Genomic DNA, 72089 nt, shown 5'->3' with positions numbered 1-72089 from the left:
GTATTGTGTTTTTCCATTCATCTACTCATGAGAGAGAAGAGTGAAAAAAAAGTAGGTTTTAAAAGTTACACACACACACACACACATCAATGCAGTAACCCCTGTTGGAATTAGACAAGTCTCTGCACCAGCCTTCTCACTGTATCTTGCTCCCACTGCACTCTTGCCTGACACATGCTAATAGGGCCTGTGCATAAATTCAAAATTGTTTCCTAGGTACACAAAAGTGTACCTAGTCTCTAGAAATCCAAATAAGTAATATAGGCCCTACAGTCTTTGAATATTCAGAAAGGATGTAAGATTGAATGTGTATTCAAAGTTGCATCCAGACAGAATGTGGGGGGATTTTGATTCAAGCTCACCTGAAATGTGGGGGATATGCTAATTCAAGCTCACCTGAAATGTGGGGGATATGCTAATTCAAGCTCACCTGAAATGTGGGGGATATGCTAATTCAAGCTCACCTGAAATGTGGGGGGTACTTTAATTTAAAACCTATCTGGTACTCAGACAAACACTTAACTAACAAGGAAAGTCGTTTTCTTTCTTAAAAGCACCATTTAACTCCCAACCCTTATATCTTTTCTATATAAAAGGGAACCCAAAATTCTATTTGGGGCTCAGTTTTTATTAGGAAAGGAGTCTGCCGAGTCTGGCCGGTCGAAATAAATCAACTTTCTTCTCAGAGTTCTCGTGTCCTGGCCTTCAATACTGCACACACCTGACTTTTCTACTACAGTGCTGGCCACTCCAATGCACAAACGCCACAAACCCTTCCAACTTAGACTCTGGTCTCTGCCTTCCACCCTCCCATGCACATTTTGGGATTCCTTTCTGCCACTATTTTACAAATTCTGTATCTTTTATTATGTTTTTCTTTCTTCCAGTTAGAATGTAAGCAACTCAAAATCTGGGGCTATGTCTTCCATAAATAAATGTCTTTTACAGTCACAGAGCAGCAATCACAGAGTTAAGTACATAGTGAGCATAAGCATTTGTAGGTGTGAGTCATGGAGAACAATTAGGGCTTGGAATTTACTGCCACGAAGAAAAGCAAGAATATAGAAGGGGAGGGAAACTCAGCCCAGGGCAACCCAGCTGACCATTTGCTGGTGAAATGCTTCACCTGTTTTGAGGCACATGGACTGTGTATTTGTCCCCACATCAACAGCTGAAGTATAAAAATGTACCAGATTAAACATCTTTCTCAGGCATCAGTCTGGTCTGGGACCACTTGGGCTTAGCTCTCTCAGCAGTAGCTGGCTGCCATTTTGCCCCCTGGACGCAGCGAGCCCCAGGGAGGGAGGGCGGGCCAGTCAGCTTGCCCTGCTGAAGGCAAAGCCGCAGAGCTTCCTCCGGGCCAACATCTCCCAGGAATTTTTAGAGATTAGAAAGTCTTCTTTGGCAATATTTTATTCTTGAAAGTTAGCAAGAAAGACAATTGTGCGGTCAATATCCAGAACATGCTTGCTACAGTAGAACCTGTCCTTTTTCATGGGAGTTGTGGCTGGGACTGTGGATCTGAAGGAATCACATTCTAATATGGGCTGTGGGGGAAGGGCCTGTGTGTTTCTTCATAAATAGCCTGGGCTGTGCATGTAAACTAAATGTGTTTATTCAAGCGTACCTGGAATGTGGAGGATATATGTTAATTCAAGCTTACCTGGAAAGGATGTATTAATTCAAGACCTATCTAATACTCAGATAAAACACTAAAAACTCTAAGAAACTAACAAAGAGTCCTTTTGCATATAAGCACCATTTGACTCCCCACTCCTACATCCTCTGTATAAAAGGAACCCAAAAATCCTATTCGGGGCTCAGTTTTTATTAGGACAGGAATCTGCCGACTCCGGCTGGTCATAATAAATCTTCCTTCTCAGTTTCTCCTGTCCTGGCCTTCAATACTGTGTACACCCAACTTTTCCTTCTCCACAACATCTGGGGGCTCTTCCGGGATACACTGAGGGTCAGAGACAGCAGCAGTTGATTGCTCCTCCTGGACATCTCCGGGGAAGCTGGGAGGGCTCGGGCAAACCCCAGCCCTGGGTGCCCCTGCAATCCCTTAATCCAGAAAAAGGTTGTGGACTCCACCAGAGCCCTCCCAGAAAAACCAGAGGCACCAGAGGGCTCAAAAGAGACCCTGAGAATGAAGCAAAAAAACCTCCGCACACCAAACAGGTAAGACCCCCTCCCCCCCAGGGGGGCATAGTGTCAGGAAAACCTAACTTTTAACATTAGAAGGGGAGCCTGATCAGCTCCCAAAGAAGACCCCAGTACATCCAAAAATTTGGGGGGAAGCCGTCTTCTCCAGGTCTGAAAGAAAAGAAAAAAGCCTGATATTTAAGTTTAGCTAACTGTGGGTTAGCATCTGCTTCTGCATTCACTAAGATAGTAAAGGTTTGATTGTAGTGGAAAAGAATGTTGATGGGTTTAAGTCCTAATGCATCCTGAAAAATTGATCTGGATTTGGAAAATCTTGGTTACAGAAAAGTGGATTAGTTTTTGTAATAAAGCCTGGTCTGAATATAAGTTATACAGTGGAAAGTTTAGCCAGAAATAAGTCTGTGTCTTGGTGCTGGATTGCAAATGAGCTTGTTTTGTAAACAGCAAGGTAGGCAAAAAGTCCTGTTAAAAGTTTGGTGTTAGAAGTTCCCCCTCCCTAAGGTTTGCAGTAATTAACAAGTCGTAGCTCAAAAATGGCCATACCGGAAAAATGAAAATTATTAGTCAAACTGATAAGCTTTGTGTTTCTGTCTGTGTGCAGTGGCTCTTCAGTGTTTGCCAGTTTATTCGATGCTAGTGTATGTTTTCATGCCTCCAGATAGTAGTATTAAATTGTATGAAATGGTGAATTTTGGTTGAGCTGGAGCCCCTCCCCTGCCAGGGCTCGGGAATTCTCCATATCCATGTCTGTGCTGTGTGCCCAGGCTTGTTAAATCTGGCTCCAGTCAGGATGGCTGGGTCACAGAACAGTGGCTTAAATCATGGTTCTGCCAAGACAGAGGTCCCCTCAGGAGAGTGCCAGGCCCTGCAAAGCTTCGTCAAGTGATTTTAGCAGCCATTCTTTGTTCTAGGGCTTGCCTTCCATTGCCTTCTTCTGCCCTCTCCCCTAGGGAGACAGTGCCGTAGAGCTGAGGTCTTACCCCTCCCAGTGAGTCTACGGCCTTTGTAAGCCATATTCTTATCTGACCACACCCACCTACCTGGAAAAATGAAGTAGGAAGGTGCTGGGCAGAGCCAAAATGAATGCAGTGGAAGTTCCTTTCCCCAGGGCAGGCACAGGCCAGGAGAGCTCTGCATAACTTACCTTTACCTGTGTTCTACCTTTCTACTTCTTGTACTAAATTTCTCTTTGAAAGTTTGTGTCAGAATGCTTTAGAATGTTTTTAAAACTGTGAAAATAAAATGCCTTTGTCTAACAAAGAAGCTATTGCCTCAGGCCCCAAAACCTGTTAGCAAGAACAATTAACCTCTAATCACTTAATGGCCCCCATTCCTTGGGCCCAACCATTCAGAGAGCAGCCAAGTATCTCCTGGGACAGACCTCTCAGGTGCTTGGATTTAGGGCCCGCTGCTCAGGCCTCCCAGTGACCTTGGGGTCATTAATCTGATATCCAGAATCAGCTACCCCCAAGAAAAACCTCATGTGCCATCAATTAACATCAAAGGGCTCTTTAAAATACTAAAGGAATAAAATTTCCTTTGTTTTAATCTGTGCTTAATTTAATATGTTCAACTTTAAAATCTATTTAACTTTGTCAGTTTTCTTATGCCTCACAAATCAAATTTAGAGTTCACCTGTTACAAGTTGGATCACAGTAAAAGTTAATCTGAAAATGAATCTTTGAATGCCAATACTGTCTTGTTAGTAAATTTAACGCATAACTCACAAGTGAAATGTATTGAATTGCTGAAGGACGAAAAACTGCACAGAATTGTTACTAATAGTTATTTTAATTGCATAATTAATAAATGAAGGTACCCAAATTAATTTTCAGTAAAAACTTTCTAGAAACCAAGAATTAAAATCATTGTATAAGTACCTTTATAAATATAAAAAATTAATAGCTGAAATTATTACAGTGGAGTCAATGTAGCCTAGATTTCAGCTATTGTAATGGTAATCATAAGGTAATTTACTTTTGTTTATGACTACTTCAAGTTTATTTATTGCTTACTATAGTAATAGTAATTATAACTTAAACTCATCTGCAATTATGGTTATTTTATAACTAATTTCACCTACCCCTAGAGACTTCAACTATTGTAATGGTAATTATAAACTGCCTTTGCTTATGGTTACTGCAAGTCTAAAACAAAAAAAAAAAAATTGTATCATAGCATTGGATACATTTTGATTATAAACCATTAATTTAAAAAAGCCACAAAGCGGGGAAACCGTGAACCCCTAATCTGGAAAAGCCAGCAAATGAGAGCCTTCAGGGAAATCTTTCAAATATTGTTTTACAGTTAAACTTGTTTTATAGGAAAAGAAACACCCAACATTCTTTGTTTAAACAATAACAATTTCAACTTATTTGGCTTAAGTGTTGTCTCTGGTTCATAAAATACCAGGTTAATAGATTAGCATTGTATGTATTAAATCTTTAAAATAATAAAAGCTATAAATTCGTGTTTAATAAAATTAAGTTAAAAAAATGTAAATCTGCCCTCTCCTAAATGCATAAAGTAAAATCCATTGGTTGCCAATTATAATCTAAGGCAAATTAACCAGTCTGTATAATTGTGTTTAATTATAAAAAATTTATAAAAGCATCTTCCAAATGAAAGCATTTAAATGGCTACTTCTAAAAAGCCATTATTAATTAAAAATCTAAATTAGTATTAATGGCAAAAAATAACTTCATAACAATAAATCCTGTCTAAAAGTCACCTCAAGCGGTGGACTTGGCCCAGTGGTTAGGGCGTCCGTCTACCACATAGGAGATTTGCGGTTCAAACCCTGGACCTCCTTGACTCATGTGGAGTTGGCCCATGAGCAGTGCTGATGCGCGCAAGGAGTGCCCTGCCATGCAGTGGTGTCGCCCACGTAGGGGAGCCCCACGTGCAAGGAGTGCGCCCCATAAGGAGAGCCCTCCAGCGCGAAAGTAAGTGCAGCCTGCCTAAGAATGGTGCCGCCCACATGGAGAGCTGACACAACAAGATGACAACAAAAAGAAATTCAGATTCCCGTGCTGCTGACAACAACAGAAGCAGACAAAGAAGATGCATCAAATAGACACAGAGAACAGACAACCGGGGTGCGGGGGGAATGGGAGAGAAGGGGAGATAAATAAATAAATAAATCTTAAAATAAAATAAAATAAAATAAAAGTCACCTCAATGTGCATATTCAAGTGCTGGTAGTAAAAAGTTACCTTGATTCCATTAGAAATCTTCAGTTTTCATTTTAAAAATAGAAAAAAATGATTTTTTCCTCTACTGCTAAAATAAAATACCTGTGTAATTAATGTCCTCATGGTAAAAATGTAAAAATAAAAAGCAAAATATTAAGAATTCATTTAATATATAGCACATTGCATTAAAAGTGTTTAAAAGATATGTGAAAGTCAAAACATAGACTTCAGCATTGTCGAAGTCTCTTGTGCATTCGAACCAGGCATCCAATACACTGCAGGGTACTTCTCCATGTGAGTTATTAGCTAGATTGGTCACTGACCCCTAAAACAATAAAAGTATCTGCTACATCTCTGGTCGTGCTCCTGAAGTGAATGGGAACTACTTTGCAGTTTCAAACTTCTGCAGCAGCCAACAGTGACTCAGTACAGCCAAATGTACAATAAATATTGTCTCCAAACTGGCACTGTTTGATAGTGCCAGAGAGCACAATGCACCAGATTGGTAAGATCTACTCCCTAGTTTCTCTCTAGAATCCATGGTGCTGCAGCTTCTATGAAGAACATGTGAAGTGGAGCAGGAAATACCAGAGCACTATAAGTAGAACTTAAACACAATTGGCACTGCAGCTTGCTCCCATGGAAAAATAACCTGGATAGTATTGCAAACCTGAAGCTTAAAGCTATTAATTGCAGCTCAAGAAAAACTTATACATTGAGTAATACATTAAGTAGTATTTAGTAGTACCTATATCCTATTCAAGATATAAGTTTGATAACTATGCTAATGCTTCTAGTAAATCATATGCAGAAAACACTGAACATGTTAAAGGTCCTGATCAACTTCATTTTCTGAATAGTTAATAAACATGTTTATAAAATAAAAAGTGGCCACCTTGCCTGAAAGCAATGGGGCCAACAACCCTTTTAATTAAGAAGTCACCAACTTAACTTAGGGGCAACCTCTCACATCCTTCTCTCCACACTAGGTGAAGGATGTGCTTGAACCCAGGGCTACCAGTGGCTTACAGGTAGTTGGTGAATTAATACCAGGCTCATTACTTAAAAACCCCAAGTTGGAAATAAGGGTATATCAAACTCTCAACCCAGGTTCCCCTCCTACCCCTTATTCCAGCACCTGTACTAGGACCTAAAGTTCTGCAGTGTATGCAGGTAAACAAACCAGGGCAGCTAGCTTGAGGTTCACCCTAAAAACTGATGGGCAGCTTATTAAAAACCTACCTGCCAGGAGCAGTGCAATAAAAAGTCCTTCCTGAACTTCACCAAGGCCCTCATCTAGGGAAAAATGCCCTAACCAGTTTAACCAAATGGGTTTTCAAAAAAATAAAGTGTGGTAAAAACAGTAAAAAAAATAATTTACCAGGAGTTACTCAGTTAAAGCCAGAATATAAAATATTTACTCTGTAACTCTAATCACTCCCACAGCTATTAAAGCTAAAGTAATGTCCAGCTTGGTGTACTAATCCTGAATAAAGCCAGCTACCCAAGAGTAACAGTTAACCAGAAGCACTTGATGAAACACATGACAGCCAGTCATCGGACAGCCTGGGATGTGTCTTCAAAAAACAAAGCTAAGTACTGTCTATGTCAAAATCAACTGTTTCCTTTAACTCTAGCCCAAATGCCTATTGCTGGAAAAAACAAACAAACCAGACTTCTCTTTACAAACCTTGGCTCTTTTCATCTCCTTTGGCTTAACTGAAAAGAGAAATACCTCTTCTCATTTCTCTCCTCTACCATAAAAACTAATATTAATGATTTATGTCTAATCCTGTTGTCTATTACAATTTCTCTCTGGGGTTAACCAACAGCATAAAATAACTTAAATGTGTATATATATATATATATATGTATATGTATATATGCATACATATATATATGCATACATATATATATATATATACACACACATACTGTTCCCAACCAACTTTAGAAAGGTGCCATCTTTTCAACACCTAATCTTTTTCTACTTCTGTGATCCAGTGTCCTCTTAAAGGAACCATGTATTCCCAAAATTCTAATTAAGAATGGGCATCTTGTTAGCCATGTGAAAACTTCACCCAGCTTCATACAGAATGCCAGATCTGTCCTCCTCCAGTCAAAATAAAATAACAGAGTTTTTACACCTTGTCAGGTAGGGACTACAGCCCATGAGCAGGAATTAGCTACAGAAAAAAGATCATCTCCCTTCAGCACTTCTTTAAGATTAAAGGTGTAAATTCTCTAAAGTGAAACTAAAGCAAAGAAATTAATAGATGGATTTGGAACCTGGCAGAAAGTCCATGTGAACATCAGTAACCTCAAAGATGGCTGCTGGAAAATCCCCACCCCCAAGATTCTACTATCCAGAACAAAAACTTCTTCTGGGAACAAGAAAAAGCCCTGGATATTACCCAAAAACTTTATCTTTAGGCCCTCACTAGGAAATTAATAGATAGAGTGATCAAATATGGAACTATTGTGATTAGTAATGGAAGAAATTGTAGCACTGATGTGGAGAAAGTGGCCATGGTAGCTGCTGAGGGTAGGGAGAGGGAAGAAGAGATATGATGTGGGGACATTTTCAGGACTTAGAGTTGTCCTGGGTGGTACTACAGGGACAGATGCTGGGCACTGTATGTTCTGCCATGGCCCATTGGATGGACTGGGGAGAGTGTAAACTACAGTGTAAACCATTATACATGTGGTGCAGCAGTGCTCCAAAATGTATTCACCAAATGCAATGAATGCTCCACGATGAAGAAAGAGATTGTTGATGTGGGAGGAGTGGGGTGAGGGAGATGGAGGGTATATGGGGACCTATTATATTTTTTTAATGTAATATTTTAAAAAGTAGAGAAAAACAAAAACCAAAAAACAAAACTACAGCCACCCACCTCATAACTCCAACAATAGTGATGCCAAAGCTTAACAAGTTAAGCTGGCATCAAAGGGGGGAATGATATGGGTGTGCAGGGGGGCTGTGTGTTTCTTCATAAATAACCTGGGATGTGTGTGTAAACTAAATGTGTTTATTAAAGCTTACCTGGAATGTGGAGGGTCTATGTTAATTGAAGCTTACCTGGAAAGTGTGTGTTAATTCAAAACCTATCTAATACTCAGATAAAACACTTAAAACTCTAAGAAACCAACAAAAGTCCTTTTGCATATAAGCACCGTTTGACTCCCCACTCCTACATCCTCTGTATAAAAGGAACCCAAAAATCCTATTCGGGGCTTGACTTTTATTAGGACAGGAGTCTGTCAAGTCCGGCTGGTCATAATAAATCTTCCTTTTCAGCTTCTTATGTCCTGGCCTTCAATATCATGTACACCTGACCCCTCTCTCTCCACAACAGTTCCATTATGAAAAAAAAACTCAATCTGCAATCTATGGGAATAATGGCCATGAGTGATAAAAGATAAATTTCAGCTCTTATGAAAAAAAAAAAAACAAAAAAAACCCCACCTCACTATGCCAACCAAATAGTGAGCAGTTTCTGAATGTAAGATATATATATATATGTGCTATATCCTTTAATATATATTTTTTATTTCAATCACTTTGTCAGACTACAAAGAGACCTCCCCCATCCCCTTTCATGATTAAGAATCACTACATAGATGCACATAGAATGTAAGCTCCACATGGGAGAGACTTTACCTTGTTTGCCAATGCTTCTCCAACTCCTGAAGTGTATGGCACATAGTAGTGGCTCAGTGAATGTTTGCTGTGTGGATGAATGTATTATATATCATGAAGTGGTAGTAGTGAAGCTTGCTAGTAAGACAGGGAATCAACAGACGGATCTGGAACCTGGCAGAGAGTCCACGTGGACATCAATAATCCCCAAGATGACTGCTGGAAGACCCACCCCAAGATTCTGCCATTCAAAACAAAGACTTCTTCTGGAAGCCAGGAAAAGCCCCGAATATTCTCCATGGGCTTTATCATTGGGCCCTCATGGGGGATTGATAGGTGGGGTAATCAATCAAAACAGCTAAGAGCTATAAGCCCTCCCCTGCCGTTAACAAAGGGGTGGAATAATTAACGGTTCAAAAAGCCAGGCACAGAGCCTGAATGAGCTCTCTCTCTCTCTCTCTCTCTCTCTCTCTCTCTCTCTCTCTCTCTCTCTCTCTCTCTCTCTCTCTCTCTCTCTCTCTCGCCTCTGGACACTGATGCTGGCTGCCTTCTCCCTGTTTGGAACACTGTGCAAGTAAACTTGGGCATTTATAACCTATAATGGGAAATTGTAGTTGTATATCAGCCCACTTTATCGTTTTTCAACCCCTTCCTCTGTACCTGGGACTCATGATCTCTCATTTCTCTTTCCTCCCTGCCTAAATAAATTACTGGCCTAATTCACCCAATGTCTTCTTGAAATTCATTTCTGCAGCATAGTCAAGAACCTAGATAAAATCCACTAACAGTAGTGTATTGGAAGGTCCATTCTAGTCTTCTCCAGTCAGCACAAAAATTGGTGAAATTGGAAAACTGCCTTTAGTGGATAAGGTATGAGGTCTGAAAGTTTCCATAGGGTAGAAGGAAGGATAACAGGAACAAGCCATCAATGGTCATGTGGTTAGGAGACTGTGGTAAGGGAAACAGGCCCCTGGGTAGGACAGTCTGGGTTCAAGAACAGGTTCCAAAGAAGCAGATCCTGGGCAAGCAATAGAGGAAATTGTCTCCTCCAGGGATGGAATTATGGCAGAGTAAAGAGGACAAAGGCCTTGGAGTGAAACAGATCATCCCATCCCACTGCTCAACATTCGCCCATTGCTTTTCATCTCTTTGCATTAGGATGCCTCTGGCCTCATTGGCTTGGGTGCTCCCTTGAGCTCATTGTTCGAGCCACCTGTGTCCTTTTCCATTGCTCTAAGAGGTCACATCTGCAACCACATCGAGGCCTTGGTCCTTGCTGTTCCTTCTGCTTGGGAGGCTCTTTCCCCAGTACTTACATGGCTCTTTCATTCACTTGAGTCCTGCTCAGATGTCATTCAAAATTTACCCCTCTTTCCATCATTCTCAATCCCCTCAGCCAGTTTTATTTTTCTTTGTGGTTATCCTCACTCCCTGACTTTAAATCTATATATACACATAGCCTATATAAGACCTTGCATAGTTCCTGGCAAATAATCATGCCCAATAAATGATTTTCAGTTTTGCTTAGGCTTTTTTTATTTTTTATTTTGTAAAATTCACATAACAAAGTTAATCATTTAAAAATGAACAGTTCAGTAGCATTTAGTACATTCACAAAATTGTGCAACCATTGTATCTAGTTGCAAAATATTTCCTCATATCAAAAGGAAACTGTACCCATTAAACAGTTGTTTTTTTGTACCCACACCTGTCAACCATAAATGCACATTCTGCCTCTATAGTTCCACCTATTCTGGACATTTCAGATAAGTGGAAACACACAACATGAGACCTCTCATGCTTGGCTTCTTTCACTTAGTGGAGTGTTTTTTAGTATGTATCAATATTTCATTATTTTTTATGTCTGAATAATATTCCATATGTATATACCACAATAAATTTATCCATTCATCTGGTGATGGGCATTTGGGCTGTTTCCACCCTTTGGCTGTTGTAAATAATGCTGCTAAGAGCATGGATGTGCTTGTATTTGTTTGTGTGCCTGTTTTCAGTTCCTTTGGGCATGTGCCTAGTTGTGGAATTGCTTGGTCATATGGTAATTCTATGTTTAACTTTTTGAGGAATTGCCACACTTTTCCACAGTGGCTAAAAATGTTCCAATTGTCCCACATTGTTGCCAACACTTGTAGTTTTCATTTTTAAAAATTAATGCCATCTTAACTGGGTGTGAAGTGGTACCTCATTGTGGCTGGTTTAGGGTTTCACATAATTTTCTGTTCCCTGATCTACAGTTCTGAAGAGTTTTCCAGCCCGTCTTATTCTATGATTTTGCTTGAACCAGGTATGGAGGGGAAGAGCTGGGGTGGGAATTTCCTTTTACAAGTATGATGAAAATGCCAATTTTAGTGAGATACTCAAAGAAAAAATATCACCAGCTTTTAGTTTGTCTTTAAAATAACACATGATCTTTTTCCTGAGAGGGTGGGGATGGGGCACACTTGGACCTTCTTTCTTATTGTTTTGGTTTAAGGGAAGATGTAAAGGTGCGTACTTGTGTTTATGCCTTGTAAACTCATCTCTAAACAATCCCTGGGGAATGCTGGATCTATGATCACACTTTTTCCTTCTGAGAACAAAATCCTTCCTAAATAAATGCCCGTGGAACAAGTATTTATTTCTGTATTACTTGATATCTGATTGGGTTGGAGAATGGTGGGAGTTGGGAAGTGTAAAAGAGATTTAAGAATAGAAAGAACTAGTTCAACCTTAGTACACGTATTCTAGAGTGTCAGACAATGCTTAAAACTGCACTTGTGGAGGCCTGGTTTACTTATTTAGGCAGCCATTTGCATTTTGAAAAAACTTATGAAGAAAATCTAATGGATGAAAAAACAAAATTTATTGCACTAAATATACCAGGATGTGATCGATAAAATTATTATTTTTTCCTAAAAAAGGTGCAACATCATGCAGGGTTGCATAGTTTGTGTTTATTTGGGAGTGTTTATCTCAGGTATAGGGTCATTAGTCACAAGAGTTACTATTTATTTTTTATGGCATAAAAGATAAGAGAAAATCTTGGATATAATCCTGGGAAAAACAAAAACAAAGTAAAGGGGAGAGAGTTTGCTGTAGAAATATTGCTTTATAAATAATGGAGTTACAAAACTTTTTGTAACTAGAGAAACTTTACATGAAGTTTCACGTATTATAAAACATCAGTTAGAGAATATTATCTACTAAAAATGCTTGCACATGAAAGTATGTTTTTCTGATATTAATAATTAAACTTATTTTATTTTACTTCTCAGATTATCTAACTTTCAAAAGAACTATTTTTTAGAGCAGTTTTATTTTAGTTTTAGAGAAAAATTGGACAGAAAATACAGTTCCCATATCTTTCACCCTCTCCCCTACCTCAGTTTCCCCAATTATTATCTTGCATTAGTGTGGTACATTTTTATAATTAATGAACTAATATTGACACATTATTATTCAATTAATTCCATAGTTTGCATTAAAAGGTTCATATTCTATAGGTTTTGACAAATATAAAATGTTCTGTATCCGCCATTGCAGTAAAATACAAAATAGTTCCACTGCCCTAAAATTGCCCTGTTCTCCACCATCCATCCCTCTGCTCTTTCCCTGAACTCCTGTCAGCCACTGATCTTACTATTTCTATGGTACTGCTGATGTGGGCTATGGGTGGAAGGCTCTTTGTCTCTTCAGAGATAACTAAGCTGTTTGAACTAAGCTGTTTGACTTGTGAGTGTGGAACGGTAAGAGGCTGCAGTCCTGCCCTTAGGGAAAATGGCAACAGGCTCCAGTCCCAGGAAATGTTTAACAATGCAAGGGCTATAAACTTTAAGTATTTAGGGGAAATGCAAAAAGTAAATATGCTAAAAGCTTATCTAGAATATCTGGAGTCCATGCTAAAAGCTTACCTAAGATGTGGAAGATATATGCTAATTGAAGCCTATTGAGAACTGAAACAAAGGGACCATTTGGCCTTTCCTCTCTGTATAAAAGACGTTTGAAAGTCTTGTTCAGGGCCCGCCGGCCGTCAATAAACCATTTTTCCTTCTCAAAATCATTCTTGAGTCCTGGCCTCTCTATACTCAAATAATTGAACTTCTCTCAAATTCTACAACACTGCCTTTTCCAGAATGTCATATAGTTGGAATAACATAGTATGTAGCCTTTTCAAACTGGCTTCTTTCACATAGCAACATGCAATTAACCTCCCTTCCTGTCCTTTGTGGCTGGATGGTTCATTTCCTTTTGTTGCTGAATAATATGCCATGGTCCGGACATACCACAGTTTGTTTATACATTCACCTATTGAATAATGCTTTGGCTGCTTCCAATTTTAGCAATTATGAACAAAGCTGCTATAAACAATTGTGTGTAGGTTTTGGTGTGGACTTAAGTTTTCAACTCATTTGGATAAATACTTAGGAGTTTAATAGCTTGATTGTATAGAATCCCATGCTTAACTTTGTAAGAAACTGCCAAATTGTCTTCCAAAGTGGCTGTACCGTTTTGCATTCCCACCAGCAATGAAAGAGAGTTCCTGTTGCTCTACCACCTTGTCAACATTTGGTATTGTCAGTGTTTTGGATTTTAGTTATTCTAATAAATGTGTAGTGGTATCTCATTGTTTTAATGTGAAATTCCTTAATGATGCATGATGAGAGCATTTTTTCATATGTTTATTTGTTATTTGTATGCCTTCTTTGTTGAGGTGTTCAGCTTTTTTGCCCATTTTGTAATTGATTTGTTTTTCTTATTGTTGAGCTTTAAGAACTCTTTGTATATTTTGGATACAATTCCTTTATCATACATATACTTTATAAATATTTTCTCCTAGACTGTGGCTTGTCTTTTTCATTCTCTTAACAGTGACTTTTGCAGAGCAGAAGATTTTATTTTACTGGAATCTAACATCAATTTTTTTCTTTCCTAGAACATTCTTTTGGGGCTGCATCTAAAAGGTCAACACCAAAACCAAGGTTACCTAGATTTTCTCTTATGTTCTCTTTTAGAGCTTTTATATTTTACATTTTATATTTAGGTCTGTTATCCATTTTATGTTAATTTTTGGAGAGGTGGAAGGTCTATGTCTCAATTCTTTTTCCTTTTCTTGTATGTGGATGGATGCCCAGGTGTTCCAACACCATTTGTTGTAAAGGTAATCCTTTCTCCATTGAATTGCCTTTGCTTCATTGTCAAATATCAGTTGACTGTATTTGTATGAGTTTATTTCTGCGGTCACTATTTTGTTCCATTGATCTCTTTGTCTATTGGGTAATTGAATGGTTTTTCATTTGGGTAATTGCATTTTAACATTTATTTCCTTTCTTCTAATTGCTCTCTTCCACAAACTAGGATTGACTTATCTTTTGTTTATGAAAACAGTATCTTAGTGAGTGGAGTATTGGTCTGAAATTCAAGGACTCACTGATCATTTCCTAAGTGTACCAAGTATAATGTTGGATGTTAGGTTAACTTGGATACTGATTAAGTGTGTATCTTTGGGTAAGTCACTGATATTCTTCATGTTTCCATTGTTTGTTCCAGAGAAATAAGATTCTTTCAGATGGAATTATATGTTAAAAAGCATTTGAGCAGCCAAAAAAGAAAAGATACTAATATGGCATATTAGTGAAGAGACAATTCTTGATTTTATACTTGTTTTAGGGAAAGGAAGATAGGGGAAAGACTTGGAAATTGGTTTCTGTTCTGTAATAAAAGGACAGCTGTCAGCCTAATCCCTGGCACTGTTAGAAAATAAAAATGTGGAAACATGGGCACAGCAACACTGATTGCTTTTGACAGAGGTCTTAGCCCTCCAAGTCCCTCACTCTGCTGGCCCCTCAAAGAGCTTGTGTCTTGTTCTCAGCAGAGCTTCACCTCTTTGAGCCTCCTGCCCAGGTCCTGGGAGTTTTCAGACAGAGGAAAGTACTATAATCCAAGTCTAATAATATTCTCTTTTAAATGTTAATTTTTATTTTAGAGTAATCTTCCTTGTGCAAAGTTGAAGGAACTTATGAGCACAAAGCATAGGACAGGCAAAATAGTTTGCTCATATTTTTCTATATGAGATCTGGAAGAAGTCCATGCAATGTATATCCCCTTTTAATACTCTTCAAGTCAGACATTCTTAGAATAAACTGGAAAGTAGGAAGTTGCTACATTTAGTATTTTGGAGATGTGATGGTCATTTAAGATCATTTGACACAATGGCTACAGACTTTGTCTTGTGCTTTGTCTTTCTTATTTCTCATTTGGATAATTGAAATAGTTTTCTACTTGGACCTCTTTCTCAACAGTCCCTCTGATCTGCCCCCCACATTGCTGCTAGAGTGATCTTCTTAAAGCATAATCTTGACTGAGTTATACTTCATTGAAAATTCTTCGCTTTCTCCTCATTGCCATCAGACTGATATCCAAATTCCATACACAGGTGCCCAATTAGAACTGCTCTTTAAAAATTTGGAAAGTATTATCATTTGGAAGGTTAGAAGCAGGTGTCTTTTTTGTTTTTGGGTTGTTTTCTTTTTTTTTTTTTTTAAAGATTTATTTTATTTATTTATCCCCCCCCCCCCCCTTGCTGCTTGCTTGCTGTCTGCTCTCTATGTCCATTCATTGTGTGTTCTTCTGTGTCTGCTTGTCTCTCCTTTGTTGAATCATCTTGCTGCATCAGCTCTCCGCAGTTGTGGGCTGTCAGCTCTCTGTGGGCAAGCAAACCCAGGGCCTACCATGAGGTAAAAGGGAGCCCAATCAGTTGAGCCACATCCGCTTCCCTTGGGTTTGATTTTATTCTTTTTTTTTTTTTGCCTTTTAGAGTTAGAATTTATCTCTGGGAAATTCCCTTTGTGAGAGAGAGACCATTCTGATAGTCATCTTTAGTTATGAAGAATTTATAAGAGGAAAAATATTGTTTTTGTGAATACCTGAAACTGAAGTGAAGATGCTGGAGCTGGAGATATTAAATGCTCTATTTAAAAAGGCAATGTTTATAATTAAAATATATTGGGGAAGAGCCTAAGTGCCAGATACTCCCTTGTGCTTTTTATATGTATTAGTTGGTTTATTACTCACAATAATCCTATTACCATCTGTAGAGTTTGATATGGTTATGAATTCCAGAAATAGATATTGGGTTATGTTTGTAATCTGGTCTGTACCTGGGTGTGATTGAGTTATGACTGGGGCTTTGACTGGGACACATCATTAAGGCACCAAGGGGTAGGGACTCACAGATAAAAGGCATGGCAAAGGACAGAGTTGAGGGTTTTTGATGTTGGAGTTTTGATGTTGGAGTTTGATGCTGAAGCCTTAAGCTGGAGCCCGGGGAAGTAAGTTCACAGAGGAAAGGGAAGCAAGCCCCAGAAAGAGAGGAACCCCGAGCTGGGAGAAGAACACAGAGGAATAGAGATGGCTCCTTAGACATGGCAGAAATCCCAGGGTGAGAAACAGAGCCATTCTCCTGATAGTCTACAGCTGACCTTGTGGAGAGAGGCAAAGTCTAGAGAGGCTCAGTTTGCAGCTGACCTTGTGGAGGTAACAGAGCAGATGAGCCCAGAGGAACCCAGGAAGCCTGAAACCTTCCAGATGTTGGCAGCCATCTTGCTCCAATATGTGAAAATAGAGTTTGGTGAGGGAATTAACTTATGCTTATGTCCTGGAATCTGTAAGCTCCTACCCCAAATAAACACCCTTTATAAAAACCAACCAATTTCTGGGTTTTTGCATCAGCATCCCTTTGGCTGACTAATATGCCATCTCTTACTAGTTCTGAAATAGAGACACACAGAGGTTTAATAACTTGCTCAAGTTCACACAGATATAAATAACTGGCAAAATTAGGATCTGAATCCAGGCTGTCTAACTTTAAAGTCATCTTTTTTAACCATGTAATTGTCCAGCCTCCATTATGTTATTAGGACTAAGCCCATGTAGAATTAGAACCATCTGTACCATCTATAATAGAGTTTATGTAATATAACTTAGAATGCATATCTTCAGCCTGGACTCTTTCCCACTCTCCAGACATCTATGCCCATTCTTTTTCTAAGACTTTGCCCATGGAAAAAGGGATGTGAAGCTAGAGCATGGCTGGAGAAACATGCTGCCTTCAAAATAGGCATTTACACAGGTAGAGGAAACTTTTATTTTAAGGGACCTAGACTGTCTTGTGGAACTTGGGTGGGGGGAGGGACATCCCTTTAGGGGAAGTTGAACAGTCCTTTGAGAAGGCAGTTAAGGATTGGGTTGGGCCTCGGGGATGTAAGAAAAACACAGTAGTTGTAAATAAATCTGTTTATTGCGTTCTTTTTCTTTGTTAATCTTCAAAACTTTAGAAAAGGTTTGTTAAGCATCAGATTTCAGTATGGTGACTCTTTTCAAGACAGAGAAAAGGTGGCAGAGGCCATGCTGTCACTCAGCTCCCTGCTCCTTTCCTGTGTTATTCAATGTTCTCCAGGGAAACAGAGCTGGCAGGATAGTAAAGATTTATTACAGGGATTGGCCCATGTGACGATGGGGATCAGCAAGTCCAAATCCCAGAGTGGGGCCACATGTTGGAAACTTCAGAGAAGGTGGTGTTGGCTTCCCCAGGAGAAGCTGGCTGGCTGAAGCACAGGCAGGGATTCTTCTTTCTGACTTCTGAAAATCCTCAATTCCTGACTTTAAGACCTTCAATTGATTGGATGAGGAGACACCTCTCTTCATTGCTGAAGACAATTTCCTTTGTTGATTTTAGATGTAATCTATGTAGATGCAATAAACTGATGAATGATTTAAACCCAGCTATGACAGACCCTCACAGTAACAATTGGGCATGTGTTTGCTTGCCCAAACACCTGGATATTGTAACTTAGCCAAGTTGACACATAAAATTAATCATCACATATCCATATGGAATAACTGGGTTTCCACCAGACAGAGCACATTTTTCGAGGCCTCCTTTTTTTTCCTCACAGTGGACTCGGCGTGCCTGTTGTCTACCTCTCAATTCAGTTCTCTTTCCATTATGCCTTTTGAATACAATTGGGGCTTACAAATTACTAAAAGTTTAATGATTTTCTTGCTACAATAGAAAATAACAATCCAACAACTGTAAATAGTCATCTCACATAAACAGACTTGGAAATGTGCATCTAGTAAAGTGATTTCAGAAGAATATTTAGATTATCCTGCTGACCATCCATTCCCAAGGGCTTTGGGCATGCAGCCCTTTTGTTCTTTGAACATTTTCACCAATATCTGTATTGGTCAGCTAATGGGGTGCTGTTGCAAAGAACCAGAAATCTGTTGGCTTTTAATAAAGGGTATTTATTTGGGATAAAACCTTACCGTTACAAGGACCTAAAGAATCCAACTCAAGGTACCATAAGAGGTACTTTCTCACCCAAGTGAGTTGCCACATGTTGAATCAACATAGCAGGAGATCTCTGCGAGTGTTCAGCCTTTCTCCCTCTCAGCTTCAGGCTGCCATAGGGCTTGTTTCTGGGCTCAGCTGCAAACTGTCAAGCAAATGGCTCATCTCTCTTCCCTGGGCCACAGGATCAAAGTTCTCTCCTCTGCTGTTTCTCTTCCTGTGAATCTTCTTCTGTGTGTCTTCTCGAGTGAGTGTCTGTTTCTATCAGTGCACAAGGAGGCAGGGACTTAACCCGTGTTACACTCTACTAGCATGGTTAAATCAAAGCCCTAGTCTTAACATAATTTAGTCAAAGACATCTCAGCTGAATCTAACCAAAGGGTCACACGTCCGGAGGAATAGACTAGTTTACAAGCATAATCCTTCCTTTTTTTGGAATTCACAAATAATAAACTGTTACAACATTCATTGAACAAATATTTATTGAGTACTTATTATGTCCCAAGCATACTTGTGATGCTTGGGAGACAGCAGGGGAAAACACACACACACACACATACACACACCACACAAATCCTTGCCCTCACAGAGATTGAAGTCTACTAGGGGCAATAGGCAATAAACAAGATAAATAAGTAAACATACAATATGCTTAAAAAAAGGATGCTATTTTATATAACTATGCAGGTTGTGTACTGCCCGAGGTTACAACATCTGCGGTAGGGCCATGGCATTGTAGACATAGATCACTCCTTTATTTATTACTACAGTGTCATGAAAAATGGAGGTAAGTCTTGGGGAAAGGGTGTCTTTTTCTAATTTCCACAAAGACTCTGTAAGGGCTACTGGTCACCCTGATAGATAGTAAAAAGTGCCCAGGAGAAAAACAAAACTAGGATAAGGGATATGATGTATTGGTGAGGTTAAATCTTGGTTAGGGTAATCGGGAAACGTCTTGCAGAGAAGATATTCTTTAAAGAAGTCCTAAGGAAGCTGGCCATGTGAGGGAAGAGCATTTCAGGCAGAGGCAACAGCAGGAGCAAGAGCCCTTAGGCAAAAAACTTTGCCTAGTGTGTTCAAAGGATAGCAAAGAAGGCTGGAGCGATATGAGCAAGGAGGAGAGCACAAGGAGACAAAGTCAGAGAGGTAATGGTAGGGATGGGAGAGGATCTTGTAGGGCATCTCAGGGCATAGTAGAGACGTGGTTTTTACTTCAAGTGAGCCATTGGAGGGATGTGAACACAGGAATGGCGTGTTCTAACTTATATTTTAACAACATCACCCCAGATGCAGTGCTGAGGGCGCACTGTAGGGGCACAAGGGGCAAACAGTGACACCTGTTGAAGAGATTATTGCAGACATTCAAGTGAGAAACGAAGGCGGTGTGGATCAGGAAGATGGTAGTGGCAGTGGTCAAAAGTGGTCAAATTCTGAGTATATTTTGAAATCAGAGCTGAAAAGATTTGTTCCAGACTAGATGTGTGTGTGTGTTGGGTGTGTGTGTGTGTGTGTGTGTGAGAAAAAGAGTAGAGTTAAGGTTGCTACCAAGGTTTTTAACCTAAGCAATTGGAAGAGTTGAGTTGCCTGTCACTGAGGTGAAGATTTCATGGGGAGCTGCTTCGGAGGGCCAAGATCAGGAGCTCCACTTTGGATATGTGAAGGTTGAGGTGTCGATTAGCCATCCATGTAGAGACATCCCAGGCAATTGGGCATAGAGGTCTGGAGTAAGGAAAAGTGGTCCCGGCTGAAGATGTGTATGATAACTTATTTTATGAGTGCTACTGTGAGCCATGATTTGCCTTTTAATGACTTACAATATTGGCAAATATATTATTTCTATCTAACATTTGTAATAAGCCCCTTCCCATTACATACGTCTCTACCTCTTAATATAAACTAAAATAAATAAATCTGTTTTAGCTTGCAATTCTGCCCCTAAAATTTTTAAAAAACTATTTTGAACAAATTATTCAGGAATAATTATTACTCAAAGCATCTACTCTTGTAAAATTATGAAATTAAGCCTGACTGAAGTCTTTAAAAATTTAGCTTTAGAAAAAAGCATAAAGAGACTCCTTCATAGCCATCAAATTCTTATATATGGAATTTAAATATGACTGTATATGATAACATTTGAATTATTTTATATGGGAAGAATAAGGTTTACTATGGGCAGTATGTACTGTTATCAGTTACCATGTGAATTTCTCTAATGCTAATATTAGGTATTTTTAAAACTGACAAGTCTACATAAAGGAAAATAAAAGGAATTTTTTCTTACAGCACAAAGGGAACTATTACCCATCTTTGTCAGTAAAACAATCTGTTCAGGAATGGAGGATGTTTTACAGGAATCAGCTATAAATATGCAGTTCTGCCGATTCTCCATTATCCACAAGTAGATGGTCTATTTGCAGGTTGTCTGCAATGGTTCAGTTTCATGACCTCTGTCCTCTCACAGACAGGAGGGAATTGCTGTCTTGGCATACACACTTGATTATCTGTGTGTATCAAGGTGCTTGCTAAAGGCCATTCGAATTGATTTTGTTACTATTTATAGGTTTTATAATGTTTTCACCTCTTTAGACTGCTACCTTACACAATCAAGGTCAGTTAGGGAAAAGGATTGCTGCAGGCAACTTGATGCGTTCCAGAATAACTAACTCCATAGGGGTCATGTTTTCAACACCATAAGAAAGCAAGAAATCCAAACTGAATTTTTTGGAACAAAAAATATCATGGTTTCCTGAGTGCAATGGAGTTGAACTCAGATGTGCCCTTTCTACACATGCCTCTTCTGTCACTTTTACTGAACCTGTGGTTGGTGCTAGGGTTGGTGTATAGTCAGGAGACTTGAATCTCTGGACTGTCCGTGTGCCAGCTGGGCCCTCAGCCTCCACAGAGCTGCAACTCCTACTCTCCTAACAGGGAGGTGAAGATGGTCAAACACCACACCAAGGAACCGAGAGTGCCTACAACTGCAAGCAGGAGAATTGCATCCATCATCCATGTGGGACCTAAGCCCCCTCTCGATACAGAGGTGGAGAGGACATCACCATCCCAGCGTCCACAGGATGGAGGAATAAAATATGGACTAGAGTGGACTTACTGATATTTTACTATAGAACTATTGTGACTATTAATGGAAGAAATTGTAGCATTGATGTAGAAAAAGTGGCCATGGTATTTGCTGAGGGCAGAGAGAGGGAAGAAAGATGCGATGTGGGGGCATTTTTGGGAGTTGGAATTGTCCTAAATGATATTGCAGGGACAGATACTGGACATTATATATCCTGCCATAACCTGAATGTATTGTGGGAGAGTGTAAACTACAATGTAAACTACTATCCATGTGGTGCAGCAGTGCTCCAAAACGTATTCACCAAATGCAATGAATGTGCCACAATGATGAAAGAGGTTGTATATATATTTTATATATATATATTTTAATATCTCCCTCTTTCTCTTCTTCCCATTCCCTGGCCCCCTTGAGGCTTTTTGCTTGCTGTCTGCTCTCTGTGTTCATTCTTCTGTGTCTGTATTTATTTTTATTTATTGCCCCCACTTTGCGACTTGCTTTTTGTCTGCTCTCTGTGTCCATTTGCTGTGTACTCTTCTGTGGGTTTTTTTTTTTTTGGTCTCCCTTTTTGTTGCGTCACCTTGCTGAGTCAGCTCTCCGTGGCACTTGTGGGCCAGGTGGCACTCCGTGGCACTTGCGGGTGAGCCTGCCTTCGCAAGGAGGCCACAGGACATGAACCCAGAGCTTTCCATATGGTAGATGGGAGCCCAACTGGTTGAGCCACAGCCACTTCCCCCTCTTGTATTTTTTAATGTAACATTTTTTGTGATCTATGTATCTTTAAAAAAATACAATAAAAAAAAAGTGATGGGGTGGAGGGTAGGGAGTGGGGTATACAGGAACCTCTTATATTTTTTAATGTAGCATTTTGTGTGATCTATTAATTTTAAAAAAGATAATTAAAAAATTAAATTAAATTTTTAAAAAATGTCATGGTTTCCATTTTTATAGATCTAAGTATTCCTATGTTGACATTTTTGGTCTTTTGTTTTAAGTGGCAATTCATCAACCTTAACTCATAACATGGTGTTTGAGAAGCCCTTTATAACTTGATCCAGTGGATTGAATTTTGTACCTCAGTTTGGACATGCTCTTGGTCTTGGACCACATTCTGGGGAGTGTAGACTCATTGTAAATAAGGTCTCTTCAAAGTGTTAATTCAGGTAAGGTGTGGCTGGGTTTAATCAGTTTCGGCTTTAATCCAGATTACTGGGGTCCTTTATGAGCGGGTGGAAGTCAGAGGAAGAGAGAAGCCACGGGAAGCAGCCAGAAGTCGGAGGTCAATGGAACCTGAAAGAGAAAGAAAGACGTTACCATGTGCATTACTATGTGATGGAAAAGCCAGGGAACTCCAAGATGGCTGGACAGCCAGAAGATACTGAACCCAGAGGAAGCAAGCTTTCTAGCTCTGAAACCATGAGCCAAAAAATTCTCATTGTTTAAGCCAACCCATTGTATGGTATTTGTTTTAGCAGCTAGGAAACTAAAACACTTGCCTTTATTTTTAAACAGTCTTAATGAAATATAGCATACCATACAATTTCACCCATTTAAAGTGTATACTTCAAGAGGTTTTAGTCATTCACAGGATGATGAAACCATCACCACAATCTAATTTTAGAACATTTTTGTCCCTCTAAAAGAAAAGCTGTCCCCATGGGCAGTCATTATCCATTCTTCTTTCTCCACTTCGATCCTAGGCCATCACTAATCATTCTCTTTCTATGGACTTGCCTATTCTGTACATTTCATATAAATGGAATAATGCAATATATGACTTTCATTTTTCTGGCTCCTTTCACTGTTTTCAAGGTTCATCCATAATGTAAAATGCATCAATACTTCATTTCATTTTATTGCTAAATAACATGCCATCATGTGGATATACCCCATTTTATTCATCCATTCATCAGTTGATGGACAATTGTATTGGTTCTACTTTTTGACTTTTATGAATAATACTGCTAGGAACATTGCATACATGTTTTTATGTAGATGTATGTTTTCATTGTTCTTGGGTATATATCTCAGAATGCAATTGATGGGTCATACTGTTGTGGAATTTAAGAGAAGTTCAATTATTTGAGTATAGAGAGGCCAGGACTCAGGAATGATTTTGAGAAGGAAAAATGGTTTATTGACGGCCGGCCGGACTCGGGAGCTTTCAGTTTGAATCCCGAGCCCTGAACAAGATTTTCAAACGTCTTTTATACAGAGAGGAAAGGCCAAATGGTCCCTTTGTTTCAGTTCTCAATAGGCTTCAATTAGCATATATCTTCCACATCTTAGGTAAGCTTTTAGCATGGACTCCAGACATTCTAGATAAGCCTTTAGCGTATTTGGTTTTTGCATTTCCCCTAAATACTTAAAGTTTATAGCCCTTGCATTGTTAAACATTTCCTGGGACTGGAGCAGCTGCCAGTCCCTAAGGGCAGGACTGCAGCCTCTTACCGTTCCACACCCACAAGTCAAACAACTTAGTTATCTCTGAAGAGACAAAGAGCCTTCCACCCATAGCCCACATCAATACAGGTACTTTTCCATTAATTTATACATTTTCCAGGTATCATATTCTTACCACATGTACATATGTTGTGCAAAGTTATTAGTCTCCTTAAACATGTTTTTGAAAACATTGGAAAGGCCAAATAGCCTGTTTTTCCCAGTCAAGTGAATTTTCAGAGAACTGTTTCATTTTGCTTGGGCTATACAAAATTAATATAGTTAAAAGGTTTAATTTAAATTTAACTTTATGTATTTGATTTTTAAATAGCTACTAGTATCACATGGTACAAAGTTTAAAAGGCACTATAGGATATGTGGAGTACCATCTCTCTCCTACCTCGGAACTATAGACACCTAGTTTCCTTCCCTGGGGGCAACCAGTGTTCTCTTTTTCTTTTATTTTTTTTTGTAAAGATTTATTATATTTCTCTCCCCCCCCTTACCCCGCTGCCCCAGTTGTCTGTTCTCTGTGTCTATTTGCTGCCTGTTCTTGTTTTTGTCCACTTCTGTTGTTGTCAGCGGCATGGGAATCTGTGTTTCTTTTTGTTGCATCATCTTGTGTGTCAGCCCTCCATGTGCGTGGCACCATTCCTGGGCAGGCTGCATTTTCTTTCGCGCTGGGTGGCTCTCCTTATGGGGGGCACTTCTTGCGTGTGGGGTTCCCATATGCGGGTGACACCCCTGCGTGGCAGGGTACTCCTTGCGTGCATCAGCACTGCACGTGGGCCAGCTCTACATGGGTCAAGGAGGCCCGGGGTTTGAACCAGGGACCTCCCATGTGGTAGACGGATGCCCTAACCACTGGGCCAAGTCTGCTTCTTGCAACCAGTGTTTTCTGTTTCTTGTGTTATCTTCCAAGGAAGACGTATTCATGCAATTTTAATTTGAAGAGATAAACTATTAAAAAACAAGTCTTAGTTAATTTAGTTAATGAAAGACAGAACAGTGTATGCCACAGTGATAACTTTACTTCAAGGTTGGATGGCAATAAAGAATTTACAAGTTTAATAATTGTCTTAAATAGCTTGAGGACATAATTAAAATAGTCTCCTTTTCTTTGATTTTCCCTTTTCCCCCAGGAGTCAACCCTTGATCTACCACTGTCTAGTTATTATTTTACTTTGTCCACATTCCTGAGACATATAATCACTGGTTTTATTTTTTATAACTGCATTCTGCCTCTAATGCCTTATTTTATGAAAATCATCTTCAAAAATCACTGGGTGGACTGGGGGGGAGGGGAGGTAAACTGCAATGTAAACCATTATCCATGGGGGGCAGAAGTGCTCCAAAATGTATTCACCAAATGCAATGACTGTCCCACGATGATGAAAGAGGTTATTGATCCGGGAGGAGTGGGGTGAGGGGGGTGGGGGATATATGGGGTCCTCATATTTTTTGAATGTAACTTTAAAAAAAAGAGAAAAAAAATCTCTAAACCTGGTTCCTGCCTGACTCCAAATTTCATGTCACATGTTCTAGCCACACAGGTTTCCTTTTAACCCTTGAACAAACAAGCTCTTTCCCATCCCAGGACCTTGAAATTCCATGCCCTTGCTCTGCCTGGAAGGTCTTCTCCTGCCCTTCCTGAGGCAGCTCCTTCCCATCCTTCAGGTCTCAGCTCAATGTGGCTTTCTCCACCCACCTCAGCTAGCGCTGGCCTCCCCTCCTTTAATCTCATTGCATTAAAAAGTTTACTTCATAAATAAAATTTACTACAGTATTTATTTACTAGCTTATTGTTTGGGGTTGTTCATTCTAGAACAGTCTATGGTCTAAAACAGGGATGGGCAAACTGTAGTCCTAGGCCTGTTTTTGTATGGCCTTGAAGATAGGAACTGTTTTACTTTTACAGAAGTTTGTTGAAGAATTTTAAAAATCAAAGAGAAACAGACAAAAGTGACTTTGAAGGACCTGAAAAACCTTAAATATTTACTATCTGGACCTTTATGAAAAGTTTGCTGATCCTGGGTCTAAAACTATGCTCTCCAAAGCGAGTGTGTGCATTCCAAGGGAAGCCCAAGATAATCCAATGGGATCATAATTTTGCATTCTTTTGCAGTATTTTTTAAATCATGTATGTTTTATAAAGTAGATATTTTTAGTACAGTAAGGGTACATATAATTTATATAAATATACATGTATGTATATATGAGGGGAAGCTATTCAGAAAATTTTTAATAATGAACTTCATAATAAAATTTGTGAAGGTGATTGGGAAAAAAATAAAACATTAAAGAGGGCAAGAACCATACCCATCCTTCCATAGTCCCATCACTTAATTCACACTCAATAAATATTTTTTGAATAATGATGGCAGCAGAATTACCATTTATTGAACATATATAATAGTCCAGGCACAAAGATCTTGGTATATAAGATCATCTCTAATTATCACAACCACCATTTGAGTTAGGGCTTAATACCCCTATTTTACAAATGAGGAAACTGAGGCTCAGACAGGTTAAACAACTTCTGGAAGGTCATGTTGTTAGTAAAAGGCAGAAGCTAGGTTCAGAGGCTGATCAGACACCAAAGCTGGTGTTTGTAGCTACTAATGAGTTTTCTCTAATATCATTCATTTTGTCTCCTTAATTTTTTTTTAAAGATTTATTTATCTATTTTTCTCCCCTTCCCCCTTCTCCCCCCACCCAGGTTGTCTGTTCTCTGTGTCTATTTGCTGCATCTTCTTTATCTGCCTCTGTTGTTGTGAGTGGCATGGGAATCTGTGTTTCTTTTTGTTGCGTCATCTTGTTGTGTCAGCTCTCCGTGTGGGCGGCACCATTCCTGGGCAGGCTGCACTTTCTTTTGCACTGGGCGGCTCTCCTTACAGGGTGCACTCCTTGCGTGTGGGGCTCCCCTATGCGGGGGACACCCCTGCATAGCACGGCACTCCTTGTGCATCAGCACTGCGCATGGGCCAGCCCCACACGGGTCAAGGAGGCCCGGGGTTTGAACCGCGGACCTCCCATGTGGTAGAAAGATGGACGCCCTAACCACTGGGCCAAGTCCACTGCCCATTCTTAATTTTTTTTAAAGAAGGTGAAAAATATTTTATTTCAGAAGCCATTCCAGTGCTTTTTAAAAATACATATTTTTAAAAGATACTTAGATCACATAAAATGTTACACAAAAAAATATAAGGGATTCCCATATGTCCCACTCTCCATACCTCCCACCCATCCCCACATTAACCACTTCTTTCATGAGTGTGGTACATTCACTGCAATTGATGAACACATTTGGAGCATTGCCAATAAGCATGCATTATAGTTTACATTGTAGTTTACACTCTCTCTCACTCAATTCTGTAGGTTATGGCAGGATATATAATGGCCTGTATCTGTCATTGCAATGTCATTCAAGACAATTCCAAGTCCCAAAAATGCCCACATATTACACCTCTTTTTCCCACTCTCTGCCTTCAGCACTTTCAGTGGCCCCTGCCTCCACATTACTGATACAATTTCTTTCATTTGCAATTTCTTTTCTTTCATCCTGATAAATCTATAGTAGAATATAAGTCCATATTTATGTCCCCATTCTGAGGATTCTGGGATGGTGATGCCCACTCCATCTCTAATTGAGAAGGGACTTTAATCCCATATGATGATGGGTGGGACTCTCTTGCTTGCAGTTGTAGACTCTCTTGGGTCCTTGGTGGTGGTTGCCCAACCTCACCTCTTTGTTAGTTATCCTGGGCAAGAACAATGAATTGGAAAGTAGGTATTGCAACTCTGCTGAGGCTCAGGGCCCAGCTGGCTCATGGACAGCCCAAAGATTCAAGTCTCTTGGACTTACACCTACCAACTCCAACACCAAATATAGGTTCAAACAGAAGGGAAGAAAAGGCACATGTAGAGAAGTCACATCTGAGTCCAACTGTCACACTCAGGAGCACAAACTCCAAAATAGTGCCACTGGCAAGACACCAAACTCCAGAGCTATCTGCCATGACTGTAAGACCTGGATGTCTCCAGAGTCCTCAGGAGCCCCACTATTTGGGGTAGTATCTACTTTGGCAGTCTATGGGATACTGCTAAGATGTGCATAAACATCGCCTCTGGGATGACTGCCTGACTCACTTTGAAATCTCTTAGCCATATAAACTCATTTGTTTTTACCTTTTACCCCTTTTATACAAGGTCTTTTTCCAAAGTATTGTTCATTGATGTTTGGTAGTAATCCCTTGGTGCCAGAGAGGCTCATGCCTGGGAGTATGTCCCATCCTGGGAGGAAAGTAATATGTTTATATGTTGAGTTGGCTCATAGAGAGGCCACATTTGAGCAACATGGAGGCCTCCGGAAGTAACTCTTAGGCACCCTACAGCCCTAGGCTAGGTTGCAATTTCAAGAGCAAAGGCTCATAAGTATAATTGTCAATATCAAGGGCCCATCAGTGGACCATCCTTCTTCACTATCCTTCTTCACTAATCATTGCCCTGCACTTGGGGGATTGTTGCTGTTCCAACAGAAAATGTGGAAGTACTTCCCAGGATGGGAATTCAATATTCTTTTGGTTATTGTGTGAACTTCCACCCACTGTGACAATGCCCCATGAACATTTGAGCACACTTATGTACCTTTTATGTATGCGCAGGTGAACTTCCTCCCATATATCCCCATCACTGACACTCCACACCAATGATCCTCCCCTGCCACAGTTGTAACCCTTCTGTGATCCAAACTTCTTAAAAAATGAAGCCAAGAATATCACCAAATGCAATTAATAGGAAAATGAAATAATAATGACAGGTTTAAACATAAATAAAAAGCATAGTAATTTAGAAAAACCAAAATAAAATTTAAAAATTGGAATATGAAATATTGAAAAATAATTAAATATTTTTTTTGCCATTCTGTCTTTTATCACTTTAATGTCAGTTGTCCTGTATGTACAGTTATATTTTCTTCCATTTTTTCCCCAGTGTCTTACTTTTTTTCATTTTGTTTTGAAAGAAGTTTTAGGTCACAGTAAAGTCACATACAGAACACAGGGGACTCCCATATACCCAATACCCTCCCCCTTTTCCCCCTTACCATATCAATAATGTTTTTATATGTGGATGATACATTTGTTACAACTGAATGTGCAAATACTGAAACATAGCTGTAACCATGGTCAATGGTCTATATTATGGTCTACACTCTAGACCATAGACTTTTATAAATTTTTGATGAAAGTCAACATGGCCTGTCTCCATCATTGCAAGGTCATGTAGAACACTTCCATTGCCCCCTCTTCCATCTACTTATTCCTTCCCCCCACTTCAGGACTCACGGTGACCACCAGGTTTCACTCCTTGAAGGACAGATTCATAGTTATTTGCAACAACATTGAGGACTTGAAACACTAGTCTGTCCTCCCCTATTAGGAACTGCCAGTGCTCTTGAGAGACACCCACCCCTCTCTATGAGAACTTATCAGGCCTCCCTAGGATGGGATTCCAATTCCCTATTATGTGGGTCTCCACCCACTGATACAACACACTATGACAAAATGACTACTTGCAAATTCTCCAGAAGACTGCCCCAGGTGAGCCCTGTCCCAAATGCCCCTCCACTCAACACTCTAAACCAGTAACCCTTCCTTGCCATATTGCCGAAAGAGCTTTCCCAACATTTTAGTTTCACCCACATACCCATCAATCCCCAGTGTTCACCTGCTCCCTCCCCCAGTCCTCCCCCAGTTCCATGGACCATCCAACCCACATTCCACACCCTACCCCCCTTTCAAACTTGCATCACCCGACCCAATAGTATCACTACACCCTTGTCAAATCCCTTTACTGCGCAAGTACTCATTTCCACGTTATCATAGATTTCACCCTTATGGGTGTTTGTTCACATCTTCCCTCTCCCTTTATAGTTCCTGTAAATCTACCTTCCAGATTCTAGCTCTCTGAGTCTGCTTGCTTTGCTTAATTCATATCAGTGAGGTCATGTAGCATTTGTCCTTCAATGCCTGTCTTGCTTCACTCAACATAAGGTCCTCAAGATTCATCCATATTATCCCTTGTGTTAGTACTGTATTCCTTCTTACAGCTGAGTGGTATTCCATTGTATGTATATACCACATTTTTTATCCATTCATCTGTTGGTGGGCACTTGGGTTGGTTCCAACTTTTAGCAATAGTGAATAATGCCATAATGAACATTAGTGTGCATATATCTGATTTTATATTTGCTGTCAATTTTTCTGGGTATACACCCAGCAGTGGAATTGCTGAATCATATGGCAGATCCATAATTCGTTTTTTAGGAACTGCCAGACTGTCCTCCACAATGGCTGAACCATTCTTCAATCCCACCAGCAGTGGATGAAAGTTCTCATTCCTCCACATTCTCTTGAACACTTGTGGACCTCTGTGCTTTTAATGGCCACCAGTCTAATAATGGGTGTAAGATGATATCTCATTGTAGTTTAGATTTGCATTTCTCTGATAGCTAGTGATGTTGGACACCTTTTCATGTGCTTTTTAGTCATTTGAATTTCTTCTTTGGAGAAGGTCTGTTCAAATCACTTACCCATGTTTTTTTTTAAATGGGTTGTTTGTCTTTTTACTTTCAAGTTATAAGATTTCTTTACATATGCTGGATATTAAGCTCCTATCAGATATATGGGTACCAAATATTTTCTCCCATTGAGTAGAGTATCTTTTAACTTTCTTTTTTTTTAAAGATTTATTTTTATTTATCTCTCTCCCCTTACCCCCTTACTCTGCCCCAGTTGTCTGCTTTCTGTGTCCATTCACTGTGTGTCTGCTTCTATTCTTGTCAGTGGCACCAGGAATCTGTGTCTCTTTTTGTTGCGTCATCTTGCTGCATCAGCTCTCTACGTGTGTGGCACCACTCCTGGGCAGGCTGGACTTTCTTTCATGCTGGGCAGCTCTCCTTACAGAGTGCACCCCTTGTGCATAGGGCTCCCCTATGTGGGGGACACCCCTGTGTGGCACAGCATTCCTTGCATGCATCTGCACTGCTTGTGGGCCAGCTCCACACAGGTCAAGGAGGCCCTGGGTGTGAACTGTGGACTTCCCATGTGGTAGGTGGATGCTCTATCCATTGAACCAAGTCTACTTCCTTCTTTAACTTTCTTGACAAACTCCTTTGAGGTGCAAAAGTTTTTAATTTTCAGGAGGTCTCATTTATCTATTTTTTCTTTTGTTGCTCATGCTTTGAGAGTGAAGTTAATGAAACCATTTCCTATTAAAAGGTCCTGTAGATGCTTCCCTGCATTATCTTCCAAGGTATTAATGTCTTGGCTCTTTTTTTTTTTTTTTTTAAGATTTATTTTATTTCTACCCCCTCCCTCCATTGACTGCTCTCTGTGTCCATTCACTGTGTGTTCTTCTGTGTCTGCTTGTATTCATTAGGTGGCTCTGGGAACTGATCCTGGGACTTTCTGGAGTGCACAAGAGGCAATCATTCTCTTGTGCCACCTCAGCTCCCTGGTCTGGTAAGTCTCTTATTGTCTTTCCTCTGTGTCTCTTTTTGTTGTGTCATCTCTGCGTGGGCTGGCACTCTGCATGGGCCAGTTCACTGTGCAGGCCAGCCTGCCTTCACCAGGAGGCCCTGGGTATCAAACTCCAGACCTCCTATATGGTTGATGGGAGCCCAATTGCTTGAGCCACATCCACTTCCTTGTCTTGGCTCTTATATTTAGATCTTTGATTGACCTTGAGTTGATTTTTGTATAAGGTGTGAGAGGGTGTTCCTCTCTCATTTTTGGATGTGGATATTCAGTTCTCCTAGCACCATTTGTTGAAGAGGCCATTCTCTCCCAGTTGAGTGGGCTTGGTGGTCTTATCAAACATCAAATGACTGTATATGCTAGGATCTATATCAGAACTCTTAATTCAGTCCCATTGGTCAGTATGTCTATTTTTGTGCCAACATTATGAAGTTTAGACAACTGTAGTTTTGTAGTATGTTTTAAAGTCAGGTAGGGTGATTCCTTCAATTTCATTTTTCTTTTTCAATATGTTTTTGGCTATTTGGGGCCTCTTACCCTTCCAAATAAATTTCATAGTCAGTCTTTCCAATTCAGTAAAAAAATGCTGTGCTGATTTTTATTGGGATTGCATTAAATCTGTGGATCAGTTTGGGTAGGATAGACATCTTAATGATACTTCCCATCCATGAACATGGAATATTCTTCCATTTTTTAAGTCTTCTTTGATTTCCTTTAACAGTGTTGTATAGTTTTCTGTGTTTGTCATTTACATCTTTAGTTAAATTTATTCCTAGGTATTTGATTCTTCTAGCTATTGTAAATGTTTTTTGTTTCTTGATTTCCTCCTCAGATTGCTCATTATTGGTGTACAGAAATGCTACTGATTTTTGTGCATTGATCTTATAACCTGTGACATTATTGAACTCATTTATAAGCTCTAGAAAGTTTGTTTTAGATTTCTCAAGCTTTCTGTGTATAGGATCATGTCATCTGCAAATAGAGAAATTTTGACTTCTTCCTTTCCGATTTGGATGCCTTTTTAATCTTTTTCTTGCCTAAGTGCTTGAGGAAGTACTTCTAACACAGTGTTAAATGGGAGTGTTGATAGTGAGCATCCTTGTCTTGTTCCTGATCTTAGAGAGAAAGCTTTTAAGATTTCACCATTGTGTATGATGTTATCCATGGGTTTTTCATATATACCCTTTATCAAACCATATCAAGTTTTCTTCTATTCCTTTCCTTTGCAGTTTTTTTTTTTTAATCAGGAAAGGGTGGTGTATTTTGTAAAATGCTTTTTCTATATCTATAGGGATGGTCATGTGATTTTTTTCTTTTGATTTGTTTATGTGGTGTATTACATTGATTGATTTTCTTTGAACCATCCTTGTTACCAGGGATGAAATTCACTTGGTCATGATGTATAATTCATTTGATGTGTTGTTGAATATGAATAGCAAGTATTTTGTTGAGGATTTTAGCATCTAGGCTCATTAGAGTGACTTATCTGTAAGATTCCTTTCTTGTGGCATCATTGTTTGGCTTTGGTATTAGGGTAATGTTGGCATAATAGAATGAGTTAGGCATTGTTCCTCCTTCTTCTATTTTTTGGAAGAGTTTAAATAGAATTGGAATTAGTTCTTTCTGGAATGTTTGGCAGAATTCACCTGTGAAGCCATGTGGTCCTGGGCTCTTCTTAGTTGGGAGGTTTTTGATGACTAATTCAGTCTAGTTACTTGTGATTGTTCTGTTGAGTTCATCAGTTTCTTCTTTTGTCAATGTAGGCTGCTTGTGTGTTCCTAGGAATTTTTCCATTTCCTCTAAATTATCCTCCTTGTTGGCATATAAGTTTTCAAAGTATTCCCTTATGATACTCTTTATTTCTGTGGTGTCAGCGGTGATATCCTCTTCCTCATTTTTTGTTTTGTGTATTTGCATCTTCTCTCTTTTTTTTTTAGTTAGTCTAGCTAAAGGTTTGTCAATCTTATCATCTTCTCAAAGAACCAGATTTTGGTTTTATTTATTTTTGCTAGTGCTTTATTATTTTTCTCTTTCATTTAGTTCTGCTCTAGTCTTTGTTATTTCTTCTTTCTACTTCCTTTGCATTAATTTGTTGTTCTTCTCATTCCTCTAGGTATGCAGTTAGGTCTTCAATTTTACTGCTTTCTTTTTTTTTTGATATATGTGTTTATGGCTATGAATTTCCCTCTCAGTACAGCTTTTGCTTTATCCCATAGGTTTTGATAGGTTGTATTCTCATTTTCATTCATTTCAAGGTAGTTACTGATTTCTTTTGTGATTTCTTCCTTGACCCACTGTTTGTGTAAGAGTGTGTTGCTTAACTTCCATATCTTTGTGCCACACCTGGTTCTCTGGCCCTTAGTGATTTCCAACTTCATTCTGTTGTGGTCAGAGAAATTACTTTATATAATTTTAATCTTTCTGAATTCATTGAGAGTTCATCTGTGGCCTAGCATATGGTTCATCTCAGAAAATGATCCACGTGCACTTGAGAAGAATACGTATCCCACTGTATATGGGTGTAGTGTTCTGTATATGTCTATGAGGTCCAGATCCTTTAATATAGTATTCAAAGTCTTTGTTCCTTTATTGATTCTCTTTTGAGATATTCTGTTTAATGGTGATAATAGTGTATTAAAGTCCCCCAATATAATTGTGAATGCATCTATTTCTCCACTTAGTTTTTCAGTGTTTGCTTCATGTATTTTGAGGTGCTTGGTTAGGTGCATAAATGTTTATGATTGTTCTTTCTTTTTGAAAGATTACCCCTTTTACTAATATATAATGTCCCTCTTTGTCTCTTAAAATAGTTTTGCATTTAAAGTCTATTTTGTCTGATATTAGTATAGGTACTACCACCCTTTATTGGTTGTTGTTTGCTTGTAAAGTTTTTTTCCCAATCATTCACTTTCAGCTTCCTTGAATTCCTAGATCTAAGGTGGGTTTCTTGTAGACAAGATATAGATGAATCCTATTTCCTTATTCATTTTGCCAGTCTGTCTCTTGACTGGTGAGTTTAATTAATTAACATTCAGTATTATTACTGTCAAGGAATTACTTATATTAGCCATATCTTCCGTGGGTTTATGTATGTCATATGTTGTTTTGTTTTGTTTTGTTTTTTCAGTTTTTCTTTCTTGTCCTCCAACTTTCTCTCTCCTATTTTTTCCTGTCAACCTGCAGCACTCCCTTTAGTATTTCTACAAGGACAGGTTTCTTATTGGTATACTCTCTTAATTTCTGTTTATCTGTGAATATTTTGAATTCTCCATCCTTTTTGAATGCCAGCCTTGATGGATAGAGAACTATTGGCTGGAAGTTTTTTTCTTTTAGCAGTTTAACTATGTTATATCACTGCCTTCTTGCCTCCATGGTTTCAGAAAACAGATCAGCATTTAATCTTATTGAGCTTCCCTTGTATATGATGGTTCTCTTTTATCTTGCTACTTTCAGTATTCTCTCTTTTTCTTGACCATCGGAGAATTTGACAAGGATATATCTTGGAGTTGGCCTGTTGGAATTTATACTGTTTGGAGTGCAATGCACTTCCTGGGCATGTACATCCATCTCCCTCAATACGGTTGGGAAGTTTTCAGTTATTATTTCCTCCAACACTCCTTTCCCCTTTCCCTTTTCTTCTCCCCCTGAGATGCCTATAATGCATAAGTGTGAGCATTTTGTGTTGTCATTCAGATCCCTAAGTCTCTGCTAGGTTTTTTCTATCTTTTTATTTATCTATTCTACTCTCTACTTGATTTCAGAAGTATTGTCTTCCACATTGCTAATTCTTTCCTCTTCCTGTTCAAATCTGCTGTTATGTGCTTCCAGTGTATTTTTAATTTCTTGGATTGTGTCTTTCCTCACCATCATATCTGTTATCTTTTTATGTATATTTACAATTTCTTCAGTATGTTCTCCCAGTATCTTTTTAATATCCTTAATCTCTTTCTTCACTTCATTAAGTTGGTTGATGATATTTGTTTGGACAGCTCTGTTTAGTTTTTCCATGTTCTGCATCTCCTCCTGGTTTTTAGTTTGTTTCTTGAACTGGAACATGTATTTCTATTTCTCAGTGTGGTTTATAATTTTTTCTTGGGGCTTAGGCATCTCTTTATTGTGATGGTTTTATTCAGTTGATTACTTTCTCTCTTTAATCTAGGGTTTTATTTAGTTGCTGTTTTTGTGTGTGTTGTAAGTTTTCACTTTGACACTTTGTTCCTCTTATTCTATTTCCTTGCTCTTGTTTATGTTCCCTCGAAAGAAAAAGATTAGGACCAGATATAGGGAAAGAGGTAAGAAGAAAAAAAGGATAATAGTAATAATAATAGTAAAATGTAGAAGAAGAACCATATAAAACCTACGAAAATGAATAATTAGCTCCCATAAGAAGTGCAGAGGAATAAGTATAATAAAGTGGGGTACAAACAATGAAAAAAGAAAATGAATAGAGAGAAATATCTAGAATAAATTAAAAGGCCAGAATGATAAGAAGAGAGGGAAAGAGAAAAGACAATAAGGAAAAACAGTTATAAAAAGAAAGAAAACAGACAATGCAGGAAATAGAAATAAAAACAAAAAAAATTGAACACTAAATAAAGGGAGGTGGAGTGTAAGAGCAAAAACAGAAAGTAGAAGATAGAAAGATGAAGGAAGGAAAAGAAATAGCATAGGTAGACAAAATCGGCATACCAAAAAAAGGGGAAACAAAGGGAGAGAGAAACACAAGAAACAAGACAGCTGCACCTAATCTAAAAAAGGGGGAGGGGGGAAAGAGGGGGGGAAAAGAACAAAAAACAAAGCCTCAAGCAAGCAAACAAAAACATAGGAAAAACAGCCTTCCCCCTTAGGCCCTTGAAGAGCTGCTCAGGCTTCTGGTGTTCATCAAACAATTACCCTACAGCCTGCCCTCTGCCAGTTTTGAATTGGGTTTTAGTAAGTAAACTAAGTTAAATTTTAAAAAAAAGAACCTTTTTTTTTAAAAGAAAATCAAGGGCCCAAGAGAAGGTAATATAAAAATAGTGTCTATGTGCTCCCTGTTCTAAAGTATCTGGTGTTTGATAACCCAGTGGATCAATACAGTAAAAAGAGCTGGAAATCGAACCAGGAACTTCAGATATTCAAAGCGGAGACTTCTGCATTGAGATAAATTTTGTCGTTGGGTCAATTAGGTAGAAAGCTATCCAATCACTTTCCTTAGGACAGGTTTGAGTCTTTGCAGTTGGGGAAATTTCTGCTGATTAGGAGCCGGTCTGTCCCTGCCCTCTTTTTATTCTTACTACTTTCTCTCCCAGGACAGCAGTTTGTGGTAGCCTGTGTGATCAGATCCCCCCTCACCTCTCCTGGTCAGGTTGAGTTCCCTTCTGAAATTCAAATGGAACCCTGGTATCTGAACTCACCACAGAGAAATGACTCTCAGCCCTCTTTCAGACCTACCCCTCCTCCCAGGGGACCCTAAGTAGGTCCTTGGAAGGTAATTGTTTCCTACGGCCTGCCTCCCTTAGGGTAGTTGGAGTTTTGTTTGTTTTCAACACCCGACCAGTCAACTGCCTGATCCACCTTCTCCCAACCCAAGTTCCTCTCTCCCAGGTCAGCTAGGTAAATCAGGCTGCTTGAGCAAATTCACCTCTACCCTCTTCCTGGAGCCACCTCTTGCCAGCTGGTATGCTCCCTAAAATTCAAAAGGGTCCAGGTAACCAAACCCACAGAAAGAAAAGCCCTCTCCACCCTTCACCAGAACTTTCTTACTCCCAGAGAACACTCCCTCCAGCTCAATGGCTGGTGGGAGTCAGGGGGTCTGCAGTCGCTTTTTGCCTTGATGGTGGGGCTTAGCTAACCACCATTTCTAGCATTGGGGTGAGAAACTCACGGTTTTCCCTTGCTTTTTAAAAAATAACTCTTTGTCCTGTTCCTTCCACATGGATGCCCTGAAGCCTACTGCTCTGTGGGTTTCCAAAACAGCTCACTCAGGCAGGATCTTGTCCCTTCTCAGTCGTTTTCTGTGAGAGGTGGTGAGTGCCCACTTAAACCAATGCCATTTGCCTCATTCTCCCCTTTTTTCTCCTTGTATGTACCTGGATGCAATTATATTTTGGAACCCTTTATGCCTTGAATGATGAAGCCATCTCTACCATATTGGCTTCGAGAAGTTCATCAAGTTTTCCATTTACTGCTGTGGTGTGTGTATGTTTCTAACAAGACCAGTCACCTTCAAGGGTTTTTTGTTAGCTCTTAGGGTCAGTCATAATCAGGACACCAATTATGGTTCTGTTGCTAACTAGGTAAATCATTTAACTTCTTTGACTGAATTTCTTATCTATAAAATGGGGCTAATAATAATATTTACCCAGAGGTACTTGTGAAGTAAATGTATGTGAAAGTGATTTGCATACTGAGGTCTATAAAATATTAGTCCTCCTTCTTTAGTCATATATAACTATGTATGAACATACTTTCTGTCTCATAGTTTTGGCTATTATGCAGCATTCTTTGGTTTAACAAACCACTTGGGTAACTACTCAGAAGAAGTATCATCACTCTGGCATAGGAAGGAATCAAATCCAAATCTAAATTTGACTTTCTGTTTCTAGGCTTCTTATAAACTCTAGTTTAGTTGGTCTTAGGGAAAAATGCACATGCCTACTATCAGCAAAATATATTTCAAAGAAAAAAATGTATTTACTAGCATATCCTTTACACACATGGTTGAAGTATGGAAGAGCATAATGCTTCAATTATCAACTCATCAAACTTAGAATTAAATTGGAAGTTACTATTTATATATTTGCCAGTGTAACTCCTACTTAAAGTGTTAAACTTAAAAAAAACCTTCAAGATTCCTTTTTAAAAGATATAGCTCTTTAAGGTAATTTTATATTGAATTATAAAATGAAACCCAAAGCATATATCACATTTTCATTTCAACTGTCTTTCACATATCTTAAATACTGAGCTCCCAAAAGACTATATGCTGAATATGACCTCAAAACTTTCAAAATGAAAATGAATCATGTCAAATCATTGGGACAAAGTTCTGAAATTTTTGCCATGAATCCTTTATCTTCTTCCTCCCCCACAACTTCCTCTGGCTTCTCTTCCACAAAGCCCCTTTGCAGTAGAAAGAGTCATATTTTTCTCTTGTTCTCTGCTTTTGTGCTGCCTTCAATTTTAGGGACTTGTTTAGAAATTCCCAATGCACGGGTCATGTTGACCAAAGCTTGTGAATATTTATAGATTTCTTTTCTCTAAACGGCTGTATTATTGCCTGACGGTCCACTTGGCAATTAATCATGTTCCACCTTGTGACAAATTTCCTCTTTGGACATGGACTATTATTTCAGTATTTCATTGCTATTTAATTTTACATGAATCTGTCTTGCTTTCTCTAAAGGCATCTCAGGATCACGAAAGGCCAGGCCCACTTGTTGAGTTTTGAATCTCACAGCATGGAACAGAATACCTGACAGTAGCAGCGTTGGGGTGTCAGACCTAAGTTTCAAACCCAGGTCTGCTCTTTCCTACTTTGGTGACTCTGGCTAATGTAGTAACCTTGCTAACCGTGTTTCCCTATTTGTAAAACGGGAGCACTGAATCACACGATGGTGTGATTGCCCAGGCTGCAGCCTTGCCCGGCTCCAGGACTGCCCTCCCTGTGGACCACCATGTGAGTGGCGCTGTCAGGCCTGGGCAGGGCACACCTGTGGGGCTCTGGGTGGTGGCCTGCGTTAGCAGGTGTGATTGGTGGGTCCGGCATACATTAGGCACGCAATACACGGCCGTTATTGCTATTGTCGAATGCTCATTGACTTCATTTATAACGTTTAATGATGACTTGCCAAGCAGAGGAAAAGTTGCCCGGTGTGTAAACAATGAAGTGGTTACCTTTGCCTCAGGGAGGAACCACACAGATTTTAATTCTCGTTAGGGATGTCAGCTACCTTGTAATACTATAACATAATATCGTCTCAGAAAGTTAAAACGATCAATTCTAATCTCTTTAATATAATAAGAGATGGGATGATGGAGAAAAAAAGAGCTACCATGATACCCGGTTCTTCCAGGGCTGGCGATTCTCTTCGAAGTCTACTCTGTCCGTGTGGGTTTGGTGACAACAGCCTTTGCTACCAAGGAAAGATTTATACAACTTTGCAATGAGGTTTGAGTATTTTCAGACATTTGGAGACATTTGGACACTCAGATTCTTGATCCAACCCTTAGGGTTAGCAATTGATTTAATTACAACAGCAAAAGGGAATATAATTTGGATGAAATGAAAGCATGAAATAGGAATTTAAGGTCTGGTGAATGAAATACCTTAAACTCTAGGTAGATTTTTTTTCTTTTTTTTCCCTTTAATACTTTTTTTTTTTTTAAAGATAAGTTAGATTACATAAATGCTACATAAAGTATGTAGGGGATTCCCATATGCCCTATTTTCTCCCCCTCCCACACTTTTCCACATTAACAGCATCCTTCATTAGTGTGGTCCATTTGTTACAAATGATGAGTACATATTGGAGCATTACCACTAAGCGTGGATCATAGTTTACATTATAGTTTTAGGTAGATTTTTAATATGTGTTGAGGATATGATAGATATTCATTTAAAGCCCCAAGTGTGGTTTTTAATTAAAATAAAGAAGAAAAGGTGACTCTTTTAGTTTCCTACCTGCTAAAACAAATGGCATACAATGGGTTAACTTAAACAATGGGAATTAATTGACTCATAGTTTCAGAGTCTAGAAGGCCTGCCTCCTCCCTGGGTCCCTGTCTTCTGGCTGGCTGGCAAGTCCTGGGGTTTCTAGGCTTTTTGATTACATAGCAGTACCCACGGCTGTGTGTTCTCCTTTCTCCTCAGGATTCCCTCTACTTCCAACTTCTGGCTGCTTCCTGTGTTTTCTCTTTCCGTCCAACTGTCTGACTTTCACTCTGCTTATAAAACATTCCTATAATATGGGTTAAAGTTCAGTTTGATTCATTTGGGCCACATCTTAATTGAAGTAACATCTTGAAAAGTTCTTATTTACAATGGGTTCGCACCCACAGAATGTGGACCAAGACAAAGTACGTGTCCAAAGTGGAGTACACAATTCAATCCACCACAGTGATCTCGAGTAACTGCTCAGGGTTGCAGAGTCGGTGATGCTAGTGGAGCAGACAGAGTGGTTTTTGTGGTATCGGATCAAGATCACATCATTGCATTGTATATACCAAGCTGAATGTTACCAGGTAGTTGCTAAGAGCAAATTACAGAAAAATAATAACTGGTTAATAGAATTGCAGGATAAAAGAGTTGAATGCACTCTCTGAGATTATGTGATCCAGCTTTCTGTCTTCAGTCAGGGGACGTTTAAATCATCCAGCACAGAAGCTATTCTCATAACAAAAGGCTCACTAAGGATAGAGAGCCCTCCATTTTTTTTTTTGTAGCACATTTGATTATTTTATCTTTTAAGAATAAAAAATATCTTACTCATTCAATCTAAAATTCAGGTAACTAATAAATTTAACCAAGGATGTAAAGGATTTGTGCATGGAAAACTGTAAAACATTGCTAAAAGAAATCAAGGAAGACCTAAGTAAATGGAAGCACATTCCACGTTCACAGGTTGGAAGACTAAATGTAATTAAGATGTCAGTTCTGCCCAAAGCAATTTACAAATTCAAGGCAATCCCAAACTAGATTCCAATAGCCTTTTCAGAAATGGAAAACACAATCATCAAATTTATGTGGAAGGGTAAGGAACCTGGCAAAATCATCTTGAAAAAGAAGGAAATCGGAGGACTCACACTTCCTAATTTAAAACCTATGTCAAAGTTACAGTAATCAAAACAGCATGGTACTGGCACAAGGGTAGACATATAGACCAATGGATTAGAATAGGGAGTTTAGAGATAAACCCTCACATATATGGCCAATTGACTTTTTTTTTTTGTACAAAACAATATCTTCTTTATTTGCATACTTTAATTTCAGAACAAAAAACTTGCAATACAAACAGTAGACATCAGTAGATGGAACCAGGTGGGACAGAGCTACTTAGGCTGCTGTGGGAGCCAGGGGAACACTATATAGTGGGTACAAGTTTAGTGAATAGAAATTACAAATTTAATTCTTCCATTTTCATCAGCCTCAAGAGGGGAAACTCATCAGGAAGAGCCACGCTGGCTTCCTCTGCTGTCACTTCATCTTCATCAATGCCCAAATCTAGCTTAATCATGTGGTAGAGGTGATTTGAGTAGGTCTGGGAATCCAGAGGACAGCAGTGCAGTTTCAAACAAGAGCACCACCAGGTCTTTTGACAGCCTTATCATTTTTGTCTGCCTCAGGCTTTTCTCACAGTGTCTCCACAATGGGGTGGTCAGGATTGATCTCCAGGTGCTTTTGGCTATCATGTCGCCCATTATAGAGTTGTCTGGAAGCGCCTGGCCTTTCATGATCCACTCCATGTTAGCTGTCCAGTCATACATGCTAGTTACAATGCAACAGGTGAAGACACACCCTATTGGAGATCGTCACCTTCTCAATCTTTTTATCCAAGATTTCCTTCATGAGCTTGCAGAGGTTCTAAAATTTGTCCTTGCTCTCCCTCATGTTCTTCTTCTCTTCATCCTCAGGTAGCTCCAAGCCCTCCTTGTTAATGGAGACTAGACTCTTCCCATCAAATTCCTTGAGCTGCTGCATACAGTACTCATAGATAAGCCCAATCATAAGCCCCACTTCTGCACTTGCTCCAGAAAAGCAGAGTTGGCCACTTGCTTTTTGCTTTCACCAGTGATATAACAGATGGACTTCTGGGTTTCCTTCAGGTGAGAGACATATTCAGAAAGAAGAGTCATCTCATCTCCAGACTGGGAGATGTGATAGTGCAGCAGCTCAGAAAGGCGTCACCAGTAAATGGAATCCTCATAGATTCCAAGCTGCAAGCTTTTAGAGAATGCCTCATAAAATTTCTTGTAGTTCTCCTTGTCTTCTGCCAGCTCAGAGAAGAGTTCAAGGCACTTCCTGACAATGTCTTTGCAAATGACCTTCAAGATTTTACTCTGCTGTAATGTTTCCCACAAGATGTTCAGGAACAGGTCCTCAGAATCAACCATACCAGGGATGAAGTTGAGATATGCTGATATCAATTCATCACAGCCGCCCATAATGAACACACTATGGATGTAAAGTTTGATGTTATTCTTTTTCTTCTTATTCTCAAAGAGGTCAAAGGGAGCCTGGTGGAGGATGAATAGCAATGCCCTAAATTCTGACTGACCTTCCACAGAGAAGTGCTTGATTGCCAGATGGTCTTCTCAATTCTTAGTAAGGCTACTGTAGAATTCTCCATATTCCTCCTGGATGAACATCTGGTTCAAATGTGCTTGGTCTTATGCAGTTCTTCTTGATCAATGCATTTCTCCTTTATCTTCTTGGTTTTATTTTTCTTTCCCTTACCACTATCATCCTCCTCATCTGAGTCCACATCTTCAATCTTGGGCTTCTCTTCATCATCCTTACCTTCTTTCTCACCATTCTCTTTCTCTGTCATATCATCACTGATTTCCTTCTCTCATTCCTTCTCCAAATAAAGGATGAAGGGATAGCCTATGAGGTGTGATTCCTTCATCATTATTTCCTTTTTTTTTTTTTTTTGAATTTACAAAATGAATTTATAAAATAATGTCACTGAGTCACTGATAAACCATGTATCACTGAGGGTGTTTAAGAAATGCCATCCATACAAGTTCCTGAAAGATGACAATTCCATCAAGTATAGATTTGTGAAAATTTTCATTTTAGATATGAAGTAATGTATTTTCTCCATATCATGTCCTCATTTTCCAGGTAGGAGGAATTTGATTCCTTAAAAAACAAGCATGACCTCCATTAAAGAAAAGTAAAGAAAAACAAATCCTAACTACTTCTTAATAAGCAGCTCCTAAATCTTCCTTTTATTTTACTGTATTTAAAAACTCTTCTTCTTGAAGTTTCAGTTTGAAGTCCTCTTGGATTCTTTCTAGCAACTCTGGCTTAAAAATAACATCCAATGCTGTCATTGCCAGAGCTTTGGCTGTACGCAAAGTGTAGAACTGAGCTTTTTGTGATCCTGCAGCTTCAGTGTATTGTTCAGTATGATTCAGGGCATCGGAGCCGATGTAAAAATATGAATGAATTCCAGGAACCACAAAGGAAACATTTCCAAAATCAGTAGATCCTGATGGGCCATTCAAAATTGCATCTTCTGAAATGAAGTCTATTCCCAGCTTTTTTCCATTTTCCACATAAGCTTCCCATAAGCTTTTATTGGGAAGAACATTGTAATAATCATGTATACCACCTTTAATTTCCATTGTGCAACCAGTAGCCAAAGCTGCAGCTCTAAAGCAATCTTCTGCCTTTTTGGTCAAAACTGGAAGTTCTTTCATTGAGGGTGCACGGAAGTAATAGATTAATTCAGAGTAAGAGGGAATGATATTGGGTTTTACACCACCATTTTTTATTATACCATGAACTCTCCAAGTTGGTTTCATTTGCTGTCTTAACACAGACAGATTGTTGTAGGCAAGAACAGCGGCATCTAATGCATTTACTCCTTCCCAGGGGTAAGCAGCAGCATGAGATGCTTTTCCATAGTACTTCACAGTCACATCATGTTCAGCCATATCAGGTAGATAAGCAGCATTCTCTTGGGACGGATGGGCCATAAAAACAACATCAAGATTTTTAAAAGCCCCTGCTTCAATTAAATCAATTTTGCCACCACCATCTTCTTCTGCAGGGGTTCCCAAGACAACTACTAATTCGATTCCACCAGTTCAACCAGGCAGATTTATTGGTCACCAAACACCTTCACCGGCGGAGGAGGCTCGCCAAAGCCCCCTTCACGCCCAGCGCGGCCGCCACCCCGACCTCGGCGATCAGGTTGTGGCCGCAGGCGTGCCCCAGGCCCGGCAGCGCGTCGTACTCGCACAGGAAGCCCAGGTGCAGCGGCCGCGGCCCGGTGCTCGGTGCTCCGCCGCCACCCGCCGGCTCCCACTCGGCCCGGAAGGCCGTAGGCAGCTCGTAGTGCGGCTGCACGGTCCAGGAGGCGGCCGGCGGCTCCTGCTCGAAGAAGCGCGTCAGCAGGCTGTGGGCATGGTGCTCCTCGTAGGCCAGCTCGGGCTTGCTCCAGATCGCGCAGCTCAGGGCCCCCAGACGCTCGCCCGCCTCATCGATGCGCTCCGCGGCGCGCAGCTTCAGCAGCTCCAGCTCGGAGTCGCCACCGCTGGCACCGCCGGCCTCCCCAGCCCCGGACCGCTCTTCCCCGCATCTCATAGCGCCCAGAGCCACCGACCCGTCCGCGTCTCGCCCGCAGCTACCCAGCGGCCCTTCCTTTTTTTTTTTTTTTTTAAAGATTTATTTATTTAATTAATTACCCCCCACCCCCGGTTGTCTGTTCTCTGTGTCTATTTGCTGCCTCTTGTTTCTTTGTCCGCTTCTGTTGTCGTCAGCGGCTCAGCGGCATGGGAAGTGTGGGCAGCGCCATTCCTGGGCAGGCTGCACTTTCTTTCGTGCTGGGCGGCTCTCCTTACAGGGCGCACTCCTTGCGCGTGGGGCTCCCCTATGCCGGGACACCCCTGCGTGGGGCGGCACTCCCTGCGCTCATCAGCACTGCGCATGGCCAGCTCCACACGGGTCAAGGAGGCCCAGGGTTTGAACCGCGGACCTCCCATGTGGTAGACGGACGCCCTATCCACTGGGCCAAGTCCGTTTCCCCATCATTATTTCTTTGACTTGCCTCTCCTCTAAGTACTCTGTCTTGTCTTTTGTAAGGAGCAAGATCACTTGGTCCCTAGCCAAGAGACTCACCATGGTTAGTATGAACAGTGAAGAATCCACAGTGGAAGATTCCCAGGCATTCTGCTTATCATCATTGTGCTTTGTGATCATAACCACCTTCTCTGCCTCCAAGTAGGCAGAATAGAAACCAACACCAAATTGTTCAATCATGGAGGTGTCTGCACCAGCCTGCAGTGCTTCCATAAATGCTTTGGTATAAGAACTGGCAATGGTTCCCAAGTTATTATTATTATTTTTTTAAAGATTTATTTATTTATTTAATTCCCCCCCCTCCCTTGGTTGTCTGTTCTTGGTGTCTATTTGCTGCGTCTTGTTTCTTTGTCCGCCTCTGTTGTCGTCAGCGGCACGGGAAGTGCGGGCGGCGCCATTCCTGGGCAGGGTGCTCTTTCTTTTCACGCTGGGCGGCTCTCCTCACGGGCGCACTCCTTGCGCGTGGGGCTCCCCCACGCGGGGGACACCCTTGCGTGGCAAGGCACTCCTTGCGCGCATTAGCACTGCGCATGGCCAGCTCCACACGGGTCAAGGAGGCCCGGGGTTTGAACCGCGGACCTCCCATATGGTAGACGGACGCCCTAACCACTGGGCCAAAGTCCGTTTCCCCCAAGTTATTTTTAAGATCAGCCTTGGTCGTGCCAGTGCCTGTGTCCACCAGAGTAGGAAGCTCTTGTGGATTGGAGATGATGTCACCTTTCATCTCTTTGTCCAACATGAAGTGTGTCTGTCAGTCTCTCATAGTGAATCTTGTCCAATGCATTAGAAGCATTAGAGATCAACTCCCAAAGGAAATTCTCCTTGTTGGAATAGAAAGTATTAATGATGAGAGACATAAGTTGGGCAAACTCTGCATGGAAGGCAAAAACCTCCACCACCTCCTCTCCATGATGTACTTCTTCAGGCATCTTGAACAGAACAAGCTGCTGGTACCAGAGAATGTGGCAGGCAGAGACAGTGTCTGGCTCTCAGGCAACAGAAAAGTTGCACCAGGGTGACTCAAGAGCTGGCCAATTGATTTTTGAAAAGGGTGCAAAGTCCTGTGTATGGAGAACTTCAGGAAATGATGCTGGGAAAACTGGATATTCATTTGCGAAAGAATGAAGGTGGATACCTACCTCATACTATATATAAAAATTAACTCAAAATGGATCAAAGACCCAAATAAAGAACGGAAACCATTAAAGCCCCAGAAGAAAACATAGGGAAGCATCTTCAGGACCTTGTGTTAAGCAATGGTTTCTTAGACTTTGTACCAAAAGCACAAACAATAAGAGAAAAAAATTGATAAATGGAACTTCATCAAAATTAAAAACTTTTGTCCATCAAAGGTCTTCATAACGAAAGTAAAAAAACAACCTATGGAATGGGAGAAAATATTTGGAAACCACATATCTGTTAAGGTTGAACATTCAGAATATAAAAAGAAACACTACAACTCAGCAACTTAAGGACAAAGAACCCAATTAAAATGTGGACATAAGACTTGAATAGACATTTCTCCAGCGATTATTTATAAATTGCCAAATCTCATGAAAAGATGGTTTACATTATTAGCATCAGGGAAATTCAAATCAAAACCACAGGGATTGATTAGATACCATTTCACACCCACTAGAATGGCTACTATTGAAAAAATGGAAAATAAGTGTTGGAGGATATGGAAAAATAGTAGCACTCATTCATTGTTGATGGGAATGCAAAATGGTGCAGCGGCTATGAGAAACAATTTGACAGTTCCTGAGAATAGTAAGTATTGAATTACCATATGACCTAGCAATCCCACTTCTAGGTATATATCCAGAAGAATTGAAAGCAGGGACTCCAACATATTTACACACCAGTGTTCATAGTGGCATTATTAACAATTGCCATAAGTTGGAAGCAACCCAAAGTGTCCATCAACTAATGAATGGATAAACAAAATATGGTCTTTATATGCAATGGAATATTATCAAGCCATAAAAGAAATGAAGTTCTGATACATGTGACAAATTTTTTAAAAAACAACATAGAACTGTACAACACAAACAAGGAATCTTAGTGTAAACTATGGACTACAGTTAATAGCATAATAAAAATATTGTTTCCTAAATTATAACAAAGGTACAAAAATAATGCAAAGTGTTAATCACAGGGAAAATTGTATGAGAGACATGGTATGCAGAACTGTTTTTTCTGCATGCTTTTTTTTCCCTGTAAACCTACAACTTCTCTACCAAAAAATACATTTTAAAAAGTATAGAAAATATCTTCAATATCCAAGTGAAAATTCAGATAATTAATTTTAAAAATTTTATTTTCTCTTACGCAAACACCCACAGACTGGTGCCTTGAGATGATAGTGTCATGCCGATGGATGACAGAAGGCAAGCACAAATTTTAACCTCTTACTGCATATCTTTGTCTAGGAGAACCAGTGAAGCTCATTCACACAACAAATATTTATTGAGCACTTAGTTCTGTGACTGGTGCTGAGGATGCAACAATGAATAAAATGGAATCTCTGTCCTCAATCCATTCACAGTTTATTAATTAGGAGGGAAGCAGACAAGTAGATAGGTTAATATTTACAAGGTAGTGTGGTAATAACAATATTGCTGCTCACAAAATTCATGTTTATTGCATGCTAGAAATTGTGTTTAATGTGTCAGGCATGTGCTATTTCATTAATTCTCACCCCCCCATCATAAGTTTTAATTGTAAAACATGGTAAGTGCATATATTTCTTTCTGGTTGGGCCTTTCTTTATGACCCATCCTAAATTCTTCCAGGAATGATTTATAGTAATAATTTGATCAGTCCTGCAAGTTTGCTCACATGAGTAGAGGAAGCATTGCAACTTTGGGCCAGCTGGCACATGGACAGCCCAGAGATTCATGTCTCTTGGACGTACACCTACCAACTTCAGCAACAACTATAGGTTCAAATGGAGGGGACAAAAAAGGCATGTGGAGAGAAGTCACAACTGAGTCCAACTCTGTCACACTTGGGAGCAAAAACTTCAAAGTAAGGCCCACTGGCAAGGCGCTAAACTCCAGAGCTATCTGCCATGACCATTTAACCTGGGTGTCTCTAGAATCTGAGGGGTCCCCCTATTTGGAGTAGTATCTACTTTGGCAGTCTATGAGATCCTGCTGAGATGTGCATAAGTGTTACCTTAGGGATAACCTCCCGACTCAATTTGAAGGCTCTTAGTCATATAAACTCATTTGTCTTTACCTTTCCCCCATTTTATTCAAGGTCTTTTTCAAATTGCATTGTGAGTTGGTGCTTGGTAGTAATCCCTTGGTGCCAGAGAGGCTCACCCCTGGGAATCATGTCCCATGTTGGGGGAAAGGTAATGCATTTATATGCTGATATGGCTTAGAGAGCAGCCACATTTGAGCAACATGGAGGCTCTCAGGAGCTAACTCTTAGGCACCCTACAGTATTAGGCTAAGAGGGAATTTCAAGAGCAAAGCTTCATAAGCATAGTTGTCAGTATCAAGGACCCTTCAATGGAACATCCTTCTTCACTATCCTTCTTCACTAATCATTGCCCTGCACTTGGGGGATTGTTCCTGTTCCAATAGACAATGTGGCAGAGCTCCCCAGGATAGGAATTCAATATTCTTTTGGTTATTGTGTGAGTCTCCATCCACTGTGACCATGCCCCATGAACATTTGAACACATTTATCTACCTTATATGAATGCCCAGGTGAACTTCCTCCCATGTATCCCCCATCACTGACACCCTACACCAATGATCTTCCTCTGCCACAGTTGTAACCCTTCTGTGATCCAAAACTTCTTCAAAAACGAAGCCAAAAATATCGTCAAATACAATTAATAGGAAAATGAAATAATGATAGGTTTAAACATGAGAAATAAAACACAAAACAATTTAGAAAAACTAAAACTAAACTAAAAATTTAAAATTGGAATATTAAATAAATAAGGAAAAATATTTAAAAATTTTTTTATGTTTTGCCTTTACCACTGTAGTATTTGTTGTCTTATATGTACAGTATATCACTGTATGTACAGTGATATTTTCTTCCATTTCTTCCCCATTGTCTTACTTTTTTTCATTTTGTCTAGAAAGACATTTTAGGTCACAGTAAAGTCACATACAGAACACATGGGACTCCCATATACCCAACATCCTCTCCCTTTTCCCTCTTTCCTATTAATGATCTTTTTACATGTGGATGGCATATTTGTTATAACTGATGTACATATATTGAAACATAGCTATTAACCATGGTCAGTAGTTTACATTGTGGTTTATATTTTAGACCATACATATTTATAAATTTTTGATGAAATTTAACATGGCCTATATCCATCATTGCAAGATCATGTAGAACACTTCCATTGCCCCCTAAATACCCTCTCTTCCATCTACTCTATTCCTCCCTCACCTTCCCCTTGGGGCCCACGGTGACCACCAGGCTTCATTCTTTGAAGGACAAGATTCATAGTTACTTGCAACAACACTGAGGGCTTGACACACTGGTCTGTCTTCCCCATTAGGAACCACCCATGCTCTGGAGAGACACCCTCCCCTCTCTTTGAGAACATATCAGGGCCTCCCAGGATGGGAATCCAACTCCTTCCCACTCATTGTGGGGGTCTCCACCCGCTGATACAACACACTATAACAAAATCATCACTCACACATTCTCTAGAAGACTGCCCCAGGTGCGCCCTGTCCCGAATGAACCCCCTTCCAACATCTTAAACCAGTAACCCTTCCTTGTCACATTGCCAAAAGAGTTTTCCCAATATTGTAGTTCCAACCACATACCCACCAATGCCAGTGTTCACCTGTTCCCTCTCCCAACCCTACCTCAGTTCCATGGACCGTCCAACCCACCCTCCCCACCCTACCACCCTTTCAAACTTGTACCACCCAACCCAATAGTATCACTAAACCCCTGTCATATCCCTTTACTGCACAACTCGTTCAGGACAGCTAACAAGGAGGTGAGGATAGTCAACTGCCATACCAAGGAACTGAGAGAGTCTACAACTGCAAATAAAAGAGTCCCATCCATCACCCATATGGGATCGAAACCCCCTCTCAATTAGAAGTGGAATGGGCATCACCATCCCAGAATCCTTGGGACTGGAGAATAAATATGGGCTAGAGTGAACTTATTGGTATTCTATTATAGACTTATTGGGGTTCTAGCAAATGGAAGAAATTATATCATTGATATGGAGGCAGTGGCCACTGGAAGTGCTGAAGGCAGGGAGTGGGAAAAAGAGGTGTGATATGTGGGTATTTTTGGGACTTGGCATTGTCTTGAATGACATTGCAAAGACAGATACAGGCCATTATATATCCTGCCATAACCTACAGAATTCAGTGGGGGAAAGTATAAGCTACAGTGTAAACTACAATCCATGCTTAGTGGCAATGCTCCGAATATGCTCATCAATTGCAATGAATGCACCACTCTAATGAAAGAAGTTGTTAATATGGGGAAGGGTGGGAGGTGTGGGGAGTGGGGCATATGGGAATCCCTTATATTTTTGTGTAACATTTTGTGTTATCTAAGTATTTTTAAAAAAATAAAAATGCATATTTTTAAAATGAGAAAAGGAAGCATTTAGGTTTTAGAAATCCCATTTCTCTTCCATACTTCCAGGATTTCAAGGACATTATGTTTCTATGAGTTTCAAAACTCTTTGCTGGAAGTTAAAACCTTTCTTTCTCTTTGCATTCCTACAGTAAGAACGTTAAGGCAAATGAGACCTCTGATTGAAGAGAAGGAAATGTCATATGGGAGAAAATGAGAAAGAGAAAGGAATACCACGTTCCAAAGTATCACCTGTCTTTTACAACACAAATGCACGTACATAGATACTTTCACGGTTATTGACTCTCAGATTCAATGCATATCCTTATCCAAAGATATTTAAATTTTACCTGGTTCTTTAACCCTAAAATATGTATTATTGTAATTGTGGAAGTTCAGACATCAGTGTACTAGGTAAGGCTTTCTGTTTTCTGTCAGTTTTCTTCTTTCCTGAGGCCATTGAGCTAACAATATCCTCTACAAAGTTGTTCCTTTATGTAAATTAGTTAACTTTAGCATTAATTACAAAACTGCTGTAAAATCTTTACAAGCACCCCTTGCTTACCTATATTTCTGTATTTGACTCCAGGCATATTTGTACTATACACAATTATGATTATACTTCTCTAAAGTAATAGTTAAGTTGATAATAAGGATGCAGAATGCTCATAAAGGTAGTCTATGATTACATTTAGTGGCAAATACAAAGATGCACTTTTTGCTTGGTATAATTAATGGTAAATGGTATGGATAATGAAGACAACAGCTGTGATGACCAATATGGACAAAGTCTGTTGCCCAAGTGGAAGAGAATATTAACAGTTGGGGAAATAAATGTTTCCCCATTACCTTTTTGTGCTATTGGTCCATTACACACTGCTCAGACTCCTAAGCTAAAAACATACCAAAGTATTAACTAAAAGAATGAGTTTGGATCCTGAAGCTCACATTTGGTGTACATGAAAATGTAGTCTCAGGGTGTATTGGTAAGCACGATGGCACTGCAGTGAGACATCCTCTTCCGTGCACCCCATCTCTCCCCGCCATGGGTTTGAAAAGAAGTTCCTGTGCTGATGGTTAAAGTCCCCAAATGTATTCCCTTCCTGAGCTTGGGCAGAGGCTGTTGTGGGACAAAATGATGTCTGTCCTTTCATATTCTTTGGAAGTACACATGATTTCTCTCAGTCTTTGGTATAGTTTTCTTCCCTCCTGAATGAGCAGGAACAAGCGTGGGAAACACTTGAAGGGATGCAATCTGAAGCCCTTGGCAGCTGTGTATCTGCCTAAACCCCTTAGAGAATGTGTTAGGGAAAGCATGATTAGGTAGTATTGCTTTTTTCTCCCTAAAGTCCAGAATATTTTGTATATATACATTTTTTTTTAAAGATGTATTTATTTATTTCTCTCCCTTTCCCACCCCGCCCCAGTTGTCTGTCCTCTTTGTCTATTTGCTGTGTGTTTTTCTTTGTCCGCTTCTGTTGTCAGCAGCACAGGAATCTGTGTTTCTTTTTGTTGCATCATCTTATTGTCAGCTCTCTGTGTGTGCGGCACCATTCCTGGGCAGGCTGCACTTTCTTTCGTGCTGGGTGGCTCTCCTTACGGGGCACACTCCTTGTGCGTGGGTCTCCCCTACGCGGGGGACACCCCTGCGTGGCAGGGCACTCCTTGCGCGCATCAGCACTGCGCATGGGCCAGCTCCACATGGATCAAGGAGGACTGGGGTTTGAACCGTGGACCTCCCATGTGGTGGATGGATGCCCTAACCACTGGGCCAAGTCCGCCTCCCTATACACATTTCTTTTGCCATACAGCCCCTCTCTATCTTTCTCGGTGTCAGTTTCCCCTTCCCTACTCCTCCCCCTCCCTTAACACCAGATAACCATGGTGCATGATCAAGTGTATCTGTATTTGCATTCCAGGCAGCATGAGAAACAGCATGAGATGTGCTAGTGCACATTTGTTCAGGGTCAGGGAGGAGAGTTACAGTGCATACAACTGTGCACAGAATAAATGGGGAAAGTTCATTGTTATCAGCATTACTGCTTATTATAATGTGTCCCAACAACAATGCAGACTGCATCGTCATTGATCTAGTGAGTTTATATTTCATTTGGACAGGCATGATGTTTTAGACCTAAAATAACAAACTATTAAAAGGTTATGGTTTAAAACATGATTCACAGACCTACTGGAAACAAAAACAAAACAAAAAGACCTTGAATTTTTCTTCCAAATGTTCCTGAATTGTTCTCTGTTTTCTTTGGTGGGAAATGGTAGTGCTGCATACAAATACATCTGCCTGACTCTGAGTGGTGCTCCACGACTCTTAGCTATTTTTGGATTATTGCGGTCGGGGTAGCCTTGAGTCCTATTGGGTGAGTTGTATAAGGAAGAAAGGGGAGAGGCTGGACATGGAGATGGAGATGGAGATAGAAACAGGGTTAGGACTAGAGAAAGAGATAGAGATGATAGAGCAGGAAGAGAGAGATGGGTGGAGAGAGAGAGAGGGAGGAATGCAGGGTGATGGGAATGGGAAGCGGGAAAGGAATTGAAATCATCGTTTGGAATTACAATGTACAGCTTTACCACTCTATAGTATAATTCCGTTTTGGCCAGGGCATCTCCACTCTGACACTAGGCTGTAATTTCTCTTCTGGAGCACAAAAGGAAATGAAGGCTTTAACACCATTGTGGAGGCTTGAGTTCAGGCTGGAGGAAATGAGATGATCTTGCTGCTGGTGCAGCCTTGAATTGTTCCTGAAGTGTAATTGTCATCTCCCCGGAGAATACCATGTCTATAGTCTGGGTGCTGGGATTTCAGCTGGCAAAGCTCCTGCCTCTGCCTCAAACTCTTTGTCCTGCCATGCATGTTCCAGACAGTGACAACAAAACATTGCTTCGCATGGTCATTTGTCTGAAAAACAGTTTTAGAACTGTATCAACTTTATGGTTCAGCAGTTGAGGTGTTTAGTGAATATTTGATTGTAGCCAACAAGAGATCTGCTAGAAAAAAAATTTACTTAGCCAAATCAAATTTCAAGTCAGCATCATTCACCATAAGGAAAACAAATTCAGTAAAAGGGAAAGAAAAACTGAAATTTACCTTCAAGGCTAAATATTGTACTTTAGACCAATTTCAAACTCTAATTCATTGTAAGTTTAATAATCTTTAAATCTGGTCTGAAATTAAGCAGTCAGCAAAGCATTATTAGATTTTTTTTTCCTTATGAATTAAGTTTTTACAGAGATGAGTTACTAGTTAAAATGTTTTCCACAACTGGATTCAGGGAAACATTGTTTTGCTAGTCCTGTACTGAAAAAATTAATTTTTTCTTGCGTGGAGGAGGAGGGAACCAGCCTTGAGGGTGGGTAGGATGGGAAGTGTGAGTGGGGATTGGTGAGAAGGCCACGGCTCAGAGCAAAGCTGGTGGAGCGCGCCCATCCACGAGCTACCCAGATTGTACAACCCCCAAAGCCCATTAGAGACGTGGGCTGGAAGAATTCAGCCAGACGTTGAGTTCTAGAAGTGATTCTGCCCAGCAATTTCATTTTGCCCCAGGGACCTATAAACTTTCAGAAATAAACATTTATCGAGCACTTCCTATATAGAGACAGAGAGAGGCAGCAAAGAATAAAAAAGAGAGAAAATCTGTATATCAATGACAATAGTCATAATTGTCACAGGAATGGTATGGACCAAAGAGATGCCAAACTTTTTTGAACATGAGCCAACCCTTTTTTCCCTCTTGAGTTTAACTTTATTGAGTACACCTTTATTAAATGTATTACTATATTAATTAATTTTAATTAAAATTATACTACCTGTGTAAATTTCTCTCTCTATATATAGATTTAATAAACCATTAATTTGAACCTAGCTTTTAATGTGGCATAAATTTTCATATCACAAAGTGAAATTAAAATAAAGGATGGTTCTAGAATTAGTTTCAAGTTGAGCCTTACTAAAGCCATAGTTAGGTGCTGCTAAGAAAAACACATTTTTCAGGGATCCTGTTTGGGTTCTTTGTTCCTTTTCTTCAGCTGGTAGCATAACATTTGCTGATTGTCCTGACTCTTCCCTGTCACATCAAATACTGAGTGACCTCTTTTTAACATCAAACATTTGGAGGATCCCCAGTGACAAGAGGTACTTGTATGATTCGTTGACTAAGAAAATATATATTGATACAAAGTTATCATGAAGTCAAGAATGTTTTTCTTTCTTTTTTTAAATGAAATTTTGTTGAAGTATATCATTCACACATGAACATACATAAATAATAAGTGTGGAGTAAAAGTTGTGAACTTACAAAGTAAACACACATATTACCATACAGGACTCCCATACATCACACCATCAGCAATACCTTGCTTGGTTGTGAAACATTTGTTATAAACTGTGAAAGAGGCATCATCAAAATATTAATACCAACTATAGCCCATATCTTACATTTGGTGTATTTACCCGCAACCCACCCAATTAATAGCACCTGTATTAGTATTACACATTTGTTATTGTTCATGAGAGGACATTCTCGTATTTGTCTTGTTAACCATAGTCCATCTTCCACCACTGGATTGCTTATGCTATGCAGTCCCATATTTTATACAGTCCAAGGAATGCTTTTCTTGATCACTACAATGGCATATGTTTGAAAAATAGTAAAAAATATATGGGTGAGACATATCTTTTCTTTGGTCTAATGATAGTGCCTGGGGATATGTGATTCATAGACCTCTTTACAGCAATGCCAGGCCCCAGAGGACAATCACTCCTAAAGGTTTTAAGGAAGGAGAGAACACTTTTAGCTGGATGTCTATGGAAGACTTCACTGATGAGACTGAATTTGAACTACGTTCTGCTAGGCCTCCCTGTGCTTAACTTTGCACCATGAGAACGCAGCTGAAGGCGTCACATTGTCGGAGCGCTGAGCAGTGTCTAGGCACTGTTGTTTCTCTCACTACAATGGCCTTTGGGAAAAGGATGCCTGACTGGTCTGAGCCAGTGTGAATCCAGCAGACATTTGCATTTGAGTGACATGAGGAACTTCTTCCTCTGGAAATCTGAATTGCTTATACTAATCTCTTCCTAAACAGAATCTGTATTCAATATCAACTTCCCATTCTTTGAAGCAGAATCCTCACTGCCATCAAATTATATCCGGTCTAACAGAAAGGTCTAGTAAAAAGAACCCAGTATAAACTGCATTGCTCAGGATAAGAGGGAGGTCTTTCCCTGAGGAGAGATAGTAGCTGATCCCTTGTGATCACTATGCAGCTTGCAATTAGGAGCTAGCTTCCAGCATCCATGATTGCTCTATGTGACTCTGCCCTAAGCCCCAAACTGGTTGACACAGGTGCATGCTTGACCCCACCTGCACTGTTTCCATTTCAAGTTCAAAATTTGAACCTGAGAGGCACAGATTTCAGAACTGAATCACATTAATGGTACCTTTCTAAAGAGGTGCTTTCTAAAGAGAAAGACCATGACCTTCTCCAGTGTCTTCCCAATAACTCCTCACTCACCCTTTTTCTTTTTAATCTAATCAGAAGTGGGTTCTGTTATTTGTAACCTAAAGAACCTTTACTATGTAAGTGTTTGGGGGTGGGGGTGGGAGAGTAGACTATCCTACTTTAAGTTAAATCTCCTGAAAATTTCAAAGATGCTACTTGCAGCCCATACATGCCTGAGGAAGTTGTGGGATTTGAAGTAACCCAGTGGGAATCTGAATAAACACCTAAGTGGTCTATGACCAACCTTCTGTTTTCTTAGAGGAAGATGGGGAATGGCTATTGTTTCTTTTGATCACTCTTGGCTTCCACAAGACTTTTCCTGTGCAGAAAGTTTCTTTCTTAAATTCCTGATCCCATAGAGAGTTCTTTTAATGGCTTGGTATCATCAGATAACCAAGCCAGTTGCAAGCAGCTTATCTGGTTTAATGCCACTTTTAAAGGGGAATAGTGCTTCTCATTCATTCCTTAACCATCTGGGCTGTTTTTAGGAGGAATGAGTGAAAAATAAGTGCTCTACTTAAAGTACTATTTTAATTTTTAATTAATTAATTTCAAAGAAACTTTACATAAATGTTACATAAAAAATATAGGGGATTCCCAGATGCCCCTGCCCTCCTCCTCCCACACTTTTCCACATTAACAACATCCTTCATTAGTGTGGTATATTTGTTACAATTGATGAACACATATTGAAACATTGCCACTACCCATGGATTATAGTTTACATTATAGTTTACACTCTGTCCTGCACAATTTTGTAAGTTATGACAAAATACATAATGGCCCATATCTGTCGTTGCAATAGGATGCAGGACAATTCCAATGTCCTGAAAATGTCCTCATATTACACTCTTTTTCACTCTCCTCCTCAGAGCCTCTGTTGGCCACTGCCTTTATATCAATGATAAAAGTTCTTCCTTTGCTAGAATAGTAATAAGTCTACAGTAGAATAATAGTAAATCTACTTTAGTCCATTGTTCATTCCCCAATCCTGAGGATTTGGGGATTGTGATGCCCATTGAGAGGAGTCTTAGATCCCATAGGGTAGAAGGCTGGAACTATCTTGCTTGCAGTTGCAGACTCTCTGTTCCTTGGGATGGGTGTTGTCTATCATCATCATCTTGTTAAGTGTCTTGGGTGAGTCCAATGAACTGGAGAGTAGGTGTTGCAACTCTGCTGAGATTCAGGGCCCAACTGGCACATGGACAGACCAAAGATTTATGTCTCTTGGACATACACCTATCAAGTATAGTACTAAGTATAGGTTCAAATAGAAGGGGCACAAGAGTCATGTGTAGGAAAATGACAAATGAGTCCAACTCTATCTGGGAAGCATATTCTAAGGTAAGGGCCACTGAGAGGTGATAAACTCCTGAGCTGTCTGCCATGCCTATAGTGAATGGGTGTCTCTAGAGCCCTCAGGAGCCCCATAGCTTGAGGCACTATTTATTGTGACAATCAACGAGATCCTGCTGAAATATGCATAAGTGTAACCTCTGGAATGACCTCCTGACTCACTTTGAAATCTCTTAGCCATACAAGCTCATTTGTATTTACCATTTCCCACTTACGGTCAAGATCTGTTTCCAGGTGCATGGCTAGTTGGCACTTGGTTAAAATCTCTTGGTGCCAGGGAGGCTCATCCCTGGAAGTCATGCTCCACATCAGGGGGAAAGTATAAAGTACTATTTTTATATTGGTTAATGTAAAAGATAGAAATAAATATCATTTTTAAAAAGCAGTTGCATGCATATTGTAATGATCACCACATAGGAAAAATAAATATAAGTCTTTATGTAATAAATGAGCAATAAGTCTTATGTAATAAGACTTAAAAGGAAATAGAGGTAAGTTCTGATAAGCTGCAAAGAGTAGTGATATCACAGATGCTCCCCTCCCTCAAATACTATTTTCTCCATTTTTCCAAACTTCCCTTAATGTAGTATCATCATGGCTATAATAATTTTGAAAATATAGGAGGCTGGTGGAATAAATAAAAATACCCAACCCACTTTAGTATTAAAAAATACAGGAAGAAAAATGTAGTAGTTTGATATAATTGATGAATTCTAAAAAGAAATACTGGATTATGCTTGTAATCTGATCTGTACCTGGGCATGATTGAGTTATGATTAGGCATTGAATCCCCACCCAGTCCCCACTGCTTGGTGGGTGGGGACTTGCAGATAAAAGATGTGGCAAATAATAGAGTTGGGGGTTTCTGATGTTGAAGTTTTGATGTTGGAGTTTGATGCTGAAGACTTAAGCTGAAGCTCCGGGAAGTAAGCTCACAGAGGAAAGAGAAGCCAACCCCAGGAAGGAAGAAAACTTGAACCCAGAGAAAAGCAAGCCTAGGAATGTAGGAACCCAGGAAGCCTGAACCCTTGCAGACTTTGGCAGTTATCTTGCTCCAAATAGACTTTGGGGAGGGAAGTAACTTATGCTTTATGACCTGGTATCTGTAAGCTCCTACCCTAAATAAATACCCTTTATAATGCCCAGCAGATTTCTGGTATTTTGCATCAGCACCCCTTTGGCTGACTAATACAAAAAATAAAGAAGAAATTAAAGTACTTAGATATTCTCAAGCACTGTCAAGTAACATTGGGAGAAAAAACTGGTATGACTGTCTTAAAAACTTTGAACTTTGGATTTTGGTCTTGAAGTACTAGGAGATTTTCCTGTTTATTTTCAGCTTATGAGTGACTGAATGATGTGTGTCAGCATTTTAGAAAACGAAAAAGTAACTAATGTACTCTTTTTTTCTTCCATGTAACTGTTTGAAATGCCTGATATCCCTTGGGATGAAGCAGCTGCTTTTCAGAGAATTGCTATAGTTTTAGATTACAAGGTTATTAGATAGAGTTGCACACTTTGTCTACAATAGAATTAACTTACATGAACAACAAAGATACATAAGGGAAACCTCCTTCTTAGTTCAAAAGAAAGTGAAAGGGGGTGCAGACATGGCTCAATCTGTTGAGTACCTGCCTCCCACATGGGAAGTCCCAGGTTTGGTTCCTGGTGCCACTTAAGAAAAACAAAACAAAACTAAACCAAACAATGAGCATCAAACAATGAGCAGATAGCAAAACAAAAACCACAAACCAAAAAGCAACAAAGAACAGACAACAGCAAAAACAAATGAGCAAACAACAAGCAAACAATGAACAAAGCACATTAAAGACTGCCTTTCTCAGAATTTTTTTTTTTTTTTAGGCATCAGGACCAGGGATTGAAACCGGGACCTCATATGTGGGAAGCTGGTGCTCAAAACACTGAGCCACATTGGTTCCCGAGTTGGTTTTTTCATTTGTTTGCTTATTTTTTTTTCTTTCTATTAATTGGAGGCACCAAGAGCCAAACCTGGGACCTCCAATGTGGTTCAACCACTTGAGCCACATTTGCTCTCCCCTCTTTCAGAATTTTAATGTAAATATATTACTTCTGTAAATCTTGTAATTAGAAATTAAAAACACTTAACAGATATAATGTAACAAGGTTGTTATGTGCTGTGTTGACTAAACACCACCATCTTTGACATGGTGCGCACATGTATTTACATATCAAACACAAGAAAACCTAACTCAAAGCATACAGGAAACAATTAGTGAATCTAAAAATTTAACAGGAGTTAGAGCTGGATTGGTCTGCACAAATTTTCTAGGCCAGAGTTGTCCAATATACCTCTCAGTTATGTTCTTTGTCTGTGTTGCTAATACATAAGTACTTGAAATGTGGCTGATGCAACTAAGGAACTGAATTTTAAATTTTAACCTTAATTTATATTAAATGGCAATACATGATTAGTGGTTACTGTATTGAACAGTGTAGATCTAGGTCATCAGGCTAATTGGGCAGATAAGGAAATCAAGAGGGAGGCCATGGGAGAAGCCTAAGAAGGCTATCAAATTTCATATTCTGGATCTGATTCTTAATATTTTCAACCAGTCTTAATTAAGGAGAGATTAGGGAAAAGAGGGAAGGTGAATGTGTTGAGTACATTAGTATTCTAAGACTGATCCTTGATTCAACTTAGATTTTGATCCAAAACTCCCTGAGACTCTTGAAATACCTAAAAATCATTCATTCAGTGGGGTCTTGTGCAAAATGACCCAAATAAATATAAGTACCTCAAATGCACACCAATAATACATTTGAGAGCAATTCATAGTTTGCAAAGCTATGGGTTTTATCATATTTGCTTTATCTTATTTGCTCTTTTGACAACTGTGTCAGTCAGCCTAAGGGGTGCTGATGCAAAATGCCAGAAATCTGTTGGCTTATATGAAGAGTATTTATTTGTGGTAGAAGCTTACAGTTACCAGGTCATAAAGCATAAGTTACTTCCCTCACCAAAGTCTGTTCCACATGTTAGAGCAGGATGGCTGCTGATGATCAGCCTCCCTCTTCCTCTTAAGGTTCCATGGTCCTAGCTTCTTCCAATATTGGCTGTAGGCTTTCAGGCTCTCTAGGTTTTGTCTCTCTCCCTGGAGCTCAATTCTCTCTGTGCTCGGGCTTGCATCTCTCTACAAGGTCAGCTGTAGACTATCAGGCAAATGGCTCATCTCCCTTCCTGGGGCCTCTGCCATGTCTGTGAAGCTGTCTCTATTCCTCTGTTTACTTCCCAGTCTTCAGCTAAAAACTTCAACCTCCCTTCTCTGCAGTGTGGTTTCTCTGTGAGTCCCTACCTACAAAGGGGGCAGGGACTCAACATCCTATTGATGTGGCCCAATCAAAGCCTTAATCATTATTTAATCAAGTAAAAGTGAAACCCCTGAATCCAATATAATTGAATATGCCCAGAGGAAAAGACCAGTTCACAAACATAATTCAACATCTATTTGTGGAATTCATAGATAATGCCAAACTGTTCAACAACCATGTCAGATTGGAAGTGGAAATATTATTCCTGATGACTTCTGGGAAGATGACATTGGAGTAGGCAGGCAGGTTGGGCTCAACTCTCTCACAAAAACAATGAAGAAAGGGCAAAATCTTTGTCTGAGGGACCAGCTTTGGGGGTCAGCAGACCAGGACAGTATTGTGAAGTCCCCAGGAGGGTGAGGGATAGAGAAGAGAGAACCCAAAATGACAATTGTGAGTTACTAAAGTCCAGCAGCCCCTGGGAAAGTCACTCATCCCATACCTGCAAGGCATGCAGGCTGGATAAAGCCCGTGGCTCACTGTAGCTTCCTGGAAAGAGAGAGGGTCTGGTGGAGGACAGAGAGTGGTTTCTCTTCACTGAAATTGGCCAGAAGAGCCCTCTTTGAATCTCAGCTCTGGTCAGGCCAGAATCATGGGCAAGTAGAGATTGAAAGAGACACCTCTGTGGAAATATTTGCCATCTCCTGGCCAGCCAGGAACATACAAGGAGAAAGACCACTTTCATGTATCTCTTGTCCCAAACACCTGGAAGAAGATCTGCACCCCATTATTGAGCCACTGATCTAATACTGATAACTTGAGCTGGGTAATTTTAATGACTCAGAATAAGTTGAACCAAAAATCAAAGAAGAGACATGAAACAAAACCACTAGGAAAGAGAGAAATTGACCATCAGAGTAAGTTCACCAACATATGCAGATGCCTAGACATCAGCAAAAAATCACAAGATATATCAGGAAATAAGAAGAGATGGCCCAACCAATGGAACAAACCAAATAGCCTGATTTAAGCCAGCTAATCAATGGTAATCACACAAGTCTCCTAAATCAATTCAAGCAATTGAAGGAAAATATGACTAAAGTGAAAAAGATTATTAAGATGACACTGGGTGGACATAACAAGAAATTTGAAAGCCTACAAAGAAAAGTAACAGGGGAGGCAGGGCAAGACGGCATTGGAGTAAGTGCAACCACATCATCTCTCTTACAAAAAAAGTGTCTGAGTGGGGATAAAATCCTGTCTGAGTTAACTGTTTTTGGGAACCCACAAAGCAAGAGGCTCTGGACATCGATCCAGAGAGAGTGCAACAAAGAGTGATTACTCAAGGTAAAACTGGGTTTCTGGCACTTGTGCCTGAAGCTGTGGGAAGGCTAAGCCCCTCCCTTAGGGCAGGAAGCTGTGGCATTCCCAAACCCCTCTTTCCCTGAAACCGTGATCCCTGAACCAGTGATCCCAAACCCTGTTCCCCAAACCCACGTTCCCTGAACACAGTGTTCCCCAAACCCCGAACATCAGAGCTCCCCAAATGCAGCCACTCTCAGACTAACTCTGAGAGTGGGAGGGTTCTAGTGAAGGGTGCAGACGGGTTTGACAAGTGTGGGTTAAATTGTCTGGATCCCCCTTTTTGAGCTTTGAGGACCATAGCAGCTGGATTGAGGAGAAACTAGGAAGAGGTGAGAGGCAAATCTGCTGAGGCAGCCTAATTTACCCAAACTCCCTGGGATAAGGAAAAATTGATCTGAGAGAAAGTGGAGTCAGGCAATTTACCAGTCCCGTGCAACACACAAGGGACAGGGACAGCAGGAAGTGATTGGAAGGCTTCCAAGAACATATTTAGGTTTCCTGGTAAGGTGTGGGTGCCCTGACAGAGAGTCATTATTTTCTGTGGTGAGTTGGATCACCAGGGTCCCATTTGAATCTCAGAGGGGAGCTCTCACATGTGCTTCCTGCTGCCCTGGGAGAGAGGGAAGTGAGGAAGGGAGAAAGGGGGAAAGTCAGACTCTTATTTTATTTAACTGCAAAGAGTCAATCCTGCCCTGGGAAGAGGACTTTTTGAGGAGCAGGTCAACCTGGAAGGAGGGTTTGGCTCAGTGGAGGAGTTTCAGCCTTGAATGTGGAAGGTCTCTGGTTCAGTTTCCAGCTCCTCTTAGAGAAGTGGCCCACTGAGATATTAAACATCTAGCTGATACTTTGACACAGGGAAAACAAAGACATTATCCTTGTATTAGCTTCACTTGGGTCTTTTGTTTTTCAAATAAAAAAAAGATTACTTTGTTACACAATTTAACTTAGTTTACTTACTAATACTCACCTCAGAATCTTCAGGGAGAAGCTTCAGGGTAATTGGTTGATAAGCACACCAGCAGCCTGACAAGCTCCACAGGGGCATAAGAGGGAAGTCTGGTTTTTCTTTTTTTTTTTTTTCTTTTTTAATTTTTTTATTCATTTTTTAAAAAATATTACATTAAAAAAATATGAGGTCCCATTCATCCCCACTGCCCCCACCCCACCACTCCCCCCACAGCAACACTCTCTCCCATCATCATAGCACATCCATTGCATTTGGTAAGTACATATCTGGGCATTGCTGCACCTTATGGTCAATGGTCCGCATCATAGCCCATACTCTCCCACGTTCCATCCAGTGGGCCCTGGAAGGATCTACAATGTCCGGTAATTGTCCCTGAAGCACCACCCAGGACAACTTCAAGTCCCGAAAACGCCTCCACATCTCATCTCTTCCTCCCATTCCCCACACCCAGCAGCCACCATGGCCACTTTTCCCACACCAATGCCACATTTTCTCTGTGGACCTTGGATTGGTTGTGTCCATTGCACATCTATGTCAAGAGGAGGCTTAGATTCCACATGGATACTGGATGCAATCCTCCTGCTTTCAGTTGTAGGCACTCTAGGCTCCATGGTGTGGTGGTTGACCTTCTTCAACTCCATGTTAGCTGAGTGGGGTAAGTCCAATAAATCAGAGTGTAGGAGTTGAAGTCTGTTGGGGCTCAGGACCTGGCTATCATATTGTCAGTCCAGAGATTCAAATCCCCTAGATATATCTTAAACCCCAGCACCAACTACAATTCCAGTAAAGTAGCATGAAAATCTTGTGAAAAGAGATCCCATCTGTGTCCAGCTCCATCATGCAGAAACACCAGCTCCAAAGAAGGGCCATGGTTTTTCTTAAGGTTTGGTTGACTCCTTGCTTGAAGGCTTGCTGGTTTTTGTTGTTATTGTTGTTTTCTTGTCTTTCCATCTCTTTATCCCCCCCCCCCCCCCCCCCCGCTTTTTTTTTCTTTTTTTCTATTAGGTCCTGCTGGCTTGTTTCTTGTTTGCTGTGCTTCCTCATCCTTGATTTCCTCATTTCTGTGTGTACTGATTTTGGCTACCAACACTCTCTCTTGTCCTTCCTACATCTTTCTATCTTCCACCTTCTGTTGTTGCTCTTACATTCCACCTACCTTTGGTTAGCTCCCAATTTTTCTGGATTTTTATTTCTAACACTACTATTCTGTTTTCTATCTTTTATTAACTCTTTGTTATTGTCCTTTATCTTCTCTTTCCCTCTCTTCTGATCACACTCACCTTTTAATTCATGCTATATTCTTCTTCATATTCAGTTTCCCATTTCATTGTAGGTACTCCACTTTTTTATTCCTATAACCCTACCTTGCTCATATGAGTTTAATATTCATTCTCCTAGGTCTTATATGGTACTTCTGCTAACTTTTACTATGAACTCTACTATTATACTTTTTCTTTTCTTACCTCCTTTGCTTTCCCTGGACCTAATTTTTTTCCTTCAAGGGAACTTAGACAACAAGGAAATATAACAAGAAGAAAAGTATCAAAGAGAAAACACACACACAAAAACAGCACCTAAATAAACCCTGAGACTAGATGGAGAAACTAATCAGCTGAACCAACCCATCAAGATAAAATGATGACCAGACAGCAACAAAAAATAACAAACTATACCAGTAATCAGGAAGATATGGCCCAATCCAATGAACAAACTAAAAACCAGGAAGAGGAGCAGAACATCAAATAAGCTCTCCACACAAATATCATGGACCAACTTAATGAAAGGAAGGAATACATTAAGGATATTTAGAAAGCACTTGGAGACCATACTTAAGAATTAGTAAACATGCAGAGAAAGATAACGGATATGATGGTGATGAATGGCACAATCCAAGAAATCAAAAATACACTCTCAGGAAATAACAGCAGATTTGAAGAGGCAGAGGAAAGAATTAGTGATGTGGAAGACAGTACAATTGAAATCAAACAGATAATATATTGATAGATAAAAAGACAGAAAAAATCCAGCAGGGATAACAATACAAAATGCACAAACATACACATTATAGGCATCCCAGAAGGAGAAGAGAAGGAAAAGGGAACAGAAGGGGTATTAGAGGAAATAATGACTGTAAAATTTACAAACCTATTGAGGGAGATGGAATTACATGCCAAAGAAGTGCAATGCACCCCAAACAGAATAAATCCCAACAGGCCTACCCCAAGACATATACTTGCCAAATTATCCAATGCTCAAGACAAAGAGAAAATACTGAAGGCAGCAAGAGAAAAGAAAACCATCACACACAAGGGAAGCTCAATAAGATTAAGGGCTGATTTCTCATTTAAACCATGGTGGCAAGAAGGCAGTGGTATGATATAGTGGGGGACTTTAGTACACCATTTTCACCATTAGACAGAACATCTCAACAAAGAATCAATAAAGAAACAAAGACTTTGAATAAGATATTAGAGGATCTGGACCTAATAGACATTTACAGAACAATATACCCAAATACAGCAGGATATATATTCTTCTCAAGCACACATGGATCATTCTTCAAGATAGACCATGTGTTAGACCAGAGAGAAAGTCTCAATGAATTTAAAAAAATTGAAATTATACAAAATAATTTATCTGACCACAGTGGAATGAAGCCAGAAATCTGAAAGGGCCAGAGAACCAGATTAGGCACAAAGATATGGAAGTTAAGCAACACATTCTAGACAAACAGTGGGTCAAGGAGGAAATCTCAAAAGAAATCAGTAACTATCTTGAAACCAGTGAAAATGACAACATAACATATCAAAACTTATGGGATGCAGCAAAATCTGTACTGAGAGGGAAATTCATAGTCATAAATTCATATATCAAAAAAGAAGAAAGAGCTAAAATCAAAGACCTAACTGCACATTTGGAGGAATTAGGAAAAAAAAACAAACTAACCTTAAAGGAAGAAGAAAGAAAGAAATAACAAAGAATAGAGCAGAGCTAAATGAAATGGAAAATAAGAGAGCACTAGGAAAAAAACCCAAAAAACCAAAAAACAAAAAGCTAGTTCTTTGAGATGATCAATAAAATTGACAAACACTTACCTAGACTAACAAGAAAGAAAGAGAGAAGATGCAAATACACAAAATAAGAAATGAGAAAGGCTATATCACCACTGACCCCACAGAAATAAAGTTTATCATAAGAGGATACTTTGAAAACCTATATGCCAACAAGAAGGATAGTTTAGAGGAAATGGACAAATTCCTGGAAATGCATAAGCAGCCTACATTGATGAAAGAAGAAATTGATGATCTCAACAAACCAATCACAAGTAGAGAGAGAGAATCAGTCATTAAAAACTTCACAACTAAGAAGAGCTCTGGGCCAGATGGCTTCAGGGGTGAAGTCTACCAAACATTCCAGAAATAACTAACACCAGTCTTGCTTAAAGTCTTAAAAAAAATTTAAAATAGCAGGAATGCTGCCCTTGATACTGATGACTATTCTTATGAGCCTGTATGCTTGAAATTTCAACTAGGCCTAGAGCAGCAGGGTGCCTAAGAGTTAGCTCCTGAGAGCCTCCATGTTGCTCAAATGTGGCCTCTCTCTAAGTCAAACTCAGTGTGTAAATGCATTACCTTTCCCCCAGTGTTGGACATGACTCTGGGGATGAGCCTTTCTGGTGCCAAGGGATTACTACCAACCACCAGCTGGTGAGGCAATTAGAAAAAGACCTTGAATAAATGGGGGAAATGGTAAATACAAATGAGTTTATATGACTAAGAGACTTCAAAATGGGTTGGAAGTTAATCAGAGGGGTCATGCTTATGCACATCTCAGCAGTGTCTCAGAGACAAAGTAACACAATCCCAAGTAGTGGTGCTCCTGAGAGCTACAGAGACACCCAAGTCCTATGGTCATAACAGATGGCTCTGGAGTTTAGTGCCTTGCCAGTGGGCCCTACTTTGGAATTTGTGCTCCTGAGTGTGATGGAGTGGGACTCAGATGTGACCTCTATGCATGCCTCTTCTGTCACTTTTACTGAACCTGCAGTTGGCACTGGGACTGGTGTATGCTCAGGAGACTTGAATCTTTGGACTGTCTATGTGCCAGCTTGACTCTAAGGCTCAGCAGAGTTGCAATATCTACTCACTGGTTCATTGGACTTACTCAGGTCAGCTAACAGGGAGGTGAGGATGGTCAACTACTACTACTACACTAGGGAACTGAGAGACTCTACATCTGCGAGCAGAAGAATTCCATCCATCAGCCATGTGGGATCTAAGCCCCCTCTCAATTTAGAGGTGGTATGGACATTGCTATCCCAGTGTCTTCAGGATGGAGGAATAAAATATGGAATAGATTGGACTTACTGGTATTCTACTAAAGAATTATTGTGACTCTAGCAATGGAAGAAATTATATCATTGATTGGGAGACAATGGCCACAGGAGTATCTGAAGGCAGGGAGAGGGAAAAAGAGATGTGGTTTTGGGGCATTTTTGGGACTTGGTATTGTCCTCAATGATATTGCAGGAACAGATGCAGGACACTATATATCCTGCCATAACCCACTGAATGGACTGGGAGAGAGTGTAAACTGCAATGTAAAGTATAATCCATGCTGTGTAGCAATGCTCCAAAATGTACTCATCAAATGCAATGAATGTACCACATTAATGAAAAAAGTTGTCAATGTGGGAGGAGTGGGGGGTGTGGGGAGTGAGGTATATAGGATCCTCTTATATATTTTAATGTAACATTTTGTATGATCTATATATCTTTAAAAATATATAATTAAAAAAATTTTAAATTATAAAAAAAAAGACTAGATAGCGATCTGGATCAGGCTGGGCAAATTTTTGGGGGGTTGAGGGAGATTTCTGGTAACTTGAGAGCAAGAAAGCATCCAAAGTATAAGCAAATATACTAATTAAATATTATAACCATTTTAAAAATGTTAAACCAAAGTAATAGTACTTATGGGAATGAAAGACACAATGGATGAGATTAAAAATACATTAGAGGAGAAGATGTGGCACAAGTGGTCAAGCATTTTCTTCCCACATGGGAGACCCGGGGTTCAGTCCCCAGTGTTTCCTAAAAAAAATAACAGACAACAAGCAAACAAATGAAAAAACCACCTCAGGGAAGATAATGTAGCTCAGTGGTTGAGTGCTGGCTTCCCACATATGAGGTCTTGGGTTCAATCCTCAGCACTAGAACCTCAAAACAAAACAAAACAAAACATCCAACAAACAAACGAAGAACAACAAAAATGCAATAGAGGCATACAACAACAGATTTGAATTGAATGAAGAGAGAATTACTGATATTGAGGACAAAACATCAGAACTTAAAAAGATGAGAAAACAGAAAGAGAAAAGAATGGAAGAAATGGAAGAGTCTCAGGGTATTGAATGACAATGTCAAATGCACAGACATGCATTATCAGTATCCCAGAAGGAGAAGAAAATGGAAAATGAACAGAAAGAATACTAGAGGAAATAATGACTGAACACTTCCCAACCCTTATAAAAGACACAAATATCAATATCCAAGGACAGTGCATCCCAAAGAGAATAAATCCAAATAGACCTATCCCAAGACACCTACTATTCAGAATGACAAATATCAGGGATAAAGAGAGGATTCTGAAAGCAACAAGAGAAAAGCAAAGCATCACCTATAAGGGAAATTCAATAAGATTAAGTGCCAATCTCACATGTGAAAGCATGGAGATGAGAAGAAAGTGGTATGATGTATTTAAGGTACTGAAAGAGAAAAAACTGCTGGCCAATAATTCTGTATCCAAGACTGGTCTTCAAAAATGAGGGTGAGTACGCTCTTTGGCAGCACGTATACTAAATTGGAACAATACAGAGAAGATTAACATGGCCCCTGTGCAAAGATGGCGTGCAAATTCATAAAGCACTCCATATTTTTGCAAAAAAAAAAATGAGGGTGAGTTTAAAGTCTTCACAGCAAACAAAAATGGAGAGACTATATTACCAAAAGACCAGATCTACAAGAGATACTGCAGCTTTAAAGGACAAAACAAGGGTGAGAGTCTTGGAGAAGATTGTAGAAATGAAGATAATTAGGAAGGATAAATTAAAGGGTAAAAAGATAGGCAATAGTGAGATATGGCAATGGAAAGCCAAAGGATAAAATGGACAAAGTAAGTAATGCCATTATAGTAAAAGCAATTGAATGTTAATGGATTGAATTCCCCAAAAAACCAGACTGACAGAATGGATAAAAAAATATGAGCCAACTATATGCTACATATAGAGTACAGTAGACTCACTACAGATGTAAGGGCACGAAAAGGTTGAAAGTGAAAGGCTGTAAAAAGTTATTCCACCCAAATAGTAACTAAAAAAATCTGGAGTAGTGATATTAATATTGGACAAAATAGATTTTAAATGCAAAACTATTGGAAGAGATGAACAATCTTCAATAAAGGGTTCTGAGAGAAGTGACTATCCATATCCAAAAGAAAGAAATAGGATCCCCATCTCACACCTTATACAACAATTAACTCAAAATGGATCAAGGACCTAAACCCACAGCCATAAAACTCCTTGAAGAAAATGTAGGAAAACATCTTCAAAATCTTATGGCACGTGGTAGTTTCTTAAAGCTTACACTCAAAGCATGAGCAATGAAAGGAAAAATAGATAAATGGGACCTCCTCAAAATTTAAACACTTTTGTTCTTCAAAAGACCTTGTCAAGAAAGTAAAAAGGCGGACTACTCATTGGGAGAATATAGTTGGTAAGCACATATCCAATAAGGGTTTGATACCCATGTTACATAAAGAGTCATATAACTCAGCAATATAAAGACAAGCAACAGAATTAAAAAGTGGCAAAAGTTGGACAGCTCTCAAAAGAGGAAATACAAATGGCCAAAAACACATGAAAAAAATGTTCAATATCACTAGCTATTAGGGAAATGTAGATTGAAACTAAATGAGATACCATTTCATACTTTATAGAATGGTCATTATTTAAAGCACAGAAAACTACAAGAGCTGGAGAGGATGTGGAGAAACAGTAATACTCCTCCCCTGTTGGTGGGAATGTAGAATGGTGCAGCCTCTGTGAAAGACAGTTTGACAGTACCTCAAGAAGCTGAATAAAGAAGTGCTGTATGGGCAGCGGACTTGGCCCAGTGGTTAAGGCATCTTTCTACCACATGGGAGGTCCATGGTTCAAACCCCGGGCCTCTTGACCTGTGTGGAGCTGGCCCATGCGCAGAGCTGATGCACGTGCAAGGAGGGAGCCCCACGTGCAAGGAGTGCGCCCCATAAGGAGAGCCACCCAGCGCGAAAGAAAGTGCAGCCTGCCTAGGAATGGTGCCGCACACACGGAGAGCTGACACAGCAAGATGATGCAACAAATAGAGACACAGATTCCCGTGCCGCTGACAACAACAGAAGCGGACAAGGTAGACCCAGCAAATAGACACAGAGAACAGACAACCTGGGTGGGGGCGGGAGGAAGGGGAGATAAATAAATAAATAAATAAATAAATAAATAAATAAATCTTTTTAAAAAAAAAAAGAACCACTGTATGATCCAGCAATCCTGTTAGTAGGAATATATTCAGAAGAACTGAAAGCAAAGATGTGAAATGTCATTTGCACACCTGTGTTCATAGCAGCATTGTTTATTTATTTATTTTATCTATTTTTTTATCTTAACACTTTTTAAAATTAAAGTTAATAGATCACAAAGAACATTACATTAAAAAACATAAGAGGTTCCTATATAATCCACTCCCCACCCCTCAACACCATCATTTTTGTAAATTGTATTTTTTGAAGATATATACATCTCAAAAAATGTTACCTTAAAAAACATAAGAGGTTTCCCTATAACCCCCACCTTCCCACCCTACTCCTCTCACACCAACAACCTCCCCCATCATTGTGGCACACTGATTGTACTTGGTGAACATATTTTGGAGCACTGCTGCACCACATGGATAATAGTTTACTCTGTAGTTCACTTTCTCCCCTAGTACATTCAGTGGTTATGGCAGGATATATAATGTCCAGCATCTGACCCTGCAATATCATTTAGGACAACTCAAAATCCCCAAAATGCCCCCACATCACATCTCTTCTTCCCTCTCCCTGCCCTCAGCAATTATTGTGGCCACTTTCTCCACCTCAATGCTACCATTTCTTCTATTACTAGTCAAATAGTTTTATAGAATAAATGCACAATTGCTAAAGTATGGAGCCAACACAAGTGTCCCTTAACTGATAAATGGATAAACAAAATGTGTCATATACATTCAGTGGAATACTATGCAGCTGTAAGAAGAAATAAAATTGGAATGCATGTGACAACATGGGTAAACATTGTAGATATTATGTTGAGTGAAATAAACCAGACACAAAAGGACAAATATTGTATGGTCTTACAAATATGAACTAAAAACTCTGAGTAAACTCACAGAGGTAAGTACTATAGTATATGTTATTAGGAAATGGGAGTTGTTGTTTAATATATGTAGCATTATTAATAATGTTAATTATAAAAGTATAGAAATGAATAGAGTTGATAGCAACACATTATAAGGTGTATAACTAACACTGTTGCTTTATAAATGTGATTGTGGCTGAAAGGGGTAGTCTATGGATATAAATGTCAATTGAAAGGAAATTGGAAAATAATCTAGGGAATGTATAGGGTCTCTGGTGGTAGCTGAATATTGTGGTTTATAGTATAAATATAAGAATGCTTTTTAAAAATTTTTAGGAGGTACTGGGGATTGAACCCAGGACCTAGT

At 39.7% G+C, this 72089-nt stretch overlaps 1 protein-coding gene, 1 non-coding gene and 1 pseudogene across 2 annotated transcripts; 1 reads left to right on the top strand and 2 right to left on the bottom strand.

Moving 5' to 3' along the window:
* Positions 1–41508: 41508 nt before the first annotated feature.
* Positions 41509–46132, bottom strand: LOC139436655 (heat shock protein HSP 90-beta pseudogene; annotated as a pseudogene).
* Positions 43168–44708, bottom strand: LOC101437263 (xaa-Arg dipeptidase-like). Its single transcript, XM_023583762.2, is given in 3 exon segments — positions 43168–44187; positions 44235–44264; positions 44267–44708. Coding segments are annotated over 3 exon segments (1314 nt in total). The 3' UTR covers positions 43168–43345.
* A 22992-nt stretch (positions 46133–69124) lies between the features above and the next one.
* Positions 69125–69227, top strand: LOC111759663 (U6 spliceosomal RNA). The gene has a single exon (XR_002793576.1). It is a non-coding gene; the product is annotated as a U6 spliceosomal RNA (small nuclear RNA).
* The last annotated feature ends 2862 nt before the right edge of the window (positions 69228–72089 follow it).

This window comes from Dasypus novemcinctus, chromosome 1 (assembly GCF_030445035.2).
Source record: "Dasypus novemcinctus isolate mDasNov1 chromosome 1, mDasNov1.1.hap2, whole genome shotgun sequence".
Lineage (NCBI taxonomy): Eukaryota > Metazoa > Chordata > Mammalia > Cingulata > Dasypodidae > Dasypus > Dasypus novemcinctus.
This window is presented reverse-complemented; position numbering and strand designations above follow the sequence as displayed.